We start from the raw sequence: 72,089 nt of genomic DNA, 5'->3' as shown, positions 1-72,089 counted from the left end.
CACCTAGGGTGCAGAAACCCGGAGGCTTACGAAAAGGGTTCTACCTAAATTGAGGACGACGCAAGGAGCTATGGAAAGAAGAATGATGGGTGTAAATTTAAGGGATAAGATAAGAGCACATTGGGTGAGGGAACAAACTCGAGGTTATGACATCTTAGTTGAAATCAAGAAAAAGAAATGGGCATGGGCATGACATGTAATGAGGAGGGAAGATGACCATCATTCCAAGCCAATCGACACAAAACAACGCACAACGCCGGATGTAAACTACATTATATAAATCTGCTTCCGATTAAGCAGTTTTGTTTAGAAAATGTTCCTTTAAGGCACGTTTATTTACTGCGGGGCCATCAATTATGATTGTAGTAGCGTTCAGGGTCTAAGGTATTACATAATTTAACATTTGTTTAGCGTAATTCGTTCGAGTTTTGGGAACACACCACTTTTCTAATTGTCGAGTGTTAGCTGCCGTTACGCGTTGTTTGAGCGCTGATATTGAGATAAGCCAGTTAGTACCAAGCGTGGATTTAGTGATGAATAAAGAAACAATAATGTGCGGTAGCATCACATTGACGGGCAGAGTATTTAACCGAATAAAAAGCGGTTTCGAGTGTGCGCAGTACTCTTCGTCTGCAACGATACGAATCGCTTTCTTTTGCGGGCTCACAATTCTATCCATGTTAGTCGGTGATACCGTGCCCCAAACAAGATGACAATATAGCATGTGTGATTGAAATAATTAAACATATATCTGTTTTTAATGTGTACTGAAAGAATGCCACGACACCGGGAAAGTGGTCCAACAGCTTCTGATAAATATAGGCTACCTATAGACATGACGTTCGCAGGGGTGTTCCGCAGGGTGGCGTCGTTAGCCCAACACTGTTCAATGTGATACTGGTGGGCCTCGCAGACGAGCTACCTGAAACAACGCATATCAGCACGTACGCGGATGATATATGTATCTGGTAATCTGGGGTCACACGCCCACAAGTGCCTGCAAGGCTTCAACGTGCGGCTACCATCACGGCGAATTACTTGCGCTGTAGAGGCCTGCAACTCTCAGCATCTAAGTGTGCATTGTTGGCATTCACGCTCAAATCAATGTCACAACGCCAAATCGTTGTCGACAGAACGGCGCTCCTTTTAGTCACCCACCATATATTTCTTGGCATGATAATGGACCGCAGTCTTTCTTGGACCAAACATGATATTGCGCTTAGGGCTAAACTGACCAACTTCATACACGTTTTTCGCGTAATATCTGGGTTGAGATGGGGCCTCTCTGAGCGAAGTTTGCTCCATGTGTACCTGGCACTTTTTCTGGGCTACATACGCTACAGCATGCCTGTGCTATCTAACATGGGATCATCTTGTATACGCAGGCTGGAGAGCCTTCAGGCACAAGCACTGTGTATATGCCTTGGCTAGCCACCCTGCACATCAACTAACGGCACAATAGCGGAAGCACGAGCTTGTCGAAACGGCATATACAGTTCTTGGGAACCTGTGCGAATCTATCTTCGCCTGCTGACCAGACATTCACACCATCCTCTGTGAACATTTCCAAGAACCTACCTTGACTGTGGGTTTTCTAAAGCAATTGCATGTCACGCAAGCATTACACCTGAAAGGTTCCAGGCCACCAACATCAGCGAGACACCTCCATGGACACTGCCAAGACCACTAGTGCGGCTTCAGATACCCGGAATTATGAAGAAATCCCAAGTTTTCTCCATTGGCTTGAAACCGCTCACCCTGTCCCATATACGCGTATGCGCGCCACTTCTGCGGGTGTTTGCACGTGTACGTATGAACATAACATGTCAGTGTAGAATATAGCTTTATATTGGTGTTTATATATGTAAAAAAATATTTTCTCGTTCTTTGCAGCTTGGTGCGAGCGGTTTCCTTCTTTTGTTTTCTTTTTTTTTCTCGTGTTGCTTTCTTTTTCTTCGTACGGGTGTGTGACATACACTGCTGTTTTGCCGCTGTTGCCGCTGCCTGTAGGGCCCCAGGCCTCGTCTAGTTGCTCAATGAGCAGCTTTTTCTCTGGGGTCCATTTTTCGTTGCGGAAAATAAAAACTGTTTCTGATTCTGATATTTTGCTTTATAAGTTCATTAGGTACTTTTAGTAGGCATTAAACCGACCCTCCCCATGTCGTGCCTGCTACGCGGCGAAGAACATATATTATTGAGTTTATTGTTTCTACGATGTCTTTAATGTGAGAATTTCTAGGAAGTTATGTGTATAGTATAACCCGCATAAATTTGTGTTGTTTCATTACGTCTAAAGGTTGTCCCTCAACACAAAGCTGATAATCCTTTAGATATCCTCGGGTAATAGGCAGCACAGCCGCCTTACTGTAAAAGATTTGCGTTTCTCTTTCTTTGGAAATTTGATCACAATGTTTAGGCCTACCTACAAAGTTGATTGAACAGGGCTTCTATTTAACTGGACGCCGAAATACAAGCGTCATCCCTACATATAGAGTACTGTAATTAATGCAGGTGGAAATTTCCGCCGTAAATCCGCCATCGCACAATAAAAGAGAAAGGAACTTAGGAGTTTGCCTTGTGGGACTCCTTGAATAAGATTATGAAGGGTACTTTTTCCTTCGCTTGCTTGAATAAATATTGATCGGCCATTCAAGAAATTGGATATCTACCATAGCGCGTTTCGAGAGACTCGTTTGATGTAAAAAACCGGTATTGTGACATATACCCTGGCTCGTTCATGTTGCTAATAGGTAAATATATCCAAAATTGCATTCATAGTGCATCGCCGGCTTCAAAACCCAGTCATGCGACCGGGAAGCGCTTCTGTTTGTTCACACCACCATTTAAGCCTTGGGTCAATCATTTTCTCTATGGTCTTGCCTAAACAGCTAGTTAAACTGAGAAGAGGAAAAGACTCATGATAACGAGGACTTTTGCCAGGCTTAAATATATGTATCACACGTGCTGTTTTCAAAGAGTCAGGGAAACATTCCCTTTTCCAAAAGTCATTGAGTTACTCCAAAAGTGCCAGTCTACCATCAGGTGCCTGGATCTGCAACATACTGTGTGTAATAAAATCTGGACCTGCAGCAGCCTTTGTCTTTCAACGCGCAAGTGCATGTTTTTTTTATTCAAGTACCCTAAAGGTCGATACGGGCATTACATAGGGGTGTTACAATAAATTAGTGATACATGCAGTATACGCATTTAAACAGATAATGCATGAAAAAAAAAGAAACATGAAGAATAAACAGTAAAGCAATAAAACCACACGTCCTAAACATTGAAGATACTTATAGAATTAAAATGGGTGTTACACATCATCAACGTAGGTTGGTCACACCATACAAGGAAAAATGCTAGGAAAAGTACACATACCAGCAGATACTGCATGCAACAATGGAAAGCACAACCAGAGAAACGTTTATGCAGTACAAGTGACTCTGCGCTAACCTAGAACAAAACCACTTGCTCAAGGACCTCAAAGTATGGTGTGGAAAAAAAGTAAAATAACAGTAGCTTAGGTAAAAAGCACGCAATAACACAGTGATGCCTATAATAAATGAGGAAGAGAATACTACGTTCGAACGCTAAAATAGTGTTTTAGTTTGGATAGGAAATCATCACGACTGAGAGCTGACACCATTTCATTTGGCAACATATTCCAGTGATATATCGCGAGAAATATTTGGCCTCAATCATAGAGAGTTCGTAGTCTATGTGTACAAGCTGCCACTGAAAACCGTCAAGGACTTTTTGTTTTCGCACTTCAACTGAATACTGAAACTGCGCACAAGTAATAAATATCTATCTTTATATAATTGCTCAGCAATGACTAATTCTGAAGTATCATTGGCTATTGCGAGATCGCGAAATGGTTGTGACCGAACAACAGGGGCGCTAAATGCACGAATAGTCATGCATATCCGTGGAACTGGTGTTAGGAGAGACAATGTATCGCAAAATTTGCGCCACGTTTTTTTCTGTAATATTTATAGCCGTCTCCTCATGACTGAGTGGATTGGCTGCGACTTTCTGTACATTTCTATACTTCCACTCCAGCGATAAGTTCTTTCTGCTCCTGTTCTTACAGCTCTCAAATATTCACACTCTCCGTGAACAGATGTGTACTCATCAGAAATCGGCATTTGTTTCTTACACATTTTCATTGTTTCTTGTATCACTGATGTTAGTTTCTCTACGTTAGCTTGATAATGCAAGTGTTGACGAAAGAGCTGGAAGTTCGTTATATCCAGGTATCTTCGTTTCGCAATAGTTTTTAATCGTGGATATAATATAAGGATTGTGAAGTGATTGCTTCCCCGTGTTTCTGAGTCATACTAGCAGAATGCTGGCATTCTCCTAGTATAACTATGTGCCAACTAGCCCAACAAGCCACTCTCATGTTTCTGCGTCGATTGTCCACTCAGCATCGGCAACAAGATCATTAGAGAACAATGTTACGTCTATGCAACTGGCCTAGTGATATCCTCGCATACGTGTCACAGATCAGTCGTTCAATACTGATAGATCGAATTTTTCCGTGGTGCATTGAACGATATTCCCACGGGCATCACAGTGATCACTCTCCCATGTTGCGCTGTCTGCATTAAAGACCCCACTTATGATGGTGTTTGATCTTGTTATCCCAAAACGTTTACCAAATTATCAACCTTAATACGTATCGATACTTGCAGGTATGTGCTTAGGAGTGTTACACATATTTTAGCGAGACATACTTTGCAGGCTGCATATTTTCGAAAAGCGGAACTGCTTGATTGAATAAAGTGACAGGACAAATCTTTTCGAACACTGAGCATTGTTCTGCTGTTCCCAGCTGGACGAGAGGAGTTATATATTATGTAATTAGCAAGATGAAAGTCATCACGTACTCCAGCCTCTTGTATGCGCAGCATAGGGAATCTGTGTGGTACAACTAATTTGCGAATATTAGCAGATTATTATCGAATGCAATTATCCTTCCACTGAATTATTACGGCATATTCATGACGACTATTGAGGGTTGCCCTCCGGTAGGACTGATACGGACAGCTGGCCCATTAATGGCTCCATAGAGAACTGCGCCTTTACCTCTGGAAGCTTGATCGCCTGAGGTAGAGCTGTGACAACCGTTCGAGCTGCAGAAAACACTATGGGTACAATGATCTGCCCAACACTCAGTGGCCTGGTGTTATCTTGGAATGCCAACGTTCCAGTAGATGTCTGCGGTGATCGCTGAAGGGTGTTCTGAGAAGATCGCTGACGTTGTCCTAGTTTAGGTCACTGATGTTGTGATGTGTGGCCGTCACACTGCCCATAACAGAATGACGACTCCGCTGACTCTGGGACTCTAGCGCAGCTTGCTGCTTTGTAGCCGACAAATACGATGGCTCATTTGATTTTTGTTCAGTTGCTATAAACTGGCGATATTTCGCTGGGCTCACTGCATCAGATTCGTAAGAGGCTCCTTGTGTCGTGGTTGCTTCCCATGATTTAATGTATATTTGTGTAGCATGGATGCGGCCTTGTTTTGTGGGCTTCCTGTGCAGGATGCCTTATGCTTACCGGCACAATTTCTTCATTTTGGGCTGTCGCACAGACTTGCATTTGGCATGCGCATGGTTCTATAGAGATGATTTTATATTTACGTGATCCGCAACAGTTTTTTGCCAAGTGTCCCAACCTATGAGAGTTATAACTCCTTAAGACAGAACCAAGCTATTCTTCCACCGGGTGGCTGGTGAAGCCCAAGTGCATTCTCAGAAGCACTGGTTTGTCACCTCTGAAGTGAAGCATTGCACAGTGCAAAGAGCGGGATTTAACTGTACCATCCTCTAGACGGTAGTATCATGCTTGTCAGAGGGCTGATATTGCTCCAAAATCTTTGAAAAACTCGAGCAGCTGCCACTCAGTGTACTGAAGTGGCACGCGACGAGTGCTTCTGATATTTCGAGTGTATGAAGCTGGTATGTGGGGCATAACTCTCGGCACTTCTATTTCATGCAGTAAAAAGTTTTTTGCAGATGGCACTGAAGTAACACTGACTGAAAAACTGCCGGCTCTGTTTACTCGGCACGTCTGAACTTTTTCTTTGCCGCGGAGACAATTTCTGAGGCAGCTTGTTTGGGATTCAATTGACAAAAATTGTGTCCGCCTTCTGATGGTCAGAACACTACAAGGATTCCTTCACTTCTTTCCTTCTTGTACGTCGTGAATGCGAAAGGTGCTTCATCATGCTCAATGGCTTCATAATCGCTTATGTTATAGTTTGAAGTACTCTCGTTCTCCTCATTATGTGTTTCATCTACACGAGGTCTCTCGCCTTCGCTGGGTCCCACTATGGTTACCGGAGGCGGTCCGTGCTGCCTTCATGATGTCATGCTCACGTCTTGATCATCTCATGCGCAATCTTGGACGTGCTGCTGCGCTGCACTCCTATGCCTCAAACACGATGTTTGCTATAGGGTTTATGCCACTGTTATCTGCTGGCTGCCTCCGCAGTGGTTGGACACACTCCGAGTGAAAAGCCAAACGCAGCTTCGTACCGTGTCTCACTAGACTCGTAGATCGCTACACTTCTCACCTAAATGCTGCGCAATGAAGACCAGGCACAACATACACAACTACTCAAAATGGTAGTAAAAAGCGAGCAGTAAGGAGCAGGGCCACCACCTCCGAGAACTTGAGCTTTGCCTTCATCCACTCAAGAGTTCTAATTCAAGACAACCAGCAAGTGTCAGGTACTCCTCAGAAACCTACAAAGCACGCGTTAAACGTAGTAAAGCTGACAGGTGACATAAAACAAATTCACCTGCCAAACAGATCGATACGACCATAAATTCAAATTTAAAGGCAGAAATACACTTTGAACTGTTTGTGAATTTGCTTGCATTTTGGAAAGAAAATATGTTACCATATATTGAGATAACATGTAGGTGTTGCTGTTTTTAGTAGCAGCGACCTAAAAGAAAGATATTACCTTGCTTATACAACATATTATCAGATAATATTATATATTATTATTAAACGTTTGTTGCGTGGCTTTCCCGCCTGTTGACAAATGTGACAGAGCCCACGTACGTTTACGCGTATAAAGCAATCCGGCCAATAACATTGCCGAAGAATGTGCGTCTTGCTCTTTTTAGTGCCAAAATGCCGACGCCGACCGGAACCACGGCTACGCTTGAGTAAAACGTGCCTGCATTTCGTAGGCACCACCACTTCGTCAAAGATTATTGCCTCACATCTCTTGATACCGGTGTATAAAAGGTAATTTCTATTGTTTGAAGTCGCGTTGTTCCTATGAATATCATCCCTCAAGAGTACTGAAAACTATGAATTGTTTCGTCTGACTGCTCCTCTTTTCAGAAGATGAGTGCTGTGCACCGAGAGCAAGCATTCTAAGTTACTACACGATGGCACCAACAAAATGATATGCTTATAGCATAGGTGAAGACACAGCTGTTTGTACAATATGTCCTTCCAATTTCTCTCTTTCTTGAGAGATTGTTTCTTCAGTAGCAATATTCAGAAAGCTAGTGTGATGCGATAACACAGTTTTTCTCGCGCGCGTCGCAAAACTACTCATTTCTAATCACCATTCCTAACCTATCTTTCACATTCGTTGCGCCGACATCACCGTCAAGCCGGTAAGTTGCACTCGCTTCAAGCTGGATGCTAGGTACCAATGTTTGCTTCACTATTTCCACATTCAAGAGGTGTGCGGTAGCACGATTAAAAGACGAGACAAGAGAAAACACCCATGGAAACACACAGCGCTACCATACACCCCTTGAAGATGCATTGCCGAGAAACCACATTTCAACCCTCGTGAAATCTATTTCGCCGTCTTTTAACCTATCCTCGAGCTGTCAACTCGAGTGTTAAAGCGTGTTGAGTTGGCCTGGTAAGTACATGTTGTATTCAGTTTCGTTATTCTTTTGAGTTCTTTATTGCCCAGGAGGCACTTCGGTTCTTTGTTAAATATATGGTTGCATGCGTTCAATAAACGGCTTTTTACATCGAGACGGCTGGAGTCTTGACTCCCACCTTCGAAAATATAACATTGGCGACGAGGATGTCGTGAACGTACCCCAAGCCCCGCTGCACCGTCCGGATCACCCTCCATGACTTTCACCGGGCTTGCTGCGCCACCGTTTTTCCTTCCGACGCCTGGCCGTCCCTCATTGCCATGGGAGCAGTGGGAGCAGATGTTCAACGTCTACTTGCTGGCACCCAGAGCCGCAGCATTCAAGCCGGAGCAACGCAAGGTTATTCTTTTGCATTGTTTGGGGGCGGAGGGCGAGCGCATATATCAGACGTTCCATTTAGGGACCAGCACCGGCAGCGCCAAGTGCCGCCTATCTAGCCGATCACAAGTCTGTCGTGGCCCCTACTGACGAGTACAACTCTGCGCTCGCCGCATTACGGCATCAGTTTTCGGCGTCATGCAACGTTATCGTCGAGCGTGATGCCTTTCACCGCCGCAGCCAAAACACAGGCGAGTCCGTTCATGACTTTGTTGCCGCTCTATGGGAGCTAGCGTCACATTGTTCGTTTGCCTCGCAAGAACATTCTCTGCGGGATCGATTCGATGCCAGCGTAGCTTCCAATAGCGTTCGTGAGCAGTTACTGCTCGAGGGTTCCACACTTTCATTCGAGAATTCAGTTCAAGTTGCACTTCTGTTTGAGCAGGCAGCTGAAGTGCTAAAAGCTTTCTGCTTCGGCAGAGGCAATTTCATTGCGGCAGCGTCGTAAACCATCCTTGCATTCTTCGCAAAAAAGAAATTCACAGCCGGCAGTCCCCTTTCATCAGAATTTAACGAGGGGCGTGGGCAGCTCACGTGCGCCGCAGCGGAACCGCCCCCTAAGGGGAACCGAAAACAGAGAAGCCGCTCCGGTCCACCACATTGTTTCCGATGTGGCTCACGGGACCATTTCGCATAAGCGCGACAGTGCCCAGCGCATGGCAAGACTTGTTCGTTTTGCGGTCGCAAGAGCCGCTTTCAAAGGGTATGCAACTGTAAACGAACTCAAATGCAAGGCCGATTCAGTGAAGTTGAATTTCATGAAGATGTTTCGTGATTTAGCAGCACTGATCAAGTCTTGACTGTGCAGCGTGCCGTGCCTAGCGGAATTCATATTCAAGTGCAAGTCGCGAATGTCACCTTGACATTCCTTGTCGATTCAGGGTCGTCTGTTTCAATCCTGTTGGAGTAAGAATTCAGTCGACATTTTCAGAGCGTTCCGCTCCTGCCTGCTCCGTATGTTACTCTGTTTAACTACTGTCAACGGCCGATTTCCGTGCTAGGTTGCTTCCAAGCAGGCGCTCGGTTTAAAGGTCGCACAGCGTCACTAAGTTTTTATGTTGTTCACCGAGGAACTTGTTTGATCCGTCTTGACGGCATTAAAGCCTTGAATCTTTGCTCGAGGGTTCTCTTCTCAAGTGCTTATGCGCGTTCGTTGCTCCGCAGCCGACTCTCCCTGACCCGCTATCCTGTACCGTTTCTACACCGCGAAGCGCGCAGCCCCGTGATAAAGATCTTCTGCCAGCCTTGGCACATGTGTTCAGTTCACTTTCAGTCCCGAGTTGGGTCTTGCTAAGCGCGTCATGCATCGCATCAAGACGCGGCAAGCCGTGCAGTCTGTAAATTCGAAGCTTCGCAATCTGCCATATTCCCTCCGGACACCAGTATCAAATAAATTTCAGAGGTTGCTGAGCCTTGATATCATCGAGCGCATCGATGCTTCAGAATGGGTGTCCACCATATTTGTTGTTAACAAGAAAGATGGTAGCATCAGGATATGTGTACACGTTCGAGAGCCGACCAAAGCTATTGTTCCAGACATTTTCCCGTTGCCCAACATAGAGGAGCTGCTTCACGCTTTGGTAGGCGCTACACACTTCGCAAAGCTTGACTTGGCTTCCGCTTACCGTCAGCTTCTCTTGCACCCTGACAGCAGGGATATGACAGCTTTCATCACTCATAACGCCCTTTTCAGTTTTAAAAGAGTTTGCTTTGGGTTGGTTTCTGCCCCAGCGGCATTTCCGAAAATCATGGCGACAATCCTTGACCGCTGCCCTGGCGTCTTGTTCTACATTGATGATGCCATCATTTCTGGTAAGACCGCAAAAAAGAAAGCCTTTCAAACTTGAAGACCGTGCTGCAAAAGATCAAGAATGCAGGTCTGAAAATGAACAACAAATGCCTCTTCGACGTTCAGGAACTTGCGTTTTTAGGGCACAAGGTCACCCTACGTGGTATCTCGCCACTTCCAGTGAAGGTAGACTCCATAGTTAACACATCAGTGCCAACTGATGTTGCCACCCTTCGTTCGTTCCTGGGTCTCTTAGAATACTACTCCAAGTTTGTTCCACACTTGGCCCAAGTGGTTGAGCCTATGAGAGTCTCACTTCGCAAAAATGAGCCATTCATCTGGTTAGCCGAAGCAAACAGCAGTTTCAGGCGGGTCAAGGAAATGCTTTCGTCGAGTACAGTCCTCCAGATGTTCTATCCGTCATTGCCAGTCATTGTGTCGACCTACGCGTCCGACTGTGGGCTGGGAGCAGTCCTGCAGCAACAAAGTGGCCACGAGCTCCGCCCAGTCGCTTTCGCATCTCGTACACTGTCGCCTGCGGAAACAAAATGTTCAGTAGGTGAACGAGAAGATCTTGCATGCATTTGGGCACGTGAGCGATGGCACACGTACCTTTGGTGTCGCCATTACACAATTCGAACAGACCACCAGGCACTGGTGTCCTTGCTGCCGTCACAAGGAAATGGAAGACGCTCACTCCGAATCGCACGCTGGAGTACACAACTGCTTTGCTACAATTTCACTGTTGAATACCACAAGGAGTCCACAAACACGTAGCAGATGCACTTTCTCGGTTACCAGTACCTACAATGTAGGCAGAGATTGCTAATGAGGAAGAAACCCTCGATTGCCTGGAAACCATCAAGTCATTCGTGGTGAGTTCTTGGCCGCCAAAGAAGTCCATACCAGAAGAGACGAAACTATTCTACCCCATTCGGGAAGAACTTTCTGTTGTCGATAACCTGCTCCTACGTGGAGAGCACCTCGTTGTTCCACACTTCCTCACGGTTCAGATCATCGGCACCGGGCACGAGACACATCCGGGCATCACGTGCGCGAAGGCGCGACTGCGTGAGCGGTTCTGGTGGCCACGAATGGATAAGCAAGTGGAAACGGCAGTAAAGAACTGCCACATCTGCCTGGAGGCAGATAAGTCCGCCAAAAGATCACCAGCGCCGTTGCAACCTCTTGAATGGCCCGAGCGATCGTGGCAGAAGCTTGGCGTACACATTGTTGGTCCTTCTGAGCATGCGGCTCACAACAGCAGGCTTGCTGTAACGCTTGTTGACTACCATTCTAAATGGCCAGATGTATATTTTTGCAGCAAAGTGTCCACAAACACCGTGAAAGACTTTTTAACAAGTGTTTCTGCCCGTGAAGGCTGCCCAGAAGAGATCGTTTGTGACAACGGACCTCAGTTCACTTCGCGTGAGTTCATCACTTTCCTGCAAAACAGAGGCGTCAGCCTTTCACATTCTTCGGTATACTACCCTCAAGCCAATGGGCAAATAGAACGTTTCAATCGCACATTGAAAAACTTCAAGTCGCATTCCTCGAAAGATGAGTACTCCGACAAGCTGTCACAGAATACCTTGCCATTTACCGCTATACTCCGCACGCCATCTCCGGGGTCGCCCCAGCAGTTCTGCTGCATGGTAGAATGCCCCGAACCAGGCTGGATATCGTGGTTTTCTCAGCATTTACGGAAGACCCAACCAAGGAATTGGCGCGACTTCGTCAAAGGGTTTGACGTCAAGAGCAGAGCAGCAATCACTACACGGACAAAAGGAGAGCCGCCAAGAAGACGAAGATAGCCGTAGGCGAGTTTGTCTGTATCAAAAAACCGTCTGTTCGTTTCAAGGAAGTCTGCGCCTTTTCTTCACCAACTAAGGTGATCAAGAGGAGGGCACCAGCCTCTTTCCGACTTGGAGATTGCCGTACGTGTAAGGCTTCAAAGCTTTCCAGGGTTTCGGAGAGGGGCACTGGGAACCAGGCCAGCCTGCCACGCCGCAGCCGCGGTCTCCTGATGCACTGCAGCCTGCCACGCCGCAGCCGCGGGCTTTTGATGTGCTGTAGCCCGCCACGGCGCAGCCGCGGTTTCCTGTTGCGCTGCAGCTCGCCACGCCGCAGCCGCGGTCCCCTGATGTGCTGCAGCCTGCTGTGCTACAGCCGCCTTCGCCCAGGACGTAGGCGCGGTCTCCTGGCATACTGCAGCAGCAGTCTACGAGCCCATCGCTATCGTCGACAGCGCGACGTCTAAAGCGGCGGACCCGAGAGCGCCGGCCACCGGCCTGGCTCCAAGACTATCAGATCAACTTATTGGCAGTTTGACGTTGTGTACACAGTCTGTAAATATTTGTAAATAAGTACAGTGTACATGCCTTGGGCTTTCCTTACTAATACTTACTAAGAACTAATCACTAAATATAGGGGGGGGGGGAGTATGTTGTATTAAGTTTCGTTATTCATTTCAATTCTTTATTCACCAGGGGGCGCTTCTGTTCTTCGTTATATATATCGTTGTATGTGTACAATAAATGGCTTTTTACATCGGGACGGGTTGAGTCTTGACCTTCGAAAATATCACAGTACACTTCGAAAGGTGAAGGTAACACGCTAAAAACGCTCATCGTAGACACGTATTTTTGTTGCCACTTTCAAGCCACCTGTAAATAGCGCTACATTGGCGGCACCTTGTCGGCAGTCTCTCTTACCTGCATATGCATTTTTTACGTGTACCTATCGGACAGAACAAAGCAGATGTGGCTGCTTCCGCTCTGTTGAGACAGCGAGCTTGCTATGTGGTGCGTTCCCGTTAACGTTCTTTCATAGAGGCGGGAGGGAAGGAAAATATACAGAAAAAAAAAGCCCCGCCAAGCTCTTCACCACCCCTAGCGATGACCAGACATCGTGACCGTTCAGCCTTGCGGCTCACCATCGATCGCGTGCCCCAAAACCGTCGCCGAAAGCAAGAAATAATACGACAGTGGCGCTGTACGCCGACCCTTCCGCAAGCGGGCTCATTCTCCGTGGAACTAATTCCCGCTCTTTCGCTGAGTGTTTCCTTCTATGGAAGTCACTGGTGCTGCAATTTCTATGACGACGTGGAGAAACTACAAGATGCCGCAAAAACAAGGTGCGTTATTTATCTTTCGTAGAGCTGAGTTCAGCGGCCTTTGCTGCAGTCATGCATGACGTCGCATTTGATACAAACTCTTTTTTTATTTTCATTATTTGCGGGTAGATGGGAGCTTATATGTGGCACCGGCCGGCTACTCTTCTTTTTGATATTGTAGTGATAACGTGCTTAAACAAAAGTAAGAGGAGAAAAAAGCGCAAGTGGACAACTGATGTTCTTTCGTAAATTGAAACTAAGTCTCCTGCATTAGTGACATCAGAGTTTTCATAGTACCGATGTAGTGGGCTGTTTATCAGACACAATTGAAAGCGACAGAACTTCAGTGTTACCGCATTTTCCTGAGCAGTTCTGGTGCTGAAAGAGCGCTCCACAAGGAACTTTTTTGAAATGAAGAGCTTGTGTCATGTTACAGGTAACAGAAAGATGGTAACATGAATTTGTAACAAGGCAGACTTTGACTACATGGCTTGTGCTTGTTTAAGTAAATACTCAGTCGTAGGCTGGAGTGAACACTTCTGAAAGGCGATGTTGCAAGAATGTTCGCGTTAGGTATGAAGCATATTTTTTCCAGGAAAGCTTGCAAGACGCGTGACTCGCGTCATACTTTCATGTAATGGGCACTTGTTGCCACAGAAAGAATTTTTAGCGGAATACCAATGTGTTATATCCTTCTATGGTAAAAACAGACCTCCAGTTTAGTTAGCAGCGACATTTTGAGAGGAAGCGTTAGCTCGGGGGTTTCAATCCAGAGACATGGTAACGTAAAAAATTTTATCAGGAAAAACTACACCGTTTGATGAGGCTTTCTGCATTGAAAAGTAGACTAAAATCTAATGACAGTGTGAAGGCAATTTTTATTTAGGCCGCAATTTTTTAAAATTTTTTATTACTGCAAAAAACATCAAATTCGCAAAGCATTTTCTTAGCACCATAAAACTACAACAGCGTTCTTTAAACTGCTCATCTGAAGTGCAAAAGATTGAAGTAGTCATGCTGCATTCAACTATACCAGAAGTAGTGAGTAGTACTTTCGCAAACCTAAAGTAAAATTCTAAAATTTTCACGCCAGCTTAACGTTTCTACGTAATAATTGTCCTCTTATTTATGATCTAACAGATGCACTTCACAGAACTTAGTTCTCTGACTTTCTGCTGTGGAACGCATTTGTGTAAACTCCATGATTCCGAATTCGCTACAGGTACAGGTTTTGTAGATTTAATGAAAAACGCTCCCAATCACTAAATGAAATTTCTTCTTTGTAGAGTACCAATAACTTAACCTTTTCGCTCGAATGCAAAGAATTGCAATGAAATTAGTGCGTCTGCTTCTTGTTTCATGAAAGCATTTCTGCGTCTTTTGAGCAATTTCCCGAGAAAAACTGGAGTGTGACTCAAGAAATTGCTTCGTCTTAACAAACATTTTGTAATTATGCGACAACATATTCACACCCTGCGAAAGCGAAGCGATCAGTTTCATTGCCTCTAACTTAATTATAAAATTTATTTGGTATAACTTATTCCTCTAAATGACCGTCCTGATATATAAATAATGATGATGATAATATTATCAATAATAACGAGAAAAAGAACATGCCATTATTTATTTATTGATTTATTTAAAATACCTTACAGGCCCATTTACGCGCATTGGGTAAGGGGGGACACAAAGTAAGTGTTTCAAACGGAGTAAACAATATAAATATCACTACAGGCATTCACAACATAAGTAAAGCGAAGTTCAATAAATGTTTGTCTAGGCTAAGCTTTAGAGAGCGTAAACACAGTAATATACTCGTACTCACAAAAACTACAAGTGTGAAAAACAGGCAAGGAAAGCAAATCAATAACATCCTTATGCAATGTTTCTACAGGAAACTTTGCAATTCTTCGCGAAAGGCGTCACGATTTCTAATGCTCGCAATGTTATCAGGAAGACTGTACCATACGGTTATGACACGTGGCAGTGCTGATGCGTTAAATGGCAGTGTATTGCCCAATATGCGCATGAAACTATGGTTATTGGTAAGGCGACGTGACGTGCGCGTTGGTACTTCAAGTGGCAACACATGAGGTCGATTACCATGGACGTATCTAAGGAAAAGGAAAAGATGACTTATCGTGCGACGATTTTCAAGTGGCTGGAGCGAAATATCTCCTTTAATCGTAGTTACGCTGCAAGTTCTGTCGTAGTTACTTGTGATGAAGCGCGATGCCCTGTTCGGAATTATTTCTAGCATATCAACTAAATAATTTTGATGTAGTGGCTATACTGATGACGCAAATTCTTACTGTGGGCGAACAAATGTCTGATATGCTAAATTACGAACTGTAGCAGGGGATTTACGCAGGTTCCGTCGAAGATAACCCAGAGTTTTCGAAGTTATTGCACAGATAGCTGTTATGTGTGTACTCCAGGAAAGATGAGTTGTAAGTTCAATGCCAAGGTACTTGTAGGACAATGTCGGAGGTACGGCGGTGTTATTTAGGACGTAATAAAAGTGAGAGTTTGAATGTTTTCGCGAGAAAGACATAACTTTACATTTGTCTGAGTTCAGGGTCATCCGCCACGTACTGCACCAGAAACTGACAAAGTTATGGTCGTTCTGCAATACTAAATGGTCATCAGTTGTTTTTATTGTACGGTATAAAATGCAATCGTCGGCGAAAAGCCTTATCTGCGTTGATATGCTTTGTGGAAGGTCATTAATGAAAACTAAGAAAAGAAGAGGACCAAGGACACTGCCTTGCGGTACGCCAAAAGTAACGTCAGAAGTAAGCGATGAGTGGTTATTAACAACAGTGAACTGTTGCCGCAAGGAGACAAAGTTTCGGAGCCAAGATAAAGTTAATGAATCCAGCCGGAGCGCAGATATTTTTTAGATGAGGCGACAATGAGTGACAAGATCAAATGCTTTGTAAAATCTAAGAATACACAGTCAGCCGGTTTTTTGTTATTCATGCTGGAATGTAATTCTGTTGGAAATTCGAGCAACTGAGTTTCACAAGATAAGCCTTTTCTGAATCCATGCTGGTTAAAATAAAAGAAGTCATTTGATTCTAAATGGCGGTAGATATGCGATGCTATATGTTCCAGTAGTTACCGCAGATGCATGTTAATGAGATGGGGCGGCAATTTCGTAGAGAGTGCTTGTTATCCAACTTGAATACAGGGATAACCTTTGCAATTTTCCAGTCCAGGGGTAGTTCGCCAGATGATAAGTATTTCCTAAAATATGACACAAAATTTGACTTGAAATTGTAACGGTATTTTTCAGTTGATATTGTCTGTACCGGAAGATGTGGATAATTTCAGATTAAAGACGAAATGCCATCTGCTGTGATATCTATTGCTTCCATAAAAGGATATTCAAAGTCGGGAACTATGGGAACAGTGGAACAGTCTTCCTGTGTGAAAACAGATGTGAAAAAATTCTTAAACGCTACTGGACAATCAGCGTCAGACAGAGGGCTTTCACCATCATCATGTAGCACAATATTGCGGACAGTGTTACCTGGTGATATGACTTGCCAGAATTTTCTGGAATTGTTGATTAAAAGAGATTGCAGGTCACGTGAGAAATATTTGTCTGTGGTTGCGCATAGCTCTTTGCAGTAAAACTTCACAACATCAATATATGCTACCCAAGATGAGGCTTGATTGTCCCTTCTGGCCACCCGATACAGACGCTTCTTCTTGTTTCTTAGTGTTCGAAGGAGCTTTGTAAACCAAAGATTAGATCTGTCATTTGCTATAACGATTTTTGGCACGTAATTTTCTACAAGAGCTGTTAATTTTTGCTTTAAAAGTTCCTATCTGTCGTTTACCGATCTTCAATTAAAGAATGGCAGAAACTCTTCACTAAGAAAAACAGCCAATTCAGCATTATTATTTTTATAGTCGGCCCTATTGTAATCTCTAATACTTTTAGTTTGAACCTGATAGAAAGTTCGTGGAATATTAATGTCTAAGTGAAGAATTTTGTGATCGCTCAAGCCGTCAATGTAAGCAATAATCCCGGCGGTATCCGGTACGGTAGTTAATACAAAATCTAGGATGTTGGGACCACGGGTGTGTTGATCGACTGTCTTTGTTAGATTGTAATCTAGTTGTAAGCTAATAGATTCAGCATAAGAGCGGCATGATGATGACAGATTTGGCCAATCAATAAGTGGAAAATTAAAGTCTTCCAGGAGATAAACAACAGCCGTGGAACATTGTTGAGTAGCACGTGTAATGCTTTCACGCAATATATCGAGAAACGAGTGGTCAGCGTCGGGTGGCCATAACATGTGTCCACTAGGACATGGGCAGAGGCTGTTGCGCACGTGACGCAAACTATTTCAGCAGGGCAATTTGTGTCTACGAGAAAGGATGAAATGCAGGTTTTTATAGTAATCAGGACACCACCACCCCTCTTCCCACTACGGTCATGTCTGTAAATGTTGTATTTGTTGTTGTTGGAAAGAAGTTCTTCATTAGTGATGTCTGTGTGCAACCAAGTCTCAGTTAAAGCTACGATATCGGTATCGCCATCTTCCAAATAGGCACTCAATGCATCGCGCTTGTTTAGTAGGCTGCGAATGTTCGTGTAAGTTAACGACAACGTTGACGTTAAGGACTATTGCGATTTGTTAGCTATACCAGCAAATGCTACCTTCTTTAGCTACAGGATTGACGGCACAACTGTGTCGGTAGCGCGGTCATAAACATTAGTGGTGTCATTAATACGAACCTTATTGGAAGGTTGAAAGGCTGTTTTCTTGTTTTGGCAAATTTAATTAATTTTTTCCTTGCTTGCCTTGTGGACAAAGAAAAATCTTCAAGTATGGAATACTCAGTACCTTTTAGCTTGTGTGCAAGTGCAAGGATATTCTGCTTGTCTTTAAGAAGGGCTAATCGTGCTATGATGGGCCGACGTTTCTCAGAAGAAAAGCGCCCCTATCTAAGCACGCGCTCAAACTGTGCGTTCACCATGGTAAGGCGAAGCTGTTCGGATCAAAACTGTATTATATTTTGTTCAGACGCAGCCCAGTTTTCGCCTCGCTCATCATTAATACCGAAAAACAGTACATTACATCGTCGCATTCTGTTTTCTGTATCATCACATCTTGAAGTGAGCGAGTGAAGTTGATCACATAAAATGCGTAACTCGGTATTTGGCTTCGAGATTTGAACACTATCGAGAGATGCAACCGTGTTTTCGAGTGCATCTATCCTTCCAGCTAAGCAATCTACACTGGCATATGTGGCTTCTTGCCGTTCCTTGACACCTTTAAGCACAATTAGAATAGCTCACTGTCCCGCTTCAAGTCTGCGCACAGTCTCAAGAACGGAAGCAAGCGTTTGCGCGATGGCACTTTTGTCAGGGCCTGGGTTTTGTTCAACATCTCCAGAAAGTAAAATCAACCAGCTACCTATGGAAGGACATACGCTCGACAAGAGTAATGACACCAGGCACAATTTATCAGAAAGAACTTCGGGGCACGACACCGCAATGAGGCAATAGTTATCAGTCTTAATACATGAAGCGCCAAGGCGGTAACTGACCTGTAAATACAGCTGCGGTAAGTGCCCCATTTCGGCGTAGGTGTCGTGCCCAAAGCGAGCCGTGACCTGACGCTGCTTATATCCCCTGTCGAGCGCTGCGATGATAGCGGTGCATGATCCAGGTTGCCAGCCCATTCCATGGAAGCCCTCCGAGTCTAGCGGGTTGAATGGGGATCCAGGCGGCGATGCACTCATAAACTTTTCACACCCTTGTGGGTGTAATGCGGGTGTAATTATCTTTCCACTCTTGTAAACACACTTGAAACACCCTATTTTAACGGAAAAGGGTGTTCAATAAGAAAACACCCTTGTAACACCCCAGTCTTTCTAATTTACACCCTAATTATAAGGGAGTAAGTGAGCAAGCTTACAGTATATGATAAATGAACTTTGGCAGCTAACGCGTTGATATTCGCTACACATGAAACGCGCGCTACCTGCGCTTGAATCAGGTAGCTGGAATGATTAGATCGGCGCATCTAGGCAGGAGCGCACTGACTCGGAACAGCGGTCAAAAATGAAGTTTCCCCACGAATGTTGATATCGAACGGATGACACTAACGCGCTCACTTTGCATAGCCAGATATCTGCAAAAGGCTTCGCATGATCAATGGCAAAATATTTACAATGCTATCACTGAATACTTAAAGGTGTGCAACCAGTTAGACTGGGAGTGGTTAGGAGTGAGGGCTAACGGTAAATAGATCGCCAATAATGGTTTGTAGATGACATTGGCATACTCAGCAACGCTCCAGAATATTTCCAACAAACGTTTGAGGACCTTAGCACAGAAGGTGTAAAAGTCTGATTGAAAGTTAGTATGCAGAAGAGAAAAGTAATGTTCTACAGCCTGGCGAGAGAATGAAATGTCATGGTCGGCAGTCAGCCTCTAGAACCTGCGCAGAAATGCGTTTAATGAGATTAATTACTCGCAGGGGCCTCTGATCAAGGAAATTAAGAAAAATTAAAAAAATTTGTTGGAGATCTTACGGCAGGCATTACTAAATCATGACCATGGAGCTTACTGCTAATCATTGCTTTCTACCGTTACTAACGTATGGGGCCAAAACTTGGAAGCTACTAAAGAAGCTTGTGAAGACGAATGAGGAGCGCGCAACGAGCGATGGAATGAAAAATATTAGGAATGACGATAATAGAATGTAAGACAGCGATGTGGATTAGAGAGCGAACGGGGATAGCTGATATTCTGGTTGACATCAAGAGGAAGAAGTCGTGCTGGGCAGACGTTGCAATGCGTAAGGGAGATAACTGCTGGTCTATTGGAGTTGCAGAATGGGTGCGAAGGGAAGGGAAGCACAGTCGAGGACAGCAGGGAATAAGGTGGAAGTGATGGAATTAGGAAACTTGAAGACACGTGGAACCAGTTAGCACAAGACAGGGGTATTGGAGATCGCTGGAGAAGCTTTCGTCCTGCGATGGACATCAAAATAGGCTGATGATGATGATGATGTCAAGACATCCATGACAGCTTCGCGGCATGCCATTCATGTGATGTCATGCATGCGCGTCATGCACGATCTGATAGCTCGATTTGCGTCGATTGCGGGGGGGGGGAGGGGACGAGTAGCGGCGTAGCCAAGGGGTGCACGGCGGGCACTTGTAACGTTCACTAACAGTAAAATTTTTGCTACAATGGCAATGGCCGCGCTCCTTCCCCCTCCACGGTCAATTGGGACCTCCCCCCCCCCCCCTCCCGCGACAAAATTTTCTGGCTACGCCACTGTGGGGAGGGGGGTGTAAGATTTCTCTAGACCCCTCCCCCTAACTTGTCAACGGAAACGGCGGAGGGGATGGAAGCTGCCGCCAGGCCGCAAAACCTTAGGCAGCCCAATTACCGGCTGCATTTCCTTTTGGACGTGAATACTGCTCTAATGTCATTACACAGTAGGATTCATGACGGTTCAAGGGCATGCGAAAATAATAAAAAAAACCACATACAGCCATCAGCAAGTCTTAGCTTGAGCAGATCTTTGGGAGCTGGGCAAGACTCTCATAAAAAGAAAAGCTTCGCACCCCTCTTACATGCATTGTCAACTCTGTGTCACAGCCGACTGCACATTTCCTGTAAAAAAATCACACAGAAGTTCCTCTGCGATTCGTCTGAGTATGCGTGAGCATTGTGACTCTTCCTCATCTACACGCAGTCCATGTCGTTATCAATGTTATGAAACTTGATCCGACGACTATAAACGACAGCGTTGCGGCGACACGAGCTGCTGTGGTCGGCGGCGCCAAGCGAATGGCGCCAGCAAAGTACTGCAGGTGGCACGGCCAGGTGCGCTAGTGACGTTCCGTTGATTTTGAGCCGCTATCGCGGTTTAGCCCTTATCATCCGCGTCAAACCATTATCAGCCGTTCTCCGGCGGCGGCTGCTTGTGGCACGGCCGCGCGAACCGTATCTTGAAAGCGAACTGCATTGCGAACAGAGTGTGCCCACTGCTGAAAACTTCACGCGCTGCGTTCTCATCGTTTACTTCGCTTTGAAAACAGACGCGCGTGCACCTATCTTGAAAGTGATCCACGAAAAGCTCATAGTGCGGCATGGGCTGAGAGCTTCGTGAGCGCTGTGTTCTCGCCGCTTCGGTCGCGTTGAAGCGAGAGCTAGCACGAAGGTGAATTTACTCGCTGCTGCGGGTTCTATTTTGAAAGATATCGTGCGATACGGACTGGCGGGCGGATGCTTTTTCTTGTTGGGTAAGTATAGAAATGCTTAAGTTATAAGAAAATCTCAGGGTTCGCGAATTTCGCGATAACAACCAACACAAACCTACCCCCCCGCCCGCCGCTGAGCAATGCCGTCTTGGTCACCCCCTCCCCACCCACCCCAGGGTAAAGGGACACTACGCCTCTATCTCAGTTGAAGAAACGATGATGAAACGTGAACAACGACAAGAACGGCGCATCCTCACGCGTTGTCCTATGGCCTCCGAGATTTGTATGCGAAGCCGGCGCACGTGAATCATAGAGGCCATAATCTAGGAGGCCATAATTGCATAAAAATACAAAAAAAATAATGCCAAGTGACACAGTAAAAAAATGTACGCGAAGAACTGATCTTGACCATACTGTTTGGGGAAAAGACATAAAAACTTAGACAGCCGCAACACACGCCACTAAAGCCATCACCGCCGGCATAACGTCGGAACCAACAGTTGGCAACATTGGTTGCTACACTGCGGCTTCGCCTCCGCAACGAGAGCCGCCATTGCCGCCATCTTCTCGCGCCTAACGTTTTGTATGGTTTTGTTCTCTGCAAATCCGCGCACGCAGCTCATCGGTGGATGCACGGCAGCACGGCGTCGCAATGCGGCCTGCGTCATTTTCTCGTGTTCGCATAATCGTTGTGAGACATGTCGCATGTGAAATGTTTGATAGAAGTGCCTCCCGTCCAAGTGAAGCGGCTGTACGGGGTTCGGAATCCTCGACAGGTTTCCGGCATGCGGATTTGAGGTACGTGCAAATGCGTTTCGGCCTCCTATTGAGCTCCGGAGCAAAGCGTGCAATATTTCGTGTGAAAGATGCAGTGCCCGTCATCATGGTGTGAATTTAGAGCGGCAAACGAGAACTACGGCACTTAGCGCACACCGCGGCTGCTAAGTCAGCGTGGAAATTGTTTTACGTTACCGTAATGTGTTGCTGTCAGTCTAACCTGCGGCTTGTGGACAGGTAGCCCATTGACTTTTGCTTGTGGCAGCGATAGGTATCTAAATGGAAGCGGTAATAATTTTCGAGAGCAGACAGTTGTTTCGCTCGATGTTTGGTCGTGTTCATGGCGTTATGAAGACTAGAAAACTAACTGGCTTGATCGTGCTTAGTTCTAACTCCAAGGGGCGTAATGTTGGCGCTGTATGTCTTTGTTTTCCGTGCCGCGAGTACCACTTTCATGCTTTTGTTGCAAGAGAGTGGTAGCTGCTACATGCAGCCTGGGCAGAATACAATAAAAAGAATTGTCTCACTTTCATACGTATGCAATGTGACGTATTAAAATTTGCAGCGTTTTATTCGGAGCGTAAATATACAGTATAGTTTAGTAGGAAACTGAAATTCTATTTTAGCTTAGTAGGCGTGAAACAAGTGAAACTCGCATTCCTTTTTGAATTGTTCGCCCAAGCCGCACAGCCCGCAGATTGGTCATCGGGTATTTGACAGTAGACAGTTTTAGTACTGCTTCCCGACGATACGCACGCAGCACGCAAGCGCGTTGCGGAACGCAGCAGCGCGTGACGCGTCAGGGCTTTTAGTACTGCGAAAAGGTTACGTACGTAAGCCTACTGCGCCATCTCGTATATAAAAATGAAAGCTCTTGCTGTCTATAGTTAAGGGAAGCCAATTCGAATCTACTAGCCCGATTCCTAGCCAGAATACGGCACAGTAGACGCATGCGAGTCGGATTATGAACGTGCACTCGGAATAACGTCCCGTTGTACACGTAGCAAAGTGCTCGCGATTGTTTTTACGTGCTGTCGTATGGTAGGTGTTGCAATTTTCTTCAACCATGGTGTACTCCAGCGTTCTTTGGGACCCCTACTGTCTCGCGTACATCAGTTGGACGCGCATGGAGGCTCTCATGTTGCGTAAGAAAGCGCAGCCGCGTAGGGCGTATGTGTCGCGAAATGGCCTGCTGAACCTCGATTCAATCTCGTGCCAGACTTTCAGACGACAGTTCCGTTTCGTGAAAGCAGATTTTCCACTGCTCTTCCGTGCCCTGCAGATATCCGAGTGTGTCACAAGCGCCCAGGGAGTGCGCGTCTCGGCATCGGAAGCCCTGTGCATGTGTCTGAGGCGACTCGCGTACCCGAACAGGCTGTGCGACTTGGAAGAATTTTTTGGACGGCACTATTCTGTGATGTCCAGCGTGTCAAACAAGGTGCTTTACCACATAGAGAAGTTGGGTTGTCTTCTGAGTGACCTGACAATGCATCACTGGCTAAAACACTCAGACTTGGAGGCAATGAGCGAGGTAAGTCACGCATTTGTTTTGTATCGTTTGGTTCCGTAGAAAAATTCCCACAAGCTTGTTCATTTTCTTGAAATAAGATGCCTGATTGCCTGTTAATTATCACGCCTTAAATTGTTTACCCCTAGGCTATTCATCGTTAAGGTGCTGCTCTGAGCAACTGCTGGGCGTTTATCGGCGGTACAGCACGCCCCATATGCCGACCCTTGTAGACCAACGCTTGTACTTCTCCGGACACAAGCGACTACATGTGCTCAAGTACCAGTCATTGATGTGCCCAAACGCACTCATCTGCCAGCTGGATGGCCCATACCCGGGTCGAAAGCACGATGCTAGTGAGTGGTGAAGCTTTTCGAAGGCTGCGAAGGTTGGTGTGTACTTGAATCAGTGCCCACACGCAGAAAAGAAACGTGTTTCTATCATGAGCCCGTTGGCAGCACTTCGGCTGCGAGCACTTAGTTTTTGTAATCAGATTGTGTGCAATGCGTTGAATGAAATTGAATTGTGTGGGATATTTATTTGGGCTTGCAGGAATACTCCGAGATAGCCAACTGTATGAGAAAGTGGAGGCATTGGTCCAGGGGACGTATTCTGAAACGTTCGCCGCCGCGAAAGTCACATTCGATATGCCGACCGCCTGCTCACTCGTGACGTCAGCGTGCACTACCAGCGCGCGCTCTCGAACGCTTCACATCGCACGAGAAATCGCGCCCGGCGAGTGTAGAACGACTCGGTGTGTCGTAATCGAGTGCAGCGGCCGTCGCTCGGTTCTGGGCACTGGCCACGGTTGGCTCCGGTCGCTTTATGTGAAGGAAATGGGAGAAAAAGTGAGAAATGTTATATTTCAATAAATAAATTGTGCTACAACTGACATAGTTGCGAAGCAACATTTGAGCGATATCATAAACCGACGGTTTTTGTTTCTGCGTCTGTATGTCAGTCATCAAGCACCGCCAGAGGGGCGTCGTGTCAACATGGCGCCCTATTTTGAAAATGGGTAGAGCTGAGCAAACACGAAAGGAACCGGCGTAGCGCGTGTGCAAGTTTTAGTGTGGCTGTTTCATTTTGAGAATGGGCGTGTGCCATGTTTTCGCGCACCGACAAGGTCATGCAAAGAATGGCAAAGCTTCAGCGGAGCCCTCGAAGAAGACGCGCGGGACCCCGCTGTATAGTCGTCTGCTGCCCTTCTGCTGCCGTCCGAAAATTTGGTAAGTGTGCGTTGCAAGCGTTGAGTTGTGAACAGACGGCAGTGTTCAAGAGCGTTGTTTTTCTACGAAATTGCAGGTTTCAAAAGAAGAAATAGCAGGAGGCTAATTATTTGTCGGAAATAAAGGCTACCATCCCAGAAAATGTGTTCATTTACTTGGCGGTCTTGCTCGCAGACGGCCAGTTTGCCTGTGTTTGTACATGGAAGATCATCACAGCACCATGCCTGCGCGTCAAATTACCATTCGGCAAGAAGAAATTCTGGTAAATTTTATGGAAAGTAACCCCCGGCTTCCTAGTAGGTCGGGGGAATCCGGTGGGGAATTTTCGGCCACTAAAAGGCAGGATTTATGGAAACAACTGGCGGCACTTCTCAACGCAGAATGGCCGCCAGTTAAGACAGAGCGAGGTTAAAGGCTGTGGTGGTGCAAGTTCCTGTATAAATGCAGGCGCGATGCGGGCAATGTTTCGGCCGAGCAGAGGTGAGTGAAAAGTAGGCTTTAATGAATGCGGTTCGTATTCTTACGAGCGCACTGCTTCCTTGCAGGGCAACTGGCGGCGGCCGACTCGGGGGAATAAGAGGCCGCGTCCTGCAGCTTGTTGGGGGCGGGTGCACAAGAGGCCTCGGAGAGCCCTTTTTTGTGTTGAGCAGCTCGGAGGTGAGGATACTATTTTGCAAGTGTACTCTTGCGTTTTGCTTTTCGATGGTGATGCCAGTGCCTAAGAAGGTCAGGGAAGTGCACTGTGGTAGCACAGAGCAGGAAATACAGAGCAGCCCGAGGCGTGCACATTATGCCATCGTGGTGGACAACACATGCCCTGCGTAGTGCCGTCTAGATCCTCTTAACTACTCGACCAATGAAGTGGTAGTGCAGGGTGAAGCAACTCGACCTTGTGTTGAAATTGAAATTGTGTTGTCTGTAGCTGTACACTTTCCAAGAGAGGGTGCAGGTGTGACGCATTGCAAAGTAGTAGCATATCGCATCTGAAAGGCAGTGTACAGGTGTTATAAAGTCTCCTTCCTTATGTTGGCATATTACTAGGCTAGCGAAACACCATCCGTGGCACCGGAGACCACAGCCGAAGAGCCGCAGCCGGGCCCCAGTGGAGCTACCGGGAGGCGTCCTTCGGCAAGACCCGCCCGGCCACGAAGGTCCAGGCCCAGCGAGGGTAAGCCACTATACGTATCACTTGTGGACACATGCAATGAGCACAACAAGCGTAGGTGTCGTATGAAAATTTTTTTTTTGCCAGGCCAAGCCGTAGTGTACAGTTGCGCGAGAGGAGAGCTTATGGTGATGTCCGCACAATGCGTTACACGGAATAATGTACGCACAGTGCCGTGCATGCTCCAGCAGTGCTTGATGCCGGCAGGCACGACTAACAGCTGCATCGTTTGGAGGAAAAGCCTGAAAGGGTAGTGATGTTGAGGAAGTTAAAATGTTGCAAAAAGTTTTGCTTTAGCAATATGTCTAGTTGTTATCCACTGTGCAAGTTGAGGTAGGCGCAAACCGAAGAGGGCACACAAAGTATAAATTGGAAACGTTTAAAAGAATGGACATGACAGCCAAAGCGTCATACTGCGGCCGCTCACATCGTGATAATCTGTTAAGTGCAAAAAATGAAGTCTTGCATAGTGTACATTGTTTAGCATGGAACTTGTTTCTTCAGAAACGCTTCAATATCATACAGTTTATTGCAACAACGCAGACAGTCTAGGGAGGAGTAACTGTCGGAGTAACCTGAGCCTCGTTAGCTTTGCACAACCACCACTTAATGAAAGAACCTATGTAGCAGTGCAGATGACACAATCTTCTGGATACCGAGCAATGTGCAGGAACTGCTGCTGTTGATTACATTTTCGCTTTCCGACCACCTTGACAGGCTAGAAAGAAGTTCAGTTATTGTATACACTCTTGTGCTAGGGAACTACACTGCCTACATAAAGCAACGGACTACTGAACCGAGGCACCAAATAATTCGCTTGTGTCGCGCTTGCAGTAGAAGTAATGCACATCGACAGTTGGAAGGATTATATGTCCTGTCTCTGTGTGAGCCTCTGATCTGCCACGCATGCTCATTCTCCCTATATTTGCAAGCATTCACCACATGTTTCACCATTTTTTTAAAGCAGCTGCCGCACGGAGCAGGAGACAAAGGTCCGAGGGCGAGCTGCTCGAGCAGGCAGTGCTGGATGGTGCGCGAACTGTGCATGTTGCGCAGAGCCAAGCCACCATCCAGCGCGAATTGCTTGCGGAGTCCAAAAAAGTATGCACTTCTTATGAGTAATGGTTCATTCAGTATAGTCAGCCATCATAAGCAGTGCTTTCGTTAGGTGCCTGCCTTGGGCACAATTCTTTAAGGTAATGTGTGCTGGAAGGAGGATGGCAGTGACTGACAGTGTAGTGGTTGGTAATGAGCAGTAGTAGTGCCGTAAAGATTGGTATGTGGTGCGACCAATAGGTTGTAGTGGCATTCGGCAAGTGAAAGACCACAGGGATAGCAGTAACATGTGCTCTCATCGTGCAGTGTTTAGCAGATTTATGAGGTTAGGGAAATTACAGGCACCGAAGTATGTGTGTGGATGAGAGGTTGGATGGCGGGATGTGCTGCAGTGTGACGACGACACTGTTATTTTGCTGCATGGAATGAATGCATAAGGCGGTTAGTTGCACTGTACGAGGAGCTTGTATTGCTGTTTTATGCATCCCACAAGCCGTACATTTGTAAGCACGTTATGTAGACTGCAGGATACATCTGAGGGCAGCGCCTCAATGAGTTTGTATTGTTGTGGTAGAGTGGGGTTGGTATGTGCGATTCACATTTGGACGAATGCTGTTGTTGTAAACGAAACAATAACATGAAATATAATTCTGCACTAGCGCTCCTTTGATATGCAGGTCCCCCATATAACCAGAACTACTGGCCGAAGTGTGCCAGACATGTTCAGCAACTTACATTGGCAGGTGTGGTCCCAGACGCAACCAGCTCAGTGAAATATTGCAATGCGGGTCTGTAAATGTGGCACGAATAAATTTTGTATTACACCTGCTACCTTAACCTGCGTACCGCTTAGGAGAACGCACTGATATCCATACAGCAAAAACATGTCACTAAACGTTCACACTGGCATTTCCAGAAGTACACCCACTACGGCACGTGTAACATTACTGTGAGGCTGCAAGAGGGAACAGTGCAAGTTGGTTCGGTGTGAATGCAACAAATCGGACAAGGTAGACTTGTAAGTGCATGACGTAACATTACATAGGTTCTGCAAACCAAACGAACACAGCAGTGAACCCGCGTGAGGACACACCGTATGTGAAGTGCCTTTCCCCCCCCCCCCTCCTCTCACAGCAAACTGCCGCGATGGAGAGAATCGCCGACTCCTTGGAAAGACTGGGCAACGTCCTGGGGCGGCAGGAAAGCCAACTGCAACTGCTCCAGGAGCAGCTCGCCACAGTGAGCACGCTCGCTACGGCATTGACAGTTTTCCTGCGGCAACAGAACCTGCCGCAATGGAACCAGCCGCAGCAACCCCAGTAATTTTTTTTCCCGTTAATTCCTCCTGTGTCAGCAGGACCTGACACAGGAGGCCATTTATTTGTAATTTATAATTATCGTTACTAAGCAATCGCAGCACTTTATGTATTTATTCATTGCTTATTGTTTCTTTTCGTTTCATGTTACATGTTCCTTGTTCATTGCTTGCGTGTTCGTTCGTTCATGTATCACATCGAATAGGCCTGTACTGTTTGTATTGTTGGAAGCATACGTTAGTGTTGGTTCTTTACTATAAAGTGCTTGGATGAGCCTTTTCGCTGCACAACAGCGGTGTGTGTACACAGCAGTGCAACACATAAAACCGATGATGCCCTGACCAAAGACAAATGCACTTGTCGAAACGTTGGCTTCCGCTTTCAACATATGTGTACTGGAAAAAGACGAGGCCACTTGCCAAAATGTTGCCTCCTGTGCTCACCTTGTTCTCATTATGCTCATTGAAATGAATGTCCATGTCTCGCGCTCACCCTGTTTTTGTCATGTTAGTGTGACAGCATTACGAGATTTCCGTATAGAGCTATGCAGATTCGTAATGAATTGTTAATGCACAGACACGGGCCATATTCGCAGCAAAGAGGGTCTGCGATGTGTCATGCCATGTAACGCTTCGTTTATTGCGTGTGCACATTTTTTTGTGGAGGCACAGCAGTGGAAAAGTTTCGTGCTGCAGGAACATGTCTTTCGTACCGTCCGCAACGTTTGGTGTGTTTTTTTTTTTTTCAATGTACACACTGCTCAATGACATTGCATTACTGCACAACAAGAGCGTGTTATTGCTCAGCCGTCGGTATGAAGTGTGCAATGTTTGTATCGCTGGTAGACGTTGTTCTGCAGTGCGCCGCAGAAATGCAATTATTTCTTTGTGAATGGAATCAGCCTTCGCCTTACATGCATGTGTGTGTGTAGCATCTACGCGGGACGCTTTGGAGCACTTCGTTGTACTTTGTAATTATTTCGTGAAATTTGCATCCATTAGCGCCCACTATTACATACTGTACATACCGGCTTTAACCCTTGCATTTCTTATTGCCACTATGCATCAATGCAAACCACGGTGCCTATACTTGTGCAGCAGTGAACATGTATGCACACATATTCACATGTCGCAGGAGCTAGCAATTTTGCTTTGGCAGCATTATTGAAGTGAGACGTTCGCTTACCACGTAAGTGCACAGATGCATGCAAGCAGTGGGGGTGGCAGGATAAAAGCAGCATAATGCCAACTTGATTGGCCCCACCTCCCCGTAAACAGCACGGCAAGGTGGGAGCAGTCATACATCATCTCCTTTGTGAGTTTTGCATGACCGGTGGACGTTTCGGGTTGCATTAAAGACGTGTTTGCGTCTTGTTTTGCAATGACCAACAAACCTCAAAATTTCATTATCTATCCTGCTTGGACAGCTGTATCCCGTTGCATGCACGTATTCAGGGAGCGCCATGTCCATGTGTGTTTACACGAAACTGCACCACCTCTGAACATGTTGATGATCGCTCTCCGTTAACACAGACTAATGAGGTTTCATTGGCAATGTCATGCATCTTGACGATTGTTGTGTCCCGTTCGCATAACACATAACATCATGAAACGTTAACCTTGTGTGATCCATATGCATCGACACTGTACGGTTTTGCAATGAACGGGTGGTGGTCTCCATTGCCAAGCAACGGTAACTGCATATCAGATGAACTGATGTCGATAACTGTGTGCATCTCTCTCAACTTCTTTAAGGCAGGTCTATTGTGGCTAAATGTGTAATGCGTATGTGGAATTGTGTTTTAGTTTTGTGAAGCGTTTCCTCAACAGCCGAGTTTGTGAGTTAGTGTGAGTACTGCAATCATTAAGGGAGCGTTCCATATGTGCACAAGTCCGTGTAACTTGTGCCATGCCATTGTCCAATATGAATTGTTAGTCATGCAGACAATGCGAGGCATGATTTGGGATTATTGTGGGTGCATTGCGAACGCAGCCTGTACGCTGCAGTGTGCATACACATCGATGTGGTGAACTGTTTTGTTCGAAATGTGCCTTATTCCTCGATCCTTTGAAGTAGTGCATATTGACACGTGTACTTATCTTTATCGGGCGACCACGTTTGGCCGCCTAACAAATGTTATCGCACAGCGCGGGACGCGCCTGCATGTATCCGAAGTTTCTGGAAAGTTATCGATGCTTCTATCCGCTGTCTGTTGTCGCCGAACCTTGTGTTATCTGATTTCATCGCTTGACACGAATGGTGTAGAACTTTGTAGAAGGCATGCGGGTCCCAACGATTAGTCTGGAACATTCGATGGCGGCTGTATAAAAGCCGACGCGCTTGACCCGCTGATCAGATTTTCGATGATCGCCGACTGTGTTCGCCGCTATCGATGTGCTATAAGTGTAGCCTGTTTTTGTGGGCACAGGTTCGCCCAATAAAAGCTAGTTTTGTATTCCACCGTATTGCTTCTTTCTTCACCGTCACTACCACGTGACAATATTGAGGTAGCGTGCTTACTGTGACAATGTGGTGAACGACAACTCATGACTCGATTTGATTAAGCATTTGTACTCGAGTAAACACGTGTGTCCGAAGGAGGTGCTGCAAGCACAACTAAACTTACATCATTTGAACACTGCTGCACATGATTACGTGCGGGAGGCAAGGGTAATTTATTGTGGTCGTGTAGGTATCAGCAGAACGAGTAACAGTTCTACATATGCGCGCATGTACAGGACATACTAAAGAAGCAATAACGCAAAAGTCGCACCACAAACAGACACTTGCCACACGCACGAGTATAAGGGCAGAACACACGGCACTCCAGCAAACAGCACAGAAAACAACAAAATCAGAAAAACAGTGTCTTGGCATTATCCTGATATTGACACTGCTCAGTAGTGCATCGATCCTCAGCTTACCTGCGTGGCTTTACCACACGACAGATAGAATTGTGCGCCTCTGTTGGAAGCGTACTAAATGAAATATGATGAATAGAAATGCCACAGTCCCAAGCAATATATATGTGAACACAGAGAGGCACTGCACGTGTGATATTGAATTATAATATTACGATATGATTCCGCGAGAGACGAGCAGCCGCGAGAACGACGAAGAAGTTGGTCGGTGCCCTCGGCACGAGCGAGTGTCAGTCTGGCTGCCTGGCTCCAGTGTAAATAGCGTGTAAATAGCATCTCTCGTCTGTGTCTTTCCACACGTAACAATATCAAGGTGAAAGTGACATTCTGCGAGACAGCACGCAACATAGCCGGTACGAAATGCAATGTGGCCATTCGGAGTGTGCGAACCCTATTAATGACAAAGGTGTTACGAGAAATGCGGAATCTTGCACACCGGGGGGCGAAAATGCGAAGTGTGTTACGTTGCTGAACACTTGTAAACGGAAGGCATGTACCTGGGTCAATGTTTAACATTCCGCATCATTGCCACTCGAATGTGTCGAATGATGTGAGACTGTTTACAGGCTGTGCTGTAACGGCCGTGTGTAGCTCTGACATCAAAGGAATGCCTTTCGGCTTTCCGTGTGCCGGGTAAGCTAGGTATTTGAGAACACTTACACCTATAGCCGCAGACCGCTGCATGCTCATGAAAACTATGTATGCATGTGGCAATTCGTTGGTTGACCACCTATCAAGGAAAAAGCGGACACTGCTCAGAATGGAAGAGTTTGACGCAGAAAACGAAACGCCATGCAGTCCTCCTCACCGTGGCTGCATACCACAGCAACTTGGAAATTGTTACCTTCCTGAATGGAGCGAAGTCTCGCTTGGAAGGTTCAGACAGAAGTGTGTGTCATTGCAGTGACGTGGCATTTGTGGTTAAAAGGAAAAGCACAGAGAATGGTCAGACCCTACCAGAACCCCGGATTTCCTCTGGCGGCTGCAAGTCATCGCGAGTGACCACCCAGGGAAGTTGATGCAAGACACTGCAAAGGAACTCCAGGTGGCACAGTCGACTGCCAGGCTCGCTGTGCACGACAGCATGTGGTACCATTTATATGTGATGAAGAGGGGGCAACTTACGTCCAGTAAGACTCGGGAGGGTCACCTACTCGGCTGTGTTCCTAGCGATTGCTGATCAAGCTAGAGAGGCCCGAGGAGCCACAAATGCTGCGGTATTTATTTTCCGATTAAAAGAACTTTGAGCACGACCGAAAACTTTCCTGCCGTAATGGCAGGTCACTTTGTGCAAGTTCCAATGAGTTAGCTGCAGTGTTCTACACAAAATTTCCATCATCAGCAACAACGGTAACACCATGCCGGCACGCTGATTTGCAGAAGGTGTCCGCGTTAATGCTGCCGCGTACGCAGAGGTGCTCATCACTGCAACGCCCTGGACAGAGACTGTTTCTAGAGGAAAATGTTACGACGGTCAGCAACGCGAAGCCCTCACTCACACCGCCTGCATTACACAGGAGTGGTTTGCTGACAGCTTCCATGACCCTGTCATACCCGACTTGAGACCTCCTACCTCTCCACATTTATATCCACTCGACTAGCTCATCTGAAGCGGCATTGCGAGAGGTGCCAAGAAACAGCCAAATAATACGAAACACTCGCTGAGGGCTGCCATAGCTGCGTGAATGCGAACATTTGTAATGGCCCCTTAACCCCTTCACGCTGCCTCGTGGGCAGTTGAATGTGTCGTTGCTGAGGACGGTGGATACATTGAGCAATTGTGGGAATAAAGCATTACGGAAGTGCTGCCCACAGTTTCGTTGCAAAAATCTGTGTTTTGCTATAGATGCTCTCCTGTGCGTGAAGGCAACAGTGTGCTCTCAAATACCTCGCGAACCCGGTACATATACATGCTGTTGAAAACGTTGCATACTTGAAGACGTGCATGCGCGGAAGGGTGGGACAATTGGGGAAAAGAGTATGTTTTCAGAGGATAACAATCACGTATGTTTTCAGGTACTGCTCGTAAAATTAGCAAATTGTGAAGACTGCAATATTGTGCATCACGTGCGTGCAGCAAATGTGAATGTGTAGAGCATGCAACACTACAACAGAGTATTTGCACATTGCTTGTAATTGGTGTTGTCTGATCTGACAGACTGAAAATGGATAACAAATTTTATGGCCATTTCTTATGCACCTGCTCATTGTGGTCACATGAGGTTCTTAGTCTTCATTGCATGTGGAGACCCATCATGAGATTGCTTTGTGCCTGTACTGTGATTGCACCGCCACGTGTTCGGGGCGCATTTTAGGTTCCGTTAAGTGCTCCTCCACACGTGGTGTAGATCGTGGGTAGGAATGGAACCTGCCGAGAAGTCAAGATACTGCAGCTGTGGCGGTGTGATTGTGCGCTCCAGTGCGTGTGTAGAGGGGTCGGCTGTGGGTTCGCTTTCAAAGTTGTCCTGCGCCATTCGCAGAAATTCGTGGTCGGCAAGGCGCTGGCACATACATATAATATCAGCAATGCAGGTCGGATGCTTGGTGGCCAACACATTCAAGGCTGCAGTCACAATGCCTTTGAGTACAAGGCGTACTCTGTCGGTTTCCATCTTCGAAGCGTTGACATGTCGACGAAATGAGAGGACATCATCTACATACGAGGTGTGGGACTTGCCTAGTTGCTGCTTTCGAGTGCGCAACAAACTGCCGGAGGACGAAAACCTTCTTCAAAGTATTCCAGTCGGGGAAGTCGATCTTGTGGTTGAATGAAGAAGCCTTCGCTACGCCCTTGAGTTAGAAGTATATGCGGCGTAGCCTAATCGCCTTGCCCCACCAATTGCGTGAACTTACCCGGGCGTAGTTGTCAAGCCAATCCAGCACACCTTCACTGTGAAGGCCAGCGAGCAGATGGCGGATCGTGCAAGGCCCCAGAGATGATCCGAGGAGAGCATGTGGCAGACGTAGCCGAGACTGTAGACGTTGGTGTGTGTGATGGAGCGTCTTGCAGCTTGAGGGCGATTAGCTGGCACAAACGGCTACCTGAGCGAAGCTCCAGGACGTAGAGCAGGCGAGAAGACGTTCAGGAACCTAAGAGCAACCTCCACCACGTGTGACGTAGCAGTTAACACGACCTTGAACACGACCCGAACACGTTGCAGCACAATGAATGCATTGCCAAGTTTGCATTGCGCGGTTTTCAGATGCGATATTTACTGTGATCATGAGCTGCCATGTGTGCTCGGCCCCAACCTTATGTTCGACTCCTACTGTAACGTATGCAATGTGCAGCTCGGTGTGGTGGCCACTTTGTGTGTCTACAACGCGCAACTTCATGCATCCTCTTTAATTGCAAACATGCAAGCTAAGTACCATTGATCTGTTCGCGTGAAACATTCGTCTGAACCATGGAGTGCCTATTGGAAAATTGTGATCACAACCCTGGGCAGGTCCTGTCACGCTTGCAAACTTAGAACTGTTCGATGCATGCTGACAAAGTGGCAGCGCTGCAGTGGGAAAGCTATTAAACATAATTTGTTACACATCAAAACACCATGTAATGTGTTTCACACAACATTTGTGTGATACATGGCGTGAAGTCGTTTTGTATCACTGAACCCTTCTGTTTACTCGTTAGAGAATTGGTGCACAAAGTGAACCTGATTGGGTCGTTTCATGTGATATGCACGTGCATCACGCCGTCGACTCAGAGTCGTTAAGTTAGCTGCCAAGGGACATGCAAAATGCGATGGTCCGCACGATGTCGCAATACATGTAGCATCATCGTTACACAAAACAGGAAGTTTTGCTCTATGCGTACTGTATCGCTTCACCATGCACATGCTTACTGCAGCAATGATTCCTTCTGGGCAAAGCGGAACATACAATACAGTGCATTGCATGTAAATTCCTTGCTGGGATCACATTTCCAGCTGTCCTTGTGCTTCATGCTCTTCATCTTTGTATCTTGCAATCGAGCTTGTTGCAACATTTCTGATGGAGGCGTAGCCGGAGTTGAACATTTCTTTTCAAGCGTCCTTGCTCTACATTGCACCACCTTCCCAAGTGAATCACTTCAGATGACCATTGTATGACACGTGTAGCGAATTGTCTGCAGTATAAGTTGCGGTCTGCTTGTAATGCCACACGTGTTGCTCTATCGGAGTTATGGCAAAATGGTTTGACCCCTGTTGCTTCACACAATTGTCCAATTTAACTGGCAAGGGTCATCTGCCACTGTATGGCGGTGGCCATGCGTACTTCGAGTGGGCAATGCGTGCTTCTTTGTCTGCACATCAATACCTCCCGATTATGTCGTTTATGCCACATGGCACGTAATCTGAAGCACAGTTCACTTTTGCGTTCACGCCACATACAAGAAAGCGCGCCTCAATGGGGCCTAGCCTATTTTCAGAAAGCCGAAAGGCCCCATTCTGAGAGTGCATCACTAAGCATTGGCCCCTTCACAGGGCAATGGCGCTCGCTCTTAAAGTGTGCCATACTCCTCTTCGTATTATGTGGTCAGAAATGCTGCGGCATCTCCTCACAACAAAAATTTCCTCAATGGGCCGCAAGCACTTGTGAACCTTTCTTGCAGTCACGCTTCTGTACCCATAGCGTGGTGTAGGAGTTCATACAAGAATGTCGCATACAAGATATGTGCCGAAATGATCTTTAAATGAGCTTCCAGTCTCCTCCAATTAGCAAATGTACGAGGAGGTTCACACACGCTTGCCAGGAAATGTCTGCCTCGCATGTTCTACGCACCTGCTGAATAGAACAATCGGTGGAAACACATGCATTTGCACTGTTTGTGTGTCAAAACTTATTATGGAATAGGATATGAGCAAGCGTGTAATGTGTATGCGCTTGGCAGCTGTAGGGCAACGTAATGCATCATGTATGATGACAATGCTAGGAATGCAGTCTACACAGGCCCCTGGTAATGAGGCGGCGATGGTAAAAAAAAATCATCTCACGCTATGTCATTCGCCAAACGAGCCACGTTGAGCTTGAACACCATTGCAAAAGCTGTAGAACCCGATTGCATTCTTGTATCAACTGTTGGGCCACAGAAGACGCTCGACAACTGTTGCAACACCCCATTGTAGGAAAAAGCAAACACGAGTCAATTTCTGCGTGGCATTGGCACCGCTCTGGGGGTGAGGTACTGAAATTGGTTTAATAAGCGTCTACGTTGCCAGAATCATTCCATGGCATGGTGGCGCTGCAGACTATGCGGAAGTTCTGTCTTTGCGGCTAAGGCACTTCACCAGCATAGTGCTGGATGGCAGTAATGATTCTTCGATTGCTACGGTCGCTTCAAAAATATTTGTCACTACCATGGTGCTATGCAGCCATGTTTGCTTTTGCAGACAGACCTTCACGACCAGTCACACTGTCGCAAACAGCTTCCACACGAGGAAAGGCTCAGCAGCGATTGGCAAATGGAGACTGTGCCTTGTTTACAGTGCACGTGTTGTATGCTTGGCAATACATGCGATTCCACTTAGTTGAATTCCTTCATGCGCAGATTTGTCGTACGGATGCACAGCTGCATTAATTTCGAACTCGTATTCTGATGCACGGGGCTATAGCACTGACTATCCACATGTTGCGAGCAGTTTCAACAATGTTGCACAATGCAACACCTAAAGCAATGTTACCATTGTCCTGTCTTCAAGTAGGAGCACAATGCTTCTCGTCCCTTTAGGATCTGCTTGACTGTTCTTGCTTGGTCAAGATCACATCGGTCAATGACACACAATACGCGTATGGCTGAACAAGTCCCACAACAGCACATGCATCCGCAACGCACAAGGATGAGAGAGCCGGTTTCATGGCATAGGGGCATCGGGAGGTAGAGTGCTGTGAAAAATATGATGCTCACGTGTTTAAAAAAGTACGCGTAGTCACACTTTTAACGGCATTTCACGAGGAACACTATTGCCGCCCATCAAGCATTGGCAAGTGCACATGACATGTCCTAGTTGGGCTAATTTTCTCTAGCATACACTATCATCGTCGTTCAGTAGCCGGGCGCCGTGATGAAAAGAGAAGCACGAAAGACACCACAATGACAGCAACACTATGAATGTCACCGTATGATACCAACGTAATGTTAATGATGGAACGCTGCCACTGCCGTAACATCAGAAAGGCTAAAGAACAACATTAACACACATGCGACAGGCTTGCAGCCACGAATGCAAACATGTCGAAAGCGCACCGATGCTGAATTTACAAGGATATTGAAACATCACCATTAGGGCAACCAGAATGGTATGATCATAGTTGCATTATTGCAACAGGCACACTTGTGTGACGACAATGCAGTGTTCACAACTGCTGCAAAGTGAAAACGACAACCAAGACAGAGAAAACCGCGTTTGCCGTGGCGCGAGACTGGCGTCATCGCGCGTGCCGGAGCAGCTTGAGAACATCTGAACAAAGGGCTGTCACTGAATAAACGGGCGCAGTGTTCCCGTTCTTGTGTGGCCTTTATTACGCTCCTGGCCGTCCGGCCGGATGCTGTTCCCGCCTGGTAGCAGTCATAACAGTTGATTTATAACAGTGGCGATGAGCAATGAACCAGAACCCTGATGACGGCGAACACTCCTGCCATGGCGTACCAAGTTCCACATTTCGACGGCGCCAAGGGCAAGTGGTCGTCGTACTACATCAGAGTCGAGTCGTACTTCGAGGGTGACGGTATCGTCGATGACGCTAAACAAAGGGGGCTTCTCATCTCGGCACTGAGCTCGAAGCCTATCGCCGTACTGAGTGGACGCTGTGCCCCGCGAGAGGTGAGCGAGTTAACTACGCGGAAGCGGTTACCATTCTCGAAGAATTTTACTCACCCCCGCCAAATGAGATAGCCGCAAGCTTCAAGTTCTTCACCCGCATTCAAAGGGAAGCGAAATCAGCTCAACAGGTTATCGAGGGGTTTTTTCGCCTGGCTTATAAATGCAAATTCGGGACTATGTTGAACCGCCTGCTGCGAGACAGGATCGCGTGTGGAATTCGCAGGAGAGACGTGCAGAAGGCACTGCTTTCTCACCAGAAACTGACATTGCAGGAGGCACAAAACATTGTGCTTGCAGCAGAGGCTGCACGACAGGGTGATCAACTTATGAAGCAGACGGAACCGAAAGAAGAGCCCGAGCTTCACAGACTAGCGGGCGATTGACCGCATCGACAGGCAGGAAAAACCTGTAGTGAGGCGAGTGGATCGTCTGAAAGTTGTCATCGGTGTTGAATCCGCTAGCATGGTGAGGCGACTTGTGCCTTTAAACATGCCTAATGTTTCAACTGTAGGGAAAATGCGCACGTAGCTGCCGTGTGTCGATCTAAGGAAAAGCGACCGCACCAGAGCTTGGCGCTGAGCAGCAGCTCAATGGAAAATGCCGAAGCCGAGCTCTCCGCACAGTTGTATACACTAAAGCCGCAACCAATCGCAAACAACGGAATCGCCAGCCCGGTAGGATGCAATTTTTGCTGGGGTGGAGCCGACATCGTGATGGAAATGGACACCGGCTCACTCGTGCACGTGGTGCCCTGGGACGTCTACTGCCAACATCACACAAGCTAGCCCCGCATTGAAAAATCCACCTTGAGGTTGTCATGCTACTTGGGTGCGTTGCCTATAGCCGGGAAGCTAACGCTCCCAGTTTCATTCTGCGGTACGACTGTCACGGCGTCACTGACCGTTGTTCGCGTCTCCGGACCGAGCCTGTGTGGCCGTGATCTCATCCAGGCGCTGAACAACGAAGGGGCCGCGGTTTTGAGCGCGTCCAGCATTAAGGAGCCAGGGCTAAACTTGCAAGCGATCCTGTGTGAGTACGAGGACGTGTTTGCACCTGAACTGGGTCTGTTAAAGGTTCCGCCCCCTCATCTATACATGAAGGAGGATGCGGTTCCAAAGTTCTTCAAAGCCAGGCCACTTCCATATGCAATGCGAGAAAAGGTTTCTAACGAGCTGGACAGGCTTGTTAAATCCGAAGTTCTGTCCCGGGTGGCTCACTCGGAGTGGGCGACGCCGATAGTTCCGGTAATGAAGAAAGACGGAACAGTTCGATTGTGTGGCGATTACAAGCTAACGGTAAATGCCAGCTGTGCGACGGAGCAGTACCCACTCCCGGTAACCAATGACATTTTTGCTGCACTGCACGAGGGTGGCGTTTACAGCACATTGAACCTTCGAGACGCCTACAACCAGGTTCCCCTGGATGAGCAGTCAAAGAAGCTGCCGCTCATTAACACATATCTGGGATTATTTTGCTTTAATCGCCTGCCATTTGGTGTTTCTTCTGCCCCAGCTATCTTTCAGCGAATAATGGACAGCGTCCTGAACGGTTTGCCGGGAGTCCAGGCGTACTTTGCCGACGTTCTGGTTGCCGAGAAGGGGAACATCGGCAGAAAGAACCTCAAGGCAGTTCTCCCGCGCTTTCAAGAGTACAGCATCAAGCTAAGGAAGGACAAGGGCACGTTCAGGATGCCTGAGGTTTTGTATCACGGCCACAAGGTCAGTGCTGGAGGGCTGCAACCTCTGGAGAAGAACATGGATGCTGTCATGAGGGCGCGAACACCCTGGCACGTGAGCGAGCTGCGTTCATACTTGGGTCTTCTCACATATTACAGCAAGTTCATTCCCAATAGACCTCATAGCTAGGTTAAATAGAAACGGCGAGAGCACAGATCCCTGAGGAGTGCCAAAGCTACCTAGGGTGATTGGGGGCGAAGATTGGTCATTGAGACTTATGACAGCTGTCCGATTGGTAAGAAATTCCCGGATGTAGTCATGCATTTTTCTACCGTAGTTAATAACATTCAACTCACGTAAGATAGATCCATGATCTATGTTGTTGAATGCACTGCGAAGGTCGAGTCCTAAGATGGCTTCGGTGTCTTTACTAAACGTAGGAGTGAGAAGGTGATGCTTGAGCCTTAGCATGGCGTCCTGGCAAGAAAGCGACTGGCGAAAGCCAATCATCTCCGGTGGGAATAACTGATTGTCTTCCGCGTATTTATTGAAGCGATTAAGCATGACATGTTCGAGCGTTTTGCCCAAGCATGACGTGAGGGAAATAGGTCTAAGATTAGCTATGTCAGAGGGTTTATTGGGTTTGGGAATAAAGATTACTTTAGCAGTTTTCCATGAGCTCGGAAGAGAGCTGTTATCGAAGCAATGGTTATAGTATTCTGTGAGGGCAGAGATTGATTTGTCGTCCAGATTTCGGAGTAATTTATTACTTACATTATCTATACCGGGAGCAGATGTAGTTTTAAGGGAAGCTAAGGCATGTCGCACTTCTGCCTCTGTTATTGAGGCGTCGAGAAGTTCGTTAACATCGCCTGTATAATCTGAATTCTCATGAGTTGTGGTAGGAGGGAGGTGTAATCGTGCAAGCTCCTGAAAAAGATGGGGAATATTATCCTTGTGTTTGTGCAATAATTGAGTGATGTAGTGACTGTGTTGCGCGCGCGAGGTCGAGGGATCAAGCAAATGTCTCAGCAGTTGCCAAGTCTTTTTACTACTGAGATTACCATGCATGCTCTCACATACTTGGCCCCATTGTTGATTAACTAGTTGGGTCGCATATGCTTGTATGTCATCGTCAAGTCTAGCTACACGTATGCGAAGCCTGCGGTTATGGCGGCGTCTTTTCCACCGCTTTAATAGTGATTCCTTCGCTTGCCACATGTGTAATAGTTTGGCATTAGCTGTTTGAAAAGGAGCATCAGGTGGCATAGTTGTACTATGATTGTCAACGTCCGTTTGGAGTTGACTAATCCATTGCTGTAGATCAAGAATGGAAGTGGGAGCATTATTTGCGCGAGTTTTCCGAAATTTGTCCCAATCCGTAAGTTTGGGAGGCAGAGTGTGAAAGGGCTTGTGAGAGAAGGTAACAGAAATCTGTATAACGTAGTGATCGCTACCAAAATTGATTTGAAGGTTTTCCCATTTAGTTAAGTTAACCGAGAGGTGAGGGTGAGATCTGGTGATGTATCTATGGAGACACTATTTCCTAAGCGGGTGGGTGTGTCGAAGTCATTGTGGAGGGTGAGTTGATGATCCTGAATGTGGGTCCATAAGCTCGACCTTTACGTGTGGAAGTAGTGTGACCCCATAGTTGATTTGGAGAGTTAAAATCGCCAACAATGAGGAGCGGGTTTCTTCGAGCTCCCTGTTTAGCACGAGCAGAAAAACGGTAGTAAAACGGTGGTGTTTAGAGCTGGGACTGCTGTAAATGTTAAGGATGTAAATAGGAGCTGTCCTGGTCTTTTTAGGAAGTATTTCTACGATGTCGTGATCAATGTCGATATTCTCAAAATGGGACCAAGTGACAGTCAAATGTTTTTGTGCTAGGATCGCGGTATTGGGACGTTCGCATCTTTTGCATTGGAATGTGTTGTATCCGGGGAATTCAACGTAACCATTCGTTTCTTGTAAAGCAATGACTGCGGGCGGTTGCGTGAGATTGGCTATGTATTGTTGCAGACTGGCCTTCTTTTTCGAAAAGCCCCTACAATTTCACTGCCAAACAACTAGGCTGGAGCGCTTAGGGGATGCGGCCATGCAGTTGATCGAGTCTTTCGATAATTTGATTGAATCGCTCATCAATTTGGCTAAGTCGCGCGTCATCCTGGTTAAATTTAGCATTTATATGGGCACTGAGGCTATGAACGTTAGTAGTGAGGGACTCAAGCTTGGCTTCTACGGAATCCATGCGTTTTTCAAGGGCCTCAAAAAGATTGTTAGAGTTTCTAATGTGTGCGGTGAGTTTACGACTTAGCTTATCGTGTTCCTCCCAAGTATCTCTCCCATCATCAATAGATTTGCGCTTTGTGGCGGTTATGGTAGTGGGAGGAGGAGAAGTGTCCATGGTTAGAGATTGATCGCCATTCTCACTGACAGGGGGAGGAGTTACAGTGGGTTGCTCATCAGTGGAGGGTTGAGATCGAGTGGTAGTAGGCGTTCATGCAGAAGGGGTTTGGAGGTCAAGAATTTGTTTACGTAGAAGACGATTTTCGTCCTGACACTGCTGTAGGAGGGCATAGATTGGGGCATCAGGTTGCTTAGGTTTAGGTAAGCTGTGGGAACCTACCGATGCCCAGCTTACCTGAGGAGAGCTTGATTTGTTGTTAGATGGAGCAGCGGATAGAAGAGGCCAATCTTCGTCTTGTTTTTTCTTAGGAAGAGGTCCCTGCTTCTTGGGCGAAGGAGAAGACTTGGTCTTGCATTGAGGAGGAGTCTTGTCAGCCTTGAGGAGTGAGATTTTGGGCTTATATCGTAGTGGACACTGAATGGATCTAGTCTCATGACTTCCACTACATAGTACACACTTAGGAATGCACACATGATCAGTCGGAGGATTCACAGTTCCGCATTTATGGCGAGTATCCTCAGTATGCGTAGGGCACACGTCCGGTCGATGTCCAACTTTCCAACAGCGTGTGCAGGCCTCCATTTTTTGTCAAAAAGGCTTGCACCGGAGCATCGCCATTTTATATTTGACCCAAAAAGGAACTTTCGTTCCCAAGAAAGTCACGAGGACTGCGTCGGAAGTTCTTGCCATTCGTCTGGCTTCTAAAAAGTGCATTTGTGGGTTGCACTCACGAAGCATAGGTAGAATGTCTTTTTCATAGATAACTTCTCCCAGGCATACTCTGTCGATGTAGATAATGCCTTTGCACGTCTCGGAGTTTGGAACGCTGTAGGAGGTGACTTCGTGCTCTTGGCCGTCGGCTGTCAGCGACTTGATGGCGAGGTATTTCTTCAAGCGATCGCAGCTTTCCGTGCTGAGGGTAACTGTGTTGGTGGTGGAGTTGATGGTAACGATGTCTTGGCGCAGCTCCGCAGTGGCTGGAAAGCCGGCTGCCGTAGAGGGAATCTTGTTGAGTTGGAAGTGGCTGAAGCGGGAGGCGTCGAAGCCTCCGCGAATGCGAAAAATGGCCTTCTATGAGCCTTCGGGTAACTTGGGAGGCCTCACTTTGTTATTCCTTGAGATCATCTGTTTCCATACAGCAGCCTTGGCCGTGGCAGCGATGGCGTAGTTCCCGTAGTAGACAAGATCCGTGTACTTGGCATGCACATTCAATCTAACAGACTCAATACGTATACACTTCAAACGGTTACTGCCAGCGTAGGTCATACCACCCGGCTAATAGGAAGGGTGTGCAATAAGCACGGAGGTCTCCGCGAGGCAGAATTGCTAAGACTGGTACAGGCGTTTTGTGTCAGTAAAATCGCATTCTCCCTACCCTATCTCCACTTAACTAGGGCAGAGGAAGATAAAGTTAACTCACTGATACGCAGACTCTACAAATTTGCCCTTGGAGTGCCAAGTAGAGCTTCTACTAAGAGACTTTTGGCTACAGGTACCTTGAATACTTTTAATGAGCTCGCAGAAGCCCACCTGACCGCTCAATACCAGCGCTTATCGAACACCCACACTGGTAGGCACATCCTAAATTCCCTAAGTATTGCCCCAGCACCCATGACCAATGAGAAATTCAATATTGCCCACTCGATACATGAGCACTTTCATATCCCTCCTCTACCTAAGAATATGCACCCTGTTCATCACGAACATAGAAGGCAACAACGAGCTAAAGCCCTGCAGAAAAAGATATTTAACTACAAAGACGTGCTCTATGTCGATGCCGTAGAGTATCAGTGTGGACACAAATTCGCCATATCAGTCGTTGACTCCACTGGCAGTATTGCGACGGGAGCATCCCTTATAGCCTCTTCTTCGGAGGAGGCAGAGGAGGCGGCGGTGGCACTCGCCGCAACAATACCCAATTACTATGTCATAGTAAGTGACTCCAAAACTGCCATACACAACTTTGGAGCGGGTAGGGTTTGCAGGACAGCCCTGGCCATTCTATCTCACAATCCGGCAGCCCAACTTCTGAGTTTAATCTGGCCACCTGCTCACGCAGGCCTAATCGGCAATGAAGCGGCCCACCTAAGTGCTCGAGCTTTCACGAACCGAGCACAGGCAGGGGACGGTTCAGACGCCAATAATCTCCCTCCAGCATTCACCTCCAAAGACAGATTACTTACATACCACGACATTTGCGGGCATTACCGCCTAGGTCGCCTAACCCTCCCTCCTTTAATGATTCGGTCGTCACGCATACACGAGGTACTATGGCGTAAACTACAGACTCGCACTTTTCTATCTCCTGCCTTACGTCACAAAATTCACCCGGGAATATACCCTACTTCAGCCTGCAAGTTTTGTCCTGCTAGCAGAGCGGACCTTAACCACATTATGTGGCAATGCAAGAACCACTCCCCTCCCCCTAACCTTTGTAGAGCTTTAAGTAGTAGGGAGCTGTGGGAGGCTGCCATGCGCAGCTACAACCCCGAACTTCAGGAAGCTATCCTGAGGTTGGCTGAGGTGGTAGAGGAGGCCTACCGCGAGTAGGATAACCTCCCTCGCCTTTTTCCCGCACTTCCTTTCCCTTTAAGATGGGATAAATAAAGTTGTCTCTCTCTCTCTCTCATTCCCAATATGGCCAGTCTGCTATCACCGCTTTACAATTTGCTCACCAAAGAACGTCGCTGGAATTGTGGCTGTCAACAACGGGAAGCGTTTCGGAAGTCAAAAAACTCTTTATGCAATGCCAAAAAGCTCACTCACTTCGATCCCTCACTGCCGCCGCGCTTGGAGTGCGACGCGTCACCCAACGGTATCGGAGCGGTACTGTCCCATCGCACTGGCAACGTTGACAAGCTTACAGGCTTTTGTTCTCAAAGACTTAGCAAAGGGGAATGGAATTATTCCCAACTGGAGCGCGAAACGTGGGCCCTAGTGTTCGGGGTATGAAAGTTTCGGGACTACCGCCTGGGAAGAACATTCACCTTCATCACATCTCACAAGCCGCTGGTGGGTCTATTTCGCGGAGATCGTCCCACGCCCATCATGGCTGCCGCAAGAATTCAGCATTGGTCCTTGCTGCTGGGAGCATATCAGTACAAGATAGACTACAAACCTGGCTCGGACAACCTGAATGCTGACGCACTCAGTCGGCCTCCTCTAGAAACCACTGACGACACATCAGAGGAGCTACACGAGTTCGTGCACTCGCTGCAGCAGTTAGATGACATGCCCCTTTCGTCGCAAGCATTGAGACAGTTGACCGAGAAAGGTCAAGTACTTGGAAATGTCAATTCCTACATACTTCATGGTTGGCCAAAGAAGTATGTAGCACCCGATCCGTAGTTGGACCCATACTTCGCACGAAAAAGTGAGCTAACCGTTTACAAAGGTCTCATTTACTGGGGCCACAGAGTCGTTATACCCGAGGCTGCTCGTGCTGACATGCTGCAATTCCTGCACGAGGCGCACCAGGGAATGTCAGCAATCGCAGCAGTCGTTGGCCCGTACTTTCGTGTGGTGGCCCGGCATCGACGGAGCTATCGAACAAATCAGTAGGAAATGTACTACATGCATACAAGCAAACGCAGTGCCACCGGCAAAAAATACCAGTAAACTGGCCACTAACGCATGAGAATTGGTCACGTGTCCATTTGGGTTATGCTGGTCCAGTGAACAACACCATGATCCTAGTGGCCATAGATTCACATTCGAAATGGATCGAAGCAATTCCAGTGCATTATGCCACAGCACAAACGACAGTTACATCCTTGCGTGAAATCTTCAGCAGGCAGGGCATACCAAGAATCATTGTAGCAGACAACAGAACTCAGTTCACGCCAGAGACTTTCACGAAGTTTGTGGCAGGAAACAACATAAAGCACTTTAGTACGGCACCATATCACCCCCAATCGAACGGGCTTGCTGACCGCGCCGTGCGGACGCTGAAAGATGGCCTCAAGAAGGTTGGGTCAGGTGACTTGTCTGAGCGATTGGCTAAACTGCCCTGGATGATCACAGTCTCAACAACTTTTGGGATACCGGATCCGTTCTCGGTTGGATGCATGCCTTCCACCACCCGTAGCCTTCCCTATCAGTCCACAGGCAGATCAAGAAAACAAGCTGAAACCGGCCACTCCTGTTCGGAGTCGCAACTTCGGAGAGGAAGAGAGGTGGCTGCCAGCCTCAGTGAAAGAAACAAGAGGATCCCGAATGATCACCGATGCAACGGCAGAAGGTGAGCTTCAGTGTCACATGGATCAAGTCCGTCCTAGATACAGTCTTGTTATAACTCAACTGTTATGACTGCACACCTGCTATCGAGTCACAATGTCAGTAAAGCATCATGTAAGTGACAGCAGTGAATGTATACTTCCAACTCAAGAGAAGAAGCAGAGACGTGACAACAATGCCGCGCTGGCATTGAAAAGATGCCAATGGTAACATGACTGTGCCATTACAATGGTAGTGCGAGCAAGACTACGCTGGAGTGGAAATGCTGACAACAGAAATGTGATGCTGAAGTTATTGCAATGTTACAAGTGGATGATTGCAGTGGTGTTACGAAGGTGGAATAATTGCTACGATACGGTAACGATGGCATGACATCTAAAGATGTGGTATTGCGGTAGTGCAATATCATGAAGTGACATCATCGAGAAAACAGCGTTTTGTTTTCAGATGTGGTGCACGCCTCGCTGCACTATGTCATCGCAAACTTCCACCTTCCACGGTACATATAGTATTTACACTACATATGATGCACACGAATCTTGCACTTTTCTTTCCCTGACCCTGCACACAAGGGTGTGGCGTTAGTGGTGCGATGGCACATCACCATCCATGACAGCAAGGCTGCAATGCTGTGAGAATGGCGAAATTGCATGATGCAAACGGATTCACACGAACGATGGCGTGCTGGTTGTGGAGATGACGCGTAATCACATTCACATCACCTGCCTCACTGATCTGCTCCTATTCCCACTGAATGCAGCGTTTACTGGCCCTGCGTCTGGTGCTGCCGCAAGGATGCAGCCAGGAAGTAGCGGGGATACCAGTGGCACAACAGCCAGAACACATTATTGTAGCTTCGACCCTTGCATTCCACAAGACCTGTTGAACAAGGCAGCAGCTAGCATAAGGCAATGCTGAGCAGCGCAAGCCATTGCCTAGACACTGCACAAGAAGCTCCACCTTGAAAGAAAGCCGAGAAACATCACCACAAACGCAAACACCTCTATCACAAGAAGGAATGTTGGCACGTGTAGGTCAGGTGGGGCAACCAATTGCCACAAAACCGCACACACTTCTAATGCCCCAGCAGATGGCGGCAGGTGTCGCCACACTAGAGCAGCAAGGAGGCACCACTTGACAGAAAACCACGCACACTACGAGCTCACAAACACACGTGTCAGCACAAGGGAGCAGGAAAGGGGAGGCACTCTCAGCCGAAATGCGGCGAACACTTGTTATGCAGTAGGAGGCGGCGGCAGGTGCCTGCACATGGGAGCGGCAAGGGGAGGCAGCAACGAAACCACATGCACACCCAGCACAGGAGGAGCAAGTGTCAGCACGTGAGAGCGTCTGGCACAAAGCGACGCACACTGCTCGGGCAGAAGGGGGCGGCGACAGGTGCCTGCACATGGGAGCGGCAAGGGGAGGCAGCAACGAAACCACATGCACACCCAGCACAGGAGGAGCAAGTGTCAGCACGTCAGAGCGTCTGGCACAAAGCGACGCACACTGCTCGGGCAGTAGGGGGCGGCGACAGGTGCCTGCACATGGGAGCGCCAAGGGGAGGCAGCAACGAAACCACAAGCCCACTCAGCACAGGAGGAGCAAGTGTCAGCACGTGAGAGCGTCTGGCACAAAGCGACGCACACTGCTCGGGCAGAAGGGGGTGGCGACAGGTGCCTGCACATGGGAGCGGCAAGGGGAGGCAGCAACGAAACCACATGCGCACTCAGCACAGGAGGAGCAAGTGTCAGCACGTGAGAGCGTCTGGCACAAAGCGACGCACACTGCTCGGGCAGTAGGGGGCGGCGACAGGTGCCTGCACATGGGAGCGCCAAGGGGAGGCAGCAACGAAACCACAAGCCCACTCAGCACAGGAGGAGCAAGTGTCAGCACGTGAGAGCGTCTGGCACAAAGCGACGCCCACTGCTCGGGCAGAAGGGGGTGGCGGAAGGTGTCTGCACATGGGAGCGGCAAGGGGAGGCAGCAACGGGCAAACTGCTACAACTGGGCAAACTGCTACAGCCTAGCGTTGCAGGCGACGTGCGTGGCAAACCGCTCTCTGTACATGCTGCAAGTGGCGATTACGAGCAATCGAGAGTATTGCAATCTGCCTTGCACGTGCCGCCCTCCCGCGCAAATATAGTGCCCGCCTGGCCCGAGGTGCTTCATTCTGTGTTCCTGCGCTGCTTGAGCCATGCGGACGGTCGCCGTCGTCGTCGTCTCCTGAGTACACGCGGCCCGTATGCGGCACATGTTCGTCAATGCACAGATTGTGCAGTGCCGCACACGCTGCCACAATCGTAGCTGCCTTTTTGGGGCCGTAATGCAAGGCGCAGTGCCGCTGCAGACATCGGAATCGGCTCTTCATGACGCCGACGCAGCGCTCCACCGCTGACCTTGCGGAAGTGTGCGCGGCGTTGTAGCGCCCTTCCGGCGTGTGCGGGGCAGGGTGGCCGGGCGCAGGTGTCAGGAGCCACGGCTCTAGGGGGTACGCACTGTCGCCTGCACATAGAAAGATAGCAGTCAGTATTTCTGGCATCTTACGCAACATAGGACATCATACACACGCATCGAGTACAGTTTTCTTTTGAGAGCAACTTGTTACTACTCAACGAGAAGGTACTCGCCGTCTTGGACGGCAATGCGGCCGCTGGCAATGCGCCCGCGAAGCGACGCGTACCGCCACACGTGCGCGTCGTGGCACGACCCAGCGAATCGCGGGTCAACGTGAAGGACCCTCAAGTCCGAGTCACACACCTGAAACTCATTGCAGACAATTGTGTGACGATGATGCCAATGACTGTCCATTAATTGTTGTTCCATTACATGCAATTTCGTTTACAACTTACCACCACTGCATTGAGGGCGTAGTAGCCTTTCCGGTACCAATACGTTGCCTTCTGCGCAGGAGGCAGGTTCGCGGCGACGATGGCGATGAACGTGCCATCCACGCACCCAATCACGCCGCCGAGCCTGCCGCGCTGCAAGAACCCTTGCTTAATTGCAGCTCGCTCGCTGGCGGTGCGTGGGAAGGCCACCCATCCTCGCTCCTTCCCAACCTGAACAATGGCCCGCGCGACTTTTGCAATGCAGCGGCTTACAGACGGCTGGGACATGTCGATGGCCGCCTCACTGCCGACTGACGACTGGAAGCTGCCAGTTGCAAAGAACCTGAGGGTACAGAGGACTTGGTCCTCAACGCTCAAGCCCCCCGCAGTCGGCGGCTCCAGCAAGTGGGCAAGCTCACTGCAAAGCAGCCGGACGGCGCTCTTCGTCATCCGGAAATGGCGCCAAAAAGCTTCTCCCCTCATGGCGAAGGCGTCACGGCTGGAGCGGGTATGTTGTTCCCGCCGTCGCGCGAGGAACCACGCGAGCAGTGCGTTGTTCATGGCGCTGCTCAAAAACACTGCCACCCACACGTGTCACTTGCACGAGGGAACACAGCCTGTTATACATCAATGAATAATCGCCTGGAAACAACACGTGCACCACGCCATCAAAAACTCTACTATAGGCTACCACCTAACTACCCTGTACTAGACTCCACCAGCAACCGAACGCCAAAGGACGTGTTCGCTTATTCAATATATGTCCTGAGCACCCAATGACACCGTGACGTTAAAATGACGTAGACAGGAACTACCAGGTGGCGCAAGTGAATTTCCGGTTTTGTCAAAGCAGCCATTCAGCGTGCGCCGCAACGGCGGAGGCGTGGCCAGGGCGAAACTTTCGCGGCGGCGAACGTTTCAGAATACTTCCCCAGGACAAACAATTTGTTATATATGGCGATCCAGCCTACCCCCTCCACCCACTGTTGATGAAGCCCTTTGGAGGAGCGACATTGACAGCTACCCAACAGGAGTTCAATACGTCAATGAGTACTATCATGCAGGCGGTTGAGTGGGGATTCGGAAAGGTAATTTCCGAATTTGCATTTCTAGATTTCAAAAAAATCTGAAAATATTCTTTCACGCATTGCCACGTATGTACAGGGTAGCTGCTTTCCCGACTAATTGCCATGCATGCATGTATGGCAGCCAAGTCTCTACTTATTTTGGTGTGGAGCCACGTGCTCTCATGGATTACTTGATTCCTGCCAGATAGTATTGAATTGCATTTTGATGTAGCTTACATAAACACTTATTTTACTTTGAATAGTGGTACAAAGGCTGAACCCCCCAAGTACTCTACCTTCGAGGTGCTACTACGTACATTTGTTCAATAAACCATCTGTGAGAAAGCAATTCTCTTCTTACTTTATTTACAAATGAACAGTGTGAACAAAACAGAAAAAAATAATAAATTGAAGGGACACCGAAGGGCAAGATTGCAGCACCTTAAGCTGATGAAGTATTCTTCAAAGCTCTATGTCATTAATATGCGCTATTAGAAGAGCAATTAGAAGCGAAAGCTTTGGAATGCAATGCAGTCCAGTTTTTGCGATGAATAATTGAACTAAATAAAGGAAATTGTCAAAATCCACAATTTCACAGCCACTTATTGTGGGAACTTCAAGGCAACATCGCCACTTGGCTTTTGTTTTTTTCTTTTCTGGCCTACTAAGCGTCTTCTCACAGTAAGCATAACTTGTTGTGCAAAGAAGCAGTTAATATTTTTCAATTGTATCATTGTATAATTTAGTGTCCCTTTAATGGGTGACTGTGGAAAAAAGTATTCTGTGTTGTCTACTTGCCTAGCTTATTAGCTAGTGTTTCTACAACAGTCAATATTGCTTGCTGAATAGTCTCGTAAAAACTTAAGTGCTGCTCCCTCTGGATTGATTCATCCAATTGCATTTGAAATTTCCTCTCGCGCAGTTGCGATTTGCGTTCCATCTTTGCCTCAATTCGTGTTTTTTCCCCAGCGTTTATGTTTAAGCTCAATTCTCATTCTTTCTATGGCGAGCCGCTCCATTTCTATGTCATGTTCTTTCTCCTTAAGGGCACTTTCATGTCTCCATCTTTTTTCCAGGAACTCGTGGTCCGCAGTTGCTCCCGTAGCTTGAGCCCTCTGCTCTGCTGCAAAATTTGAGATTTCACGAAATTAGCAAGAGGCACTGTTTCCTTCACATTTGAAAAGAGACGCCATCATTACAATAAAACAACATAGAGCACTACTTTTTCATTGGGCATACTCCAGTATTACTAAACAAAGTGTGAGCGCAGGTCGCTTATCTAAATCCTTTGTGCTCAAACTCACAGCGACCGATGACTTTGACTGTTAGAGAGCTCCAGTGAGTCTCTGTGGTTTAAACTTGAATGTGCTGAACTGGACAGTAATGTTAGCGAGTGCCAATGAATGAAAGCTTGTGCAAATTTATAGTGCGCCTATGTGGCCTCGGTTATGTTAGTACATTAGCTGTTTGAGTTCAAGAGACGAAATGCAAGCATGTGTGCACATGGTGGCAAGTTACTGAATCAAGAGAAACGTGTGAGAATTGGTGCATAAAGGGTTTACGTACGGTCTGAACACCAGGGGTCACCGCAGGAAGGGGAGTAGGGTCGCTCTGCCACGCGCTCACGCATCCCGCAGTCTTTTGCTGTTGACTGTACAGTGAATTTGCAAGGACAAGGAAACTTGCTATCAAGTAACTTGTGCAGGTGGTTCAATTTGTATAGTCTGTTTATTGCAACGAATCAAGACAATAATACAATACTCAACATTTGTGCCAGTCCTCCTAGAACAAACACTAACGTGTTCCGCCTGTAGTTCGCGAAAGCATCCCGCTGATTTGGCTCTTTTAGGCACAGATGTGGCACCTAAGTGAGCAAACTCGTTTACCGTGAGCTGCAGATTCCGGTTTGTGGTTACGAACGTGCCATTTTGCGTCATGTGAGCCTAAATTACCGTGTGTCTGTGCGAGTAAGCTTGGGCTCGTGATTCGATTACGCTTTGTAAGCCTACCTGAGTAATTTATGCTTCATAAACCAAGTGAGCCTACCTGCTGCACGTTCTTGCGAGCACAGTTCGAGTGAGCTCACCTAAATGTTAATGCGGTGAGTCTTCGTGAGGCTTAGGCAAAAAGTATATACTGTAAATATGTATGAGTAAATTTTGTTTACCTAGGCAACCAATGCTCATGAATAATTTAATGAAGAACAACAATTCACTTACTAGGCGCAACTATCACAGCTCCTGTCTCAGTCCCGTCGTCCTCATTGTGTCTTAACGAGCCTGGGCTCGGCAACCTTGGTCGCTTGGTGCGCTGGATCTCGTCGCAGCCTGCAGAGGAACCTTGCGCTTCCACTGCGTCTGTGCCACCTGCAACTCTCTCCAACAGTTCCGTGGCACTGTCAACTGTGTCGTCAAAGGTCCCATAAGCATTGAGTGGCTCTGCGTTATGTGGAAGGGATAGGGATGTTTTGTACGTGCTGTTTCACAAGTGTTTCGCATATTGAACATTCCTTGTACAGTGAGGCAGAAATGAACATCAGTGACTTCTTTGCACATTCGCTGCTGCCAGTACATTATACAAAAGGTGACATCAAGCACGTACGAATGGTTGGAAAGCTGTGCTATGAAAAAATGCAACGCAGCAACAAACAAAATTTGCTGTTGAATGCGCTTCTCCTTTAGATATGTCGCTGTTCCCATCATTGATCCATCATAGTGTAATTGTAGCGCCTCTTCCTCTTCACAATAACACACTCTGTCTGTAATTAGCGCAGTAATTAGTTATGGAGCGCGAGCTATCGTCTACAATGCAGCATGGACAAAGATGACCCTGCTTTGCTGGAAAACCTGTCCTAAGGGATTTCCTGAAGCAGTGTCTACATTATATGACCCAACTTGCCTTAGCACTAATGAAATTATAATCTAAGTGGTTATACAAAAATTTCATATTTCTGTACGGGAACACGCACCTATTGTAATCTAAAGTATTACTTCATTGTAGACTACATAGCAATGATTTATGGACAGCAGCTATGCTACGCGCCACTACATACCTGAACTTATGCTTAACAGCACTGGTGGTGCCACCGTAGCTGCTGCGCTGTCACGGACTGCTGTAGCAAAACTTCTCTGAGCCGCAGCCGACTGTGTCTTGCGGCTTCTGACTTTGCATCCGTATTCCCTCGCGAGCGTCCAAATCTCCTGAAGGAATCGTTCTTTCTCCTCGTACTCTTCTTCGCTACCCGACCTAAAAGGTAACATAGTGATGTGTTATACATGGGGGAAAATGAAAACTTGTGTTGCAAAAGCTCACAGTTCGTCTCTGCACGCCATCAAGTGGCCGAAAAGCTGCGGATTATAAATTCAATTATACAATAAATTAGTATACGTATGTGCAGCGGATATCCTGTTTTGTGCATTTGGGGTCGTGCGCGCCTTCTGGTAAAGTCTGCTTTAACCTAAGTGTTTCTCTTCTGCATGCCGCTTTATCGGATGCATGCTCTATCGATAAGCCATCTCATGTCCCAGGAGTACATCAGCCCTAGTGTGGCTGCCGAAGTTTAACCCAGCCAGATATATTCCAGCTCAAGATGCTTACATCAACATCAAGTACATCAACTAGAAATTCTGCAATAAATCCGCTTTAATTTACGGCTAAAGATGTGACTTGGAATTCACGACTACAGCCCTTACTTGGCATTGCAAACTTTCCAATGCAATCTCTGATTTTAGTTTGCGCGCCTGAATTACGAATAAATTCAGGTATTTTTTTTTTCCTGTACTGTACTGTGGTCTTTTTTCCTGTACTGTGGTCCCCTGTACTTTTGCTCACGGGTGTAAACATGATTGCACACGTTGACAACCATTAAGCAACAATTCCAAATTGTGCGCTTACTTGACATATATACTTCACCGCAATTCGGACACCACAAAGCATGAACAGTAGAGGTAAAACGTTGCGCGGAATTTTTTCTAATATAAATTGCGTAATCTTCCTTCTCTCAACAGACATACATAACAGACATAACGCAAGTGGCTACGCGGGCAGGCCATATCGCTTGCTTTCCTAAAACCCTGCGCTCATGCTCGCACTGCAGCACATTTGGCCGGGGCGCACAACGAACCACCGCGCCGAGTCACTCGAGCCAGCGGCTCGGGAAGAGCACGGTGATAAGAGCGCAAATCGAAGTGCGCAAACAGCACGGACAAACGTGAAACGCCTCTGTTAAGGCGCGTATATAGACCGACGTTGTCGGCGCGCAGGCGAGGGTCATTAGACGCCGGGTGCGTCTGAGCTCATTGGCCACGTCCGCCAGTGCGTCGAAACATCGAACTATACGATGTTCTCGCCAGCGTGACGTAACGTTCGCGCGCGCGTTCACGTTTCGTCTACGCGTTTAAAAGACGCTAAATTTAATACTGATGCAATACACGAACCATATCGAGAAAAATAAAAACTGAGTACTCACTTTCTCAGGCTGGCACGGTCATTTCCAATGAACTGCGCCAAGAGTAGGTCGAGCCTTTCGCGCAAACAGCGCACGCTGAAGACTTTCGTAAAAGCAAAATTCATATTTTTGGCTATACATTCCCATTTTGCAGGATCGTGGAAAGGGTTCTGCGCGTTACTTCGCGCAGCAAAGCCAAGTCGTACGCCACGGAAAAGAACAGTCTTCCGCTGGTCGCCTTCGACACCGCCATCTTTCGAAACTCTTGTCTCGCGCTCTCCCGAACGAACGAGAACCACGAGAGCAGCACGCAAGACTCCCTACGTACGCATGCAAGAATCGGATGCGTGCGTACGCAGCGGCCGCGTACGCATCTCGTACCTTTTGTGTTGCGTTCTGCACATGCGCAGTTTGCAGAACGTAGCGATCTTACGTACGCAACGGCGTTGCGTACGCTACGTACGCAGTACTAAAACTGTCTAGTAGCTTCGCTACGTAAGTTATTTTATGCGCAAATATTCCCCGGTTAAGTATCCTGTTAATTTATGCCGACGCTCGTTCATCTTAATTTTAAGCGATTACTATCCCCGAGTACCGGACGATGCCAAACTTCTGAGGTGTAGCAAACGCGGGAAATTCAAAGTGGCGTGGCTGCAAGTTTCTGTTTTTACGTTTCCTGTATTCAAAGCGAACAGGCAGTATCATTGATTTATTTCCATTTCTGTTGTACTTCATAAATATAATGCGACAACTGTATTTGCCCTTTAATGTTCTCCATTTATTGTGTATTCAGCTTGGCTGCCAGAAAATGCTTGAATTTTTTTCGGTGTACAAGTGACGGAATATTTTACTGACGGCCGTGTGTGAAACACACAAGATGACAAAACTGATAGCAAAATGATGAGATGTTTCTTTTATAGAGTTCGGAGTCGACATTTGGTGAGGATGTCGATCGACCTTGGGCCTGGTGACAGCACACCGGACATGGCCAAAGTGCAGTCTGTCAGTTGAGTGCCCCCGAATGGACCGTCAACATCGGAAAATGAAGCAGAGCCAGGTCACCTTGGACCAGAATACTTTTCACCTCGGACCAGAATACTGACAGCTGCCTTTTTTTAAGAACTAACTAACATATTTAGAAAACAATCCTTTCTCTTTGTGCAGCCTACATAGAATTGTTCTTGCTTGTTATACAGATCTTCAGAAAGCAGTTCTTCTGAACCCTTTTTGCATGCGCAAATAAATATAGTGCACTTTCTGAAGAAATTGATGCACAGAAATGTGCATTCGGAACACACAGAGATGCAGAATAACCAACAACTTTAAAGCGGTAAAAAAAAAAAAAAACAGGTTTGAAAGTTGTTCTAACATCCTAACCCGCCTTAGCATACGGAACTAAATATAACAGCAACAGAGGTGCATGCAGAGAAGTGTTTGTAAATGTTTGCAAGAGATGGAGATTGTCTAAGAAATTGTTTTTATTTACTCAGAGCTTCTTGGTGCCATGGCTGTGCAGTAAAAGCTCACGATGATGTCCTGCTCCTAACAAAGCACCTTTATATCTCAAAATTAAGGGCTTTTACATTCGAAAGTCACAACCTGAAGTTTTGGGAACCTGGGCTTCTTTAATGTACACCTGAATCTAAGTGCCATAAGCGTTATTGCATTTTACCCCCATTGGAGGGCAGCTGCCATGGCCTAGATTGAAGCTGTGACCACCATGACTGAGCAGCATGGCATCATAGTAACCGGGCTATAACACCAGGTCAGAATGAGAAATACTGCTTAGAACTACCAACATATTGGCACACAAGCACTTTGCACCAAGGTAAAGGAGTATGGAGTACTGACAGCGAACGTTTATGTACCAATTTCTTTTTAGGCAGTAGACTCCATTATTAGGGTGCGAAGCTTCAATTAGTCAAAACCAGCCTAAATTACAGAACCAGCTCAAAACACGCACAATGTAGAGCTGGATTTGGACATAAGGGAGTCAATTCACGTCGCCGAAAATGGAGGTGGCAGTCACACTATTTCATGCATTTTGCCTAAAACATAGTTAATAATTATTGATCAAATTCTGAAATATTCTTCTCAAAAAGTGTTTTTTTCTAGCATGAAAGAGGGAGCCAAATGGTGTTCAGGTGCACGAGTGGTTAGTTGCACAGCACTTCTTGCATATATTCACAGGCTTTCAAGCTTGAAAAAAAAAATTTTGTATTGCACCCATTGAGCAGTAGAAAGCTGGATGGGGAATTTTTCAGGATGCTCTATGATTTTTGCACTGACACTTTTTTTTAATACAATATATGAGCAGTTAAATAATCGGTAATTACCTAATTAGGAAAAATGCGAAAATTGGTTTCACTTGCTCAAAACGATGGCAAACGACATTACCTTGGTTCTGTCCAGCTACGTGGCACTTGTGCATATTTAAAGCTTGCACAAGTCACACAGACCACCTGGTACTTACAAAGCATATATAGAAGTGGCTAAGTTGTTTGAGCCAACCATCTGTAGCGAATCATGAGAAAGCCATGTTTCTTTGACTCCAGGGCACGATGAGATTTACATGCTCGACACCTTGTATCAGTGTGTTCTATGCCTGTTCGTAGTTTAGCTGCTACATAAACAATATTTCCCAACATGTAAGCTCATATGCATCTTTCAAGTATATTGCCCCGTGTTTCCAAAATAAACCATCCTCGCGCTTCCTTCATTATGTCTTCATCTGTTGCTGTGCTAAATTTTTAAGATGCAACTGCACAAATTTTCATCTAGTTTTCATATTTCCTCATTGTTCGGTGGCTTTATTTCTGAACAAGTTGTTTTCTTTAAACCCTGTTGCACACAGCAGTACACAGCATTGCTGTCTAGAGCGGGAATTTTTTTTTTCAGATTTACATTAATACACCTTGAATGGGCAATGTAAGGCTTCCTACATAACACGGCCCTGCAATAATGTTTTATATTGCATTCCAGCATCATGCGAAAGCTGTTTACTTACCAGATGAGGATATGTATAAGTGTTGGAAGTAACAGAACTGGAAGAAGCCAGCAGATAATGATGCCTAGGAAAGCATACAGCAACATGTTTTAGGTTTTTTTTTATATGAAGTATAGAAATGATAAATTCAAGGGAAATGAAAGTGGATGAACAGACATCCACCTGTGGGTGGGGAACGGACCCATAACGTTCACATTACGCATGTGATATCCTAACCAGTGTGGTACTACGGCCACGTTCGAGCGTCGACAATCCGAGGGGCCATTGTGGACGGTTGAATGCTGCCTTGGTAGCACAGTGGTTAGTGCATCGCATGCCTAATGCAAAGGTTGTAGGTTCTTTCTCCATCCGTGGCTGTTTTTTTTTTTTACCATGTTGATTTGCCTTTATCGTTTCTACATTTAAATAGAAAATTACAAATAACTTCCCACGTGCCTTCCCTGGCATCTTCCAGCTGTGATTAAGAAAAATTTTGACCCTCAGTTCTCTTTCTTCTCGTTCGGAAGAACAGGAGCTTCATTTTAAAAATAATGAATTCACTTTGTACAGCATCTCAATGTGGTCTCAAAGAAATCTTATCACAGCATGTGTATTACTAGGTTAAGTTTTTGTTAAGATGATGATATAGCATAGGACCTAATTAGTAGCCTTTGTGTACAGGGATATGACTAGTCTAAAAAACAGGAGGATATCAAGAAGCACTTCTAACATGGTCTGATCATGTGTTTTAAAAAACTGTAAGCTAACATGATTTCAGGCATAACTGTTGCCCCTCAAAAATATTTGGATCATCTCCATTGGCACTGTTTTTAGAGAGCACCAATACTGCGTTGATTGAAGTAGCCTCGTCGAACATGAAGCATCGCTTCTTGCTGAGTCAAGGACATATCTGCATATCTGAGGTGCATGTGTCATACGCTCGAATGCTGTTTAAAGGCGGCTAATAAGAAAATTACTTCGCTAGCCTTCCGGAGATTGCTGAGATCGCTTCAGTAGTCTATGCTACTCTATCATAACCAATTTACCAGCGTGAACTTTCATCACAGTTGGCTTTGCAATGTTTATGCAAAATACCACAATTGCCTAAGAGACATGTGACTGCACTAAAACTTGGAATTAATGACCAATAAAATTTATGGGACAGCAAAAGTTAGTTTGTTACTCCAGAACAAAATGCCAGGCACTTCGTTATTTCTGCCATAGAGTTTCTTACAGTAATTACTAGAGAGAACTCTGGCGCTGCAGTAGATGTACCACCATGGGAATGATGGGAAGCACATGGATTTGTCTGATCTTCGTGCTTGTGAATTCAGATATTCTTGTGGCTTTGTATATTATACGCTATATAAATCTAATTGTCGTAAATTTCAGCGCAGTCTATAATCTTCGAAGTGCAGAAGACGGCGCCAACTTGCATAATTGCTATTAATGGCAACGATTGTGCTTGTCCAGGTGACCAAATTGAAACGCGTCAAGCATCTTAGGGCAATGGTATGCCTGCGATGATTTCATCAGGGTGTTGCACTCGCTTGTCGTTACATGCCTCCGTGGCTTAATGGTTTCAATATCAGACTTCTATTCTAGAGTTCCTGTGTTCAAATCCTGTCGTCCGATGATTTTAATGATGTTTATTTATTTATTACACAGTATATTGTTGAAAATGGTTAGTTTACAAAGTCACAAAGCCGTTTTAAGCCAAACAGATGAAGTGTAGGCAAATCCATGTACTTCCCATATTTCCCATGCTGGTACAACCGTTCTTGATTCATCTCTTGTAGACATGAGCGTCAGAGTTCCCTCTAGTAATCATTGTATGAAACTCTGTGATTTGTGCACCTCGCTCGTGCAGAAGCGGCACCACACCTTCTGCGTAAACATGCCCTACCTTTCGGCCAAGTGTAGGGAATGCTGTGAACTTACGCTGTACAAAGCCTGCACTAAATTAAACAAATCACAACATGCATTTGCTTCCATGTTGAACTGGTGGAACGAGTAGTGAAATGCAGCACCTGCTGAATAAGTTCAGAAAGTACAGATTAATTGAGTGGAGATTATACAGTAACAGAAGTTGAGTGATTCTGCCTTACATTCGCGAAATATACTTCATGATACCTTTCCATTTATTTCTTTAGTTATTAAGAATCCCTTTTGCATTGTTGGACAAAACTACAGAATGCCAACATATTTTCTAGCATTCGCTGGTAGCAAACATGTCAAAACTTGTTCTAGTTTATGGGTTGCCGCTTTACCCGTTAATGCTCAAGTTAATTCCGGAAAAATGTACCAAATTTTCCAAATTTTTATGCACTCATTCTTTCGGTGTCATTCTCATTCTAAAAATATATTCATTGGTCTCTAGTTATAAATAACACAAAAATAAAAGCTGCTCTTGAGGGCAGCTTTCCCTCAATGCCGACTGTAACTCATCTTTGACAATAAGAGAAGCATAACATCGGGCAGAAAGAGTGCGACACGTCATTGGCGATATTGGTACTACCTCCAGTCACTAGTGCAGCTCGGGATCAAGGGTTAAAGGTTGCGACTTCGTTGCTGCCCAATTTTAATTCTGCAGCTGTTACACTTGGGTGTAGCGTGTGTACGTACGTGTGCATGCAATAAAATGACTTCATGCTTGAGCAAACCAACTGTAGTGCAGAGAGGCATCAGTCTTTTTTATATATTTGCTTTGCAAAGATGCGCTAAGTTTATCTTTTGCAGTATAATTGGCGCTCTTTGGCCAAAGATGCCCTTGTGCTATTAAAACCTATCAATTAATTAGCTTTTTGCAGTAGCAGGTGCTTATTCTTTTTTCAGGATTGGTGTGTCAGTTTTAATTTGTTTTTCTTGAACTGTGGAATTCCCACTCACAGGAATGCATGTCATCTGAGGTGTTCCTTTTTCAATCAAGAATGTTCAGGCTCTCCTTGTAAAGCTCGATTTCTTGCCTCAAACGAGCTTGTACAAACTGAGCAAGCTGATAATTCTACCAGCTTAGATATGAAATATGTTGTGGTTATGAACCCTCATAATGATTGACACATAGTACAAAAATTTTATGTAATAAAACAATTTCATGAAATTATTCGTAGGTCTCGCGTTCGTGTTGTCCACTTCTCTGCTCTTGTGTCCTGTCTGCACACCTCACCTACCTCTTTTTTGCATATTAAATATCGTCAAAATTTAACCATGCTTTCTTTACCACTACGCAGGGAGAAAAAGTTCCGGTAACACCATGCATTCGGTATGGTGGCCCAGACGTGTATGCAAGCGACCTCCTTCATGTGGACCAAGAACTACTCTTCAGTGTATCGCAGACTTCCATGCGAAGCCCTGAACATTCTCGTCTAAGTGGAATGGCTGCTCATCTATCAGCGTGTCCATCACCAAGACTGCCAGTTGTAAAGCTTCAGAACCCCTTTAAGAAATCTTAATGTTCTTATTTACTTTTCATGGTAGGCCGTAGACCAAAGATTAGGAGAGACTTGCGTTAGCCATGCATCTTTGTCTCTGTTAAAATGCGAATTTCAGTATCTTCACAACACGTGTCTTATTCTGAAGTAGTGTCTTTTCGTGGTTTCCTTTTTTGATTTCGTTACTTCCTGATATGTTTAACTGATGTCGTCCTACATTGTCATCATGTTCTGATGCTGCGGTATTGTGCAATCACCTATATATGTGTGTTCTTCGTTTCAATAAAAATTGATCTGAGTGTTAGCGCTCGTCCTGTCTGCTTCTAGTCTGTGTCCGTGTCACTTTGCGCTACAATCCAAGATCACGTTACCGTACCAACTCGCCAAACTTTCTATCCTTTTATTCACATAGACACACTCAGACTTGTTCTTGCTTATGTGGCCGGTTATTTTCGTACTTTATGATAAGATGCAGTGCTTTTCGAATCAAAACATGCAGTAGTTCGTAGCGAGGTTATTTAAAAAAAACTTTTCTGCTTAAAATATAACTGAACAAGCCTGTGCCATTATTTGGTGCTTATGTCTTTGTATTGGTATGGTTTTACTCCTTATCTTCCTTTTTACTTTTAAAATGTGCAAACATTATTATGTAACCATTTCTCTTTAATGAAATAATAAATACATCTCACATTTCGTCACAAATTTTACGATGATTTTGTTGAATTAGGTAACCTTAGACTAGCTGATTGTTATTCTGGTAGCTTTACTTACAATGCCTGTGGGATAATCAGTGCAAGCACATGGTGAAAAATAAGCTAAATTGGGTATAAGCAGGCCACTGGCAGTAAATGAAGCATACATAAATTTCAGGAAATATAGCATGCTTATATGGTAAACAGCACGCACAGCTACACATGCAGTTTTGTTTGTAAATGCTGAAACATTCATTATTCTAAGTGGAAGCGCTTTGTTGCACTTTGTTCTTTGGCTTTCATTGCTATCTTTAGGTCATTATATATGTGAAGGTACTAGTAGAAGCATCCCGTGGAGATAAATGACAATTTTGCTGTATAGAGGTATCAAATATGTGCTTAAAACGGCAAAAGACAGCTTGACAGGCAAGCGTATGCTTCTGTAGCACTGCACTGGTTACCGTCGCCAATCCATGCATAGCTTGCGCTCTATTGCATTCAATATGAGCTACAACAACGAGCTGTGGTGGCTTTCCCTCCTGGTCAAGCTGGTGATGCGAAAATTTTTGACCAAGAAAAGTGGAGGTTTTTAGTTATTTCAGGAATGCATGTAACATGCTTTTGGTTGTGTGCTGTTTCCATGGAGTGACAAGTACTGGTACACCAAGGTGCAGGAGATCCTGTGTCCTTAGTGTAGCGTGCGTTGTTATTGCGCTCTGCATCCTGCCGGCGGTATACTATCACTGCAGAGGAAGATGACGAAAAGCATAGGGTGTGTGCATTGCTGCGATCGCGAAACTAAATTTTTTTTTCCTGAAAGGGTCACACGTTATATATGCTACCACATGACACACCAGAAGCGCGATATGACGACGCCTCACACATTCTGGCTTACTGAACAAGGTAGTATCATAGCTAAGGCTAGGCAGCATTCACAACAGCTAGTCTGTCCATTAACTACATGGCTGTAGTGAATGCTAAAATACTTGCAGGGATAATACCCATTTGGAAGGGTGGTGTCCATGCTACACCCATATTGAAATGGTGGTGTCTGTGTTTCACCCATATAGAAAGGGTTTTGTTTGTTTTACACCCATAGGCAAGGTGACGTCATATTAACACCCTTTCCTTTGTGGAGTGTTAATTTACACCCATCTGCTTGGGGTATAGCTATACACCCAAAAAGGGTGTCACCCATAGAACAAGCCATTTACACCCTTAAGGGTGTTAAAATGTTTAGAGTGTTTGAGTAGAGCACTTGAAGGCGGGAGCCAGCATCCAGTGGACGAGGCACGGACGCCACATAAAATGGCAGTCTGTAAATACAGCAGCGGTAAGTGCCCCATTTCGGCGTAGGTGTCGTTACTACGTTTCTGCACCATACACCACCGTCGTTACTACAACATAACTCCTACGGAATCGGGCCTAACTTGCACCGGATGTATATTAATATCTCTTGGCAAACAGAGATATATGTCGTTTTAAAATTATGGCAACATTTCTTCAGGGGCGCTATAATGTAAAGCTATTCCAGTCTTTTCTTTTCCAATTCAATAATCAACCCTCCACGATAGAAAGAAAATTTTCGGCCAGACTCACTTCTGTCTGTCACCCGACGTCACGAAAACCACGATAGCTTCCCATATAGTATGACGTGTGCACATTGAATGTGGATGCTGAGACCGAAGAACTGTTCCTTGTTTGACTATTTTTCACCATTAGCTCTCTATGATTGGTCAAAAGTGTTCGGGCCGCACCTACTTTACCTGCGAAAACCGCGAAAACTCACTCGTCAGATTGAGTTGTACGCGTCAGAGTTTCATTATTATGCCAAGCAAAACTTATTTTTTTCTAAGTAACCGGAGGCCGGCCTCGTGGCGAAAGGAATAGAAGATCACTCCCACCAGTCACTCAGCTGTGGGGAACTCGGACCTGCCGTAGTGCATGGATTTACTTGCGTATACTAAAGCTTCTGGCGTAGCAGTATCGCGTTATCGAGCCCTTTCGGTACATATACGACAGTACTCTGGCAACTTTTCTTAGCCACAAAGTAACCGTCCCCGTCGCTCTCATAAAGTAAGTGTCCCGGTCGCTCCATGTCCCCTCGGCGCAGCTCTTTCTCGCCGCCGTCGGGAAAGTAGCATCCGCGGCCAATGGAGGTGAAGTCCCCGGACGGTCTTTGATACCCTCGTGGCCTGGAACGTTCGCGTGCGGATACCTGGCTGCTGCAACACCCGGTAGGGCCTCGAAGACTTAATCTGGGACTGCCTCCTGTATTGTGGCCCTAAACAATGGGCCCTTGCTTCGCTCCTAAGGGGAATGGCGACCAACCTCCCTACAGAGCTGGGCACTACCGAGACACAGGCATGCTGCGACCGCCGACGAGCTCTAGCGGACACTGTACGAAATATTGGGTGAATCTGAGGCTCCAGCTATTGGGAAAAGGCTTCATTTCTCGAGCGTACCAGCCTAAGCATCAGACCCCATGATGTAGATCATTAAGTCTGCCCTGTCACTAAAAGAAAGCGAATGTGATTGACGGAACACCGACCATGACGTTATTGATACTGGATCGACTGAGTCTGTGTTGACCGTCGCTTTGAAGAACCTTCCAGGCTACAAAGTTATTTTAGAGTGAAGCTGTCAAGGGCTGCTTTCCCCACTATCGTGTCCGCGTGTAGAATAAAATCCCGAAAATAGTGCAATGCCAGGCCAAGCCACAGCGGATGTCACGCAGGTGTTAAGCGCCCCCATACGTGGGCCGATACCGAAGATTGTACAATACCACGCGGACCCACGGTGGATATTAAGCTTGCGTTAAACACAACCCACATGTGAGCCCATCCCAAAGATAGTGTAATGCCGGGCCGCCCCGCGGCGGAAGAGAAGTAGGCGTTTAGCACTCCCGATACGTGGACCGATCCCGAAGATAGTGAAATGCCGAGCCGACCCGCGGCGCAGGAGCGATTCGTCATTAAGGGGCCCACATACGCAGCTACGCTGGTTATTCTTCTTGCAAGGGCACTGAGTTTTTTTCCTTGCATTGACACTATTATCTTTCGTGGTGTAGGCGGCAAGTAGCTTCATATCCTTTGTGTTTGTGCTGTGTTTTCTTGGCTGGTAAAGTGCTTGTGTCCTAATTACTTGTCATTTCTTGTTGATCGCATTATGAAATTCTTCGTATCGATTCTCTTGCACAATGCGCCGCTTCCGTGGAATGTGGTAGTGGCGAAATATCGTTGAACAAGTTTTTTATACCAGTACTTTCTGATTAAAGCCTGCGTGGGAAAGATAGAGATACACTCAGTATTGTTCATGAAGTGATTGCACCTTCATGGTGCCTTACACCAGTTCGTGTTTCCTGAACTGCCGTTGATGCTGATTGTGTTGATCTTGTAGTTAGCCCTCGCAGCATAAACTGTGCTAAAGAATATCCTCACGCCCTGCTCTTTCGTGTGCATGACGAAAGGAGTCGCCACATTGTGAGCACTGAATTGAACCGTTCCATCACGCTGGTTGTCGCTCCTGGCGGTATGAAAATCTCCCTCTTCGATGAAGATTCATAGAGCTCAAAGCGGCACTAACTGTGGACCTCACCACAGCTTGCTCTGCTTGCGATAATTGCCTTTCTCTAACTACGCGCACGGTAAGTGCCAACTACGCTCGCGGCCTTCATAACGCCATAGGCCAATTTTGTCAGATAATTTTTACGGTACAGGCTGTGGTGCTGTAAACACGAGACCATATGCGATCGAAAGTTACGTAGGCAAACGAGCCTCCGAACGTCATTTTCTAGGCGTGCAGTTTAGGCAAAGGGGGACCCACGGTCTATCGAGCTGGTAATTGTGGAGCACGCCCGAGGAACTGGCAGGCGCTCTCGTCTGTAATGGAAATGAGGAAGCGTCAATGGATCTCTCGCCTGAATGTGGAAAGAAGTTTCGGCAGACGAGCGAGCTCGCGAAATGCTTTAACGCGAAGTCGGGCTCACCTTTGGAAATTGGGGCTCTCTATGTGCCAGTCGTCTCGCCATAATGTCAAACGGGTCTGACTGTAATAGATAAAAAGAGCGCTCATATGAAACAGCAACCGTGACCTCTTTGGTTCAGTAAGTTTTCGTGTGTGAGCAAGATCACAACCAGAGAAAAAGAAGATATAACAGTGCAATTCCTTACGCTAAAAGAATACCAGTTAAAGTGATATATCACCTACCCCTCAGTTCGCAAAATTATTTTCTTTGGGCTTTCTAGTAGTTTTGACTGGCTGCAGGTGAAAGCTGAAGACCATAGAAGAATCAGGTAGTCTGCCTCAAATGGAAACAGGGTTTTGCTAACCATATAAGTACAATCTGCAGCAGGAATATTGTTTCGTAAATTTTTGATTTCTTTTCAATGGCTGTAGGCAAGTAGGCAGAAGCTTAATGTACAAAGAATGAAGGTACAAGTGCCACACAAAAAACTCACAGCAGTTTTTCGTACAATATCACAAAAGCTATTAAAGCGACTGCAAAATTCAAAGCAACGCATTTCCAACAATAATGCCGTAGAGTGCCTTATATCTCTCGGTTCTATGCAACCAGTGCGAAAAGCCAGAGTGCAGTGGAACTAGTGCCTTCTTAGGAACTCGTTCAGTATTTCAGCGAGGAAAATCCTGGTGACTGTACACCTTTTAGTATGGCTATCAATGACCTGTATTATTCGTTGCCGCATGACGGGTTGCTAAATTCCGTAAATGAGTGCATTAAAGAACAAGTGCAAGAGTCAGTTCTTATTGACAGATGCGGTGTTTCCACGGGAGCATTTCTAGAAATTCTTTCAATGTACTTAAATTCGACGCTGATTGGGTGGAGAGATGGCATTTTTCTGCAGAAATTAGGCACTTGTATTGGCTCAAAGGTTGCCCCTATTGTTAGCAATATTTACCTGAGTAAAGTTGACAGCTGCTTAGAGAAAGTCTTAGGTGATAGCGTTATCAAGATATTTTGTTACGTTGATGATTAGCTGATTTTTTTCAATAGGGAAGAAGTCACTTACGCTGCTACCTCAGTAAGTGAGCAATTTAAACTTTATAGAGGATGATTAAAGTTTACCAAGGAATTTCCTCAGCGACGCGTAATTCAGTTTCTTGACATTTCCTTGGTCTTCGAACAAAATCACGTTTGTTGGCAGTACTCCCCAAGATCTTCGAAGCCGTTGCTAAACTTTCAATCCAAGCATTCCAAAGTAGTCAAAAACGGAATTGCCATGTCGTGCCCTAAGTCTTCTCTCACCAGATCCTGCATGCACAAAATGAGCGCCAGTTTTAATGCGCAGGTCCGGCGCCTATTAGAAGCAGCTTATCCTAGTTTAGGAGTGGTCACTGTGGCTGAGCGTTTTATACCATTCGATTCTTCGGGCGCTTGAGGATATTGGAATTGATGGCCGGATGTATGCATGGCTGCAGAGTTACCTCAGTGGCCGCACCATCTTCATGTCCACTTCGGATGGCGAGACTGATAGACATGATGTTCGCAGGGGTGTTCCGCAGGGTGGTGTCCTTAGCCCAATATTATTCAATATCATACTGGTGGGCCTTGCTGACGAGCTACCTGAAACAGCGCGTATCAGTATGTACGCAGATGATATTTGTATCTGGTCATCTGGGGTCACACGTCCACAAGTGCGTGCAAGGCTTCAACGCGCGGCTACCATAACGGCGAAGTACTTGCGCCGTAGAGGCCTGCAACTCTAAGTAACTAAGTGTGCAGTCATGGCATTCACGCGCAAATCAATGTCAAATTATCCAATCGTTGTCGACGGAACGGCGCTGCCTTTAGCCACCCACCACAGATTTCTTGGCGTGATAATAGACCGCAGTCTTTCTTGGACCAAACATGTTACTGCGCTTAGGGCTAAACTGACCAACTTCATACACGTTCTTCGTCTAATATCAGGACTGAGATGGGGCCCCTCTGAGCGAAGTTTGCTCCAAGTGTACCAGTCACTTTATGTGGGCTACATACACTACAGCATGCCTGTGTTATGTAACATGGGGTAATCTTGTATACGCACGCTGGAGAGCCTTCAGGCACAAGCACTACGGATATGACTTGGCTTGCCACGCTGCACGTCAACTAAGGGCACAATAGCGGAAGCACGGCCTTGTCCAATGGAGGTATACAGGTCTTGTGAACCTGTGCGAACCTATCTTCGGCTGCTAACCAGACACCCGCACCATCCACTGTCAACACTTCCAAGCACCAACCTTAACTGTGGTTTTTCTAAAGCTATTGCATGTCACGCAAGCATTATACCTGCAAGATTCCAGGCCATCGACATCCCCGCAACACCTTCATGGACATTGCCAAGACCACTAGTGAGGCTTCGGATACCCGGAATCATGACGAAATCTCACGTTTCCTCCACTGGCTTGAAACAGCTCACCCTGTCCCATATATTTACATTATATAGTGGGACTGTACAAGTATATACCGATGGTTCGGTCACGCCATCTGCCACAACGGCCGCATTTGTCATCCCACAACTTGGAATTACTCGACGATTTAGATCAGGCCAGAAATCTACATCTATGGCTGCGGAACTTGTGGGAATACGGGAGGCTGTCCGTTTTATGAGAACGCAGACACCCCATAAATGGACTACATTGGGCGATGCCAAATCAGCGCTACAGGCGCTAAAATGTTTTTTAAAGAAAGGACCATACTACTTGCTCGTGCTGGAAATCGTCGAACTTCATCACAGTGCCGAGTTAAGTGGCCACGTGATCACCTTTCAATGGGTACCTAGTCATTGTGGTGTTTTTCGCAATGAACTCGCTGACAGTGAGGCAAGATCGGCGTCCTCTTCCTCTGATGAAGTACGGACTGCCTACTGGCGACCTGACACCAGCTCCATGATCAAGGCACTCATGCAGGACCTTACAAAAGCTTACAGAGCCAACTATGACAACATTCACAGACGTCTACATATGGTTGACCCTGACGGTAAATTCTGTTTGCCCCCGAAGCTTACTCGGAGCAAAACATCATTGCTACACAGGATTCGGCTCGGCGTTGCTTTCACCTGTCACTACGCGCACCTCATCGGCCAATCGAACAGCCCTCATTGTGATCACTGTCAGACGCCTGAAACACTGCAACACCTACTGTGCGACTGCCCAGCATATATGCTGGAGCGAAGGATGTTAGAAAGTTTCTTAGCCAGCGTTGGCAGGCAACCACTGTCGGAGGAAGCTATCCTCGGCCCATGGCCTGACACTGCAATTTCAATACGTGCAACAAAAGCATTGTTGAAGTTTCTGCAGGACACCGAGCTCGACGAGCGGCTCGAGCAAGACAACTGTGTTGTGTACATAAGTACTCACCACTCCTGTTATCATCATCATCCATCCCAGTACTTTCACTCCCCTTCCCTCTTCCTCAGTGCAGAGTAGCAGACTAGAGCGCACTAGCTCAGGTCGACCTCTCTGTCTTTCCTATCAATAAATCCAATTAAACATAGTGGCTGAGCGCCTAAAGAAGTCGGTTTAGGGGGACGGACGTGATTACAGAAAGCAGTAATAACAAAAAAAAAGAGTAGTGGCTATTCCGTACATTCATTCAGTGTCGCACAGGCTTAAAAAGTTGCAAGTAGATATGATGTTAATGTTGTGTCACTGCTCCCAATAAGCTAGGTAAGATATGCGCTGCCGCACAGATGAGAAAGGAGCAGGTAAAAGGGGAAAAAAAGAACAGATATTTGGCCAGTGAAGTACAATAAGAACAACACTTTTACTGAGTGTCGTATGGGTGTTGTTTATAAAATTCCCCTTAGCTGTGACCAGTTCTACTTGGGGCAAACGGGACGGTGTATCAATCAGAGATTAATGGAACAGAAAAGGTCGTTAACCGGTGGATCGCCTTGTAATCTTTCCCTACATTGCCAAGATTGTAACTGCACGCCAGAGTTAGATGAATGCGCGATATCGTAAGGCATAAGAATGAAGATACGCGTCTTATGGTAGAGGCATGGCATATCTATAATGGTGGAAGTGCGCGCGTGGGTTAGCCTTCGATTACTTTACATGAGGAAGAGATTAAATGCCTCAACAGTTATCTCTCACATAGACCGGCACATGTGCCCGACTGACACGTAGTGATACCATCCCTGAGCTTGCGCAGATGAGTTTTGTGTCTTCTTTCTTTTTTCGCCTCAGTGATAGTTGCGTTCGTGTTGTCCACTTCTCTACTTTTGTGTCCCGTCTGCACGCCTCACCTCTTTTTTGCATAATGGATCGCTGTAATATGCTTGCTCTGGCTGGTCATCAGCCTTCTAATGAACGTAAGCGCCGAAATAAGGTTTTCTAGTAGGCTCCTTTATGGAGGCTAGTTTACCGATTAACTTGGGTGGATCAAAAATCACACGCATATGGCAGCAGCCTTGAGGACCGAGCACGATAAAAAAATGGTACACGGCAAGGCGGATACTTTATACTTCAACCGCTAACAACATGGTTAGGGTTGTCCACGTGGCAGTTGGTATCTCGGACATATTATACGTTATACTGCAGGCGATATAAACTTTTGGGGCACTTATTTCCTTGAAGCAGTAATGGATAAAAATACAGTCTATTTTTCGAACACTCATAGCTAGAGCCTTCGTTGGCGAAAGCCAGCAGGACATTCAATCCAGGGCAGGATGTTGACACCAATAACAACGAGGTAAAGAAAAATTTGGAGGACTTAAACTTCGCCTTTAAAAACGTAACGCGATGGCATTAAAAGATTCCTGAGTGCTCGTCACGCTTTCCGGTAACTACAACTTATGAAACCGTAATGTTTACCAGGAAATGCTGGCGGCGAACGCTGTGCTCGAAGGCGATCTTTCTGGTTCAACAGCGGACCCTTGCGTGGGCCGCGACGCCGCGGAGGCGAGCGCCATCTGGAAGTGTTACAAGGAACTGGGCACGTCGCTCCGTGGTCTCCGAGATTTCGGACACCGTGGCCAGCATAGTTTCTCACCATATTACCTAGAAGGAAATCTGGCGCTAATGCGCTGGTGTATGCATGGCAATGCGGATATATTGTGACTTCAGTATGGCATCGTTCTCGGAGAGTCAGGACCACTTTAAGACGCACCTGGCAAGCACCGTTCCGTCTGTCACAGTGATTTATTTTCTACTACAATAGCATGTAAAAAGCTGTTTTAGCAGTATTATTACACAAAAACATGTTTTGTTTAACTATGAGAACTTGTTATTGCATGTACAATTATAGGATACGGAAAAAGTATCAGCGGGCCGCTAAATCTGGAGCACAGACAAGATTCGCACTCGCTTTGAAACAGTTTGTCGCCTGTTCTTGCTTTTCTTCGCTTGGTCATGCATTGTAGGTGAGCAAAATGCAATATGCGTGAATGGAAGCATTTTATGAAGATATTACTTTAAAAACGCGTTATTTGTGTAGCCATATCGATATTTTAGACGAAGCCTCTCACAACACCAGCCAACACAAGCCACGCAGAAACATATACCGTCATTACCATGACGGCACAGCGCGTCTAAGGAAACTGCCATAGACGGTGGCGCCTGATTTCCTTGTAGGTGTTATTTTATTTTTTAAATTTTATTTATTACATAATGCAGGCCACAAACAGGGTCCAGGCAGGACAGGCACAACATAGTAACTGTACAACAGGAATAAGAATGCGGGACACAAGACAGTACAGATGGCGGGAAAGAAAGTGTTACTAAAATTACGACGTAGTTGTGAGATGGTTCCATTCAGATATGGTACGTGGGAAAAAAGAAAATGCAAAATGCATAGTGAGAAATTTTATGGTGGCCAGTCTATAAACGGTAGGAACGCTCGAAAGGGGATTGTGTTTGAGTTTCCGCGTGAAAGAATTATCTTTCTCGTATATTCAGAGTACACTCCGACGCTATCGTGTCGGTATGTTGTGTGTAAGCCGTACTCTACGATTTTTATGGCGTATCTTACTTTCACATATTCATTTAGTTAAAAATTTAGATTATGTGGATTTACGTGCCAAACCCATTTCTGATTCGGAGACTCCGGAAACTTGGACCACCGAGGGTTCGGTAACGTG

At 46.4% G+C, this 72,089-nt stretch overlaps 1 pseudogene; it reads left to right on the top strand.

Annotated features, from left to right (window-relative positions):
* The first annotated feature begins 23,258 nt into the window (after positions 1-23,258).
* On the top strand, positions 23,259-50,660 carry LOC140218437 (uncharacterized; annotated as a pseudogene).
* The last annotated feature ends 21,429 nt before the right edge of the window (positions 50,661-72,089 follow it).

The sequence above is a fragment of the Dermacentor andersoni genome, chromosome 5 (assembly GCF_023375885.2).
Source record: "Dermacentor andersoni chromosome 5, qqDerAnde1_hic_scaffold, whole genome shotgun sequence".
In the NCBI taxonomy this organism is placed as follows: Eukaryota; Metazoa; Arthropoda; class Arachnida; order Ixodida; family Ixodidae; genus Dermacentor; species Dermacentor andersoni.
This window is presented reverse-complemented; position numbering and strand designations above follow the sequence as displayed.